The sequence below is a fragment of the Pollicipes pollicipes genome, unplaced genomic scaffold (assembly GCF_011947565.3).
Source record: "Pollicipes pollicipes isolate AB1234 unplaced genomic scaffold, Ppol_2.1 Scaffold_5724;HRSCAF=6776_pilon_pilon_pilon, whole genome shotgun sequence".
NCBI lineage: Eukaryota > Metazoa > Arthropoda > Thecostraca > Pollicipedomorpha > Pollicipedidae > Pollicipes > Pollicipes pollicipes.
Genome location: NW_023596746.1, coordinates 28,940,835 through 29,012,337, shown reverse-complemented (window position 1 = coordinate 29,012,337; position 71,503 = coordinate 28,940,835). Strand labels below are relative to the sequence as shown.

At 51.6% G+C, this 71,503-nt stretch overlaps 3 protein-coding genes across 3 annotated transcripts in view; all 3 read left to right on the top strand.

The window, feature by feature from the left end:
• LOC119103920 (ankyrin repeat domain-containing protein 54) overlaps positions 1–1,632 on the top strand; it is a 9,168-nt gene extending 7,536 nt beyond the window's left edge. The window contains exons 5-6 of the mRNA XM_037227618.1: positions 105–374; positions 734–1,632. Of these exons, the coding sequence (XP_037083513.1) occupies positions 105–374; positions 734–934 (471 nt within the window). The 3' untranslated portion in view covers positions 935–1,632. The remainder of the gene's footprint in view (positions 1–104; positions 375–733) is intronic.
• A 9,037-nt stretch (positions 1,633–10,669) lies between these two features.
• LOC119103935 (collagen alpha-1(IV) chain) lies at positions 10,670–14,626 on the top strand. Its single transcript, XM_037227637.1, has 4 exons — positions 10,670–10,682; positions 12,437–12,495; positions 13,060–13,149; positions 13,895–14,626. The coding sequence occupies exons 3-4, from the start codon at positions 13,083–13,085 to the stop codon at positions 14,545–14,547; spliced, it is 720 nt and encodes a 239-aa protein (XP_037083532.1). The 5' UTR covers positions 10,670–10,682; positions 12,437–12,495; positions 13,060–13,082; the 3' UTR covers positions 14,548–14,626.
• A 30,131-nt stretch (positions 14,627–44,757) lies between these two features.
• On the top strand, positions 44,758–57,589 carry LOC119103558 (toll-like receptor Tollo). Its single transcript, XM_037227138.1, has 2 exons — positions 44,758–48,541; positions 56,851–57,589. The coding sequence occupies exon 1, from the start codon at positions 44,944–44,946 to the stop codon at positions 48,538–48,540; it is 3,597 nt and encodes a 1,198-aa protein (XP_037083033.1). The 5' UTR covers positions 44,758–44,943; the 3' UTR covers position 48,541; positions 56,851–57,589.
• Positions 57,590–71,503: the final 13,914 nt, after the last annotated feature.

Below are 71,503 nucleotides of genomic sequence, written 5' to 3'. Positions count from 1 at the left end.
TGGCGTGTAGCACGGGCCGGCCTTTGGGAGCCGCCTGCGAGCGGGCGGCACCAGCGGCCGCTCTACCGGAGCGGGCCTCACCGGCCGCCGTCCCGTCTCCGCAGGGGTACAGCGACATGGTGGAGCTGCTGCTGTCGCTTGGCGCGCGGCCCGACCCGCAGGACCGGCGCCTGAACACGCCGCTTCACCTGGCCGTCTGTACCAGCCGCTGGGCCGTCACGCAGAAGCTGCTGGCCGCCGGTGCCAGCGTCTGGTGCACCAACGGCGCCAACATGTCCGCCCTCCAGCTGGCCAGGGGCAAGCTGAACATGGTGCTGCGCCTCAAGGTGCAGGGCACGCTCGACTTTGACAAGCACATCGAGGAGCTGAAGGCGGTGAGACTCGTAGGCGCGCGGGCGTGGGGCTCTGCATGTGGCGGTGCCCGGAGACGACTTGTGACGACTTGTGGGACGGGTCAGAATTTTGCTCTTCGTTTTGGAATGCCAAAGAAAGCTCTGTGCGCAACTGCCGAATTATAAGACCATTGTTGGTTCAACGTCTGTTGTGTGTTGTTTTACAGCCTAAGCTCGTTCTATTGGTGCCGAGGCCTCCGGCCTTAACACACAGCGTTTTGGCCGGTGTTTCAGTGGTGTGTTCCGTGCGAAGAGAAAGGGGGGGGGGGGGGGGGGGGGGGATTCAGTCGTTGGAGCAGCGTTGGACGGTCGGCTGACATGATCCGCACCGTCGTCGCCAGGTGCACGATCTGGTGAAGTCGGCGCTGGGCTCGTCGGCGGGCCGCACCGGTCTGGCCACCCCGGACACCGACCCGGCCAGCCTGGCCAGCGTGCTCGACCAGATCGAGAACCTCACCATCAGCGCGCCCTCGCTCAGCGACGTCAGCGCCGAGCTGCGCCAGATGAGCCTGACATCGAGCGGCAGCCAGGAGAAGACGTAGTGGCAGGGTCGGCCGCTAGGGGTACCGTCGGGAGTGCTGGAAACGGGCCTAAAGTGTTGGCTTGGCTCGATGCGGGTCGATGTCAGGTGTCACGAACGTAGTGCGATGTTCTCTCGATGTTGGACGCGCTAAGGTCAAGAGGGTGCACTACCTAGGATCTTTCAGCTGAGTCAGCAGCGCCCGTGCGGTGTTTGCTGTGTTGTCTGCAGAAATGCTTATTCCATGGAGCACATCTGCATACACCCATGAGTTTCCTTGAACAGGATCAGCTATAAAGGGATAAACTGGTGACAGTGTTGCATTTTGTAAGTAAAATTTCGTGATATCAGCCGTTCGAGGTATATGGTCCGCGTATTGTGGCCTGCGATCTTCTTTGTATAATTGGAAACTGTGTTTGTATTGTTCGATGTTAGCGGTGTTTTTGTCATGTTTTAACGCAGTGGACTTCCTCGACACTCATTTGGCGATTGTCTGTCGCAGTATCGCTTGACAATCATGTGCAGCTGCATGTCCTGGGCCCCGTGCTGTTGGGTAAGTGGCGATGGTGCCGTGAGTACAAAGTGTAGGCAAAGGCTCATCGGATTGAAAGGTGTCAATATTTACCATTGGCATGGAGCGAAGGAGCGGATTTTTGCAATCAATGGGTCGTAATTTGTTTTCATATTGCTTCTTGAAATTGAAATAAATCTTTGGAATAACTTGTATGCTGTGCTTTTACACCGTTAAATAATGTGTTATCTTCCTTGTTTAATGATAATTAGCTTTTAAGACTGTTAGGACACCAAAGCGACCTTTAACTTATATGCCAACTAAACGAATTGAGACATAGCATGTTTTGCTTTAAGCAATTTTAAGCTTGTGTGTTCTAAATGCGTTGAAAGTTGATAGCCGTCTCCATCCCGGCGTATTTGTTCAAGATCTTCCCCTGAGCTGCCACTTTGCTTGGTTCGGACATGGAGTGGATCAGAGCTATGATGCTTCAATCCAATGCATTCTGACGGAAGTCGAAATGCAAAAATGGCAATATGTTGGTGACGATTAACTGATATTAAGCTGTGGTTTCGGTTTGTGACGAATTCTGAAACGCCGCGTTTTCTCAATTCCCGTCGCGTTAACAACCATGACCTCCAGTGGTCGGTGTTTTTGAGAACGCAAGATCTCAAAAGCCGGACCCGTACAGTTTTCCTAACTCCTAGGAGCAGTCATGTTTTGCTGATGACATACTGGTTACGATGGAATATCTAGTTTCCCGGGAACTCAAACGCTGCTATAACTTCCTGAGACAATCCGATTCTAAGAGCATTGCACCCGAACCGGAGGCGGAGCCGCGGGTTTTTTGTCGAGGGGGGAGATGCACTTGAGGACTAGCATGGCGGAGGAGAAACAGACATAACCCATCGAAAGCCCCAAATTCCTCGGATTTGGTCACTCATTTTTGTAGGTCAGGATGGTTTGGCTCCATTTTAAGTTGAGAACAATCAAATCGTACCATTTGACACTGTGAGACCGCCTTCACTGCGCTGACAAGCGACGCTGGCTGTCCGTTGTCTATCAATCAGCCACGCATCTGCGGGAACAGCCGTCTTCTGTTCAGAACAAAGATAAGCTACGGCGAAACCGTCATCGCGATAAATGAATATTGCAGCTACTTCATGATGCATTTGCATGGCAGTTGGTCTCGCCCCATATTGACTTAGCTTGACGTCAGGTCTGCTTTGCCGTATATCAGATATATCCACTTGGTTCACTGGTTCGCTTCTTCCGGGCCCCAAGTGGTCGCGGTTCGGTTAACATGCACGATACAGGTCGCCCTCGCCCGTGCGGCCGTTTTTGCGCCTGCAGTCCCTCTAGACGCGGGCTGGGACGGGGCTTTCTGCGGACTGTGACGGCCTGCATCCGGCCAGAATTATACGAAAATTATATGAGGTCTATTTCTCGGCTTACGAAAGCAAAACGGTGACGTCTGTAAGAGCGAAGCCTTTGAAACCGTTCACTCGCTACCTTTACATCCACTGCCTCTATAGATCAATTTAACAAAATGAATGACGCATTCATCAGCGGGCAGTAGCGGTACATTGTTGATATAGATAACGTTACTCCTTAACCCTCTGAGAAAACCTCAAAGAACACCATTGGCCTCAGCTTCGCTTCGGGCAGCATCGATCGTCTTAGTTATATCATACAGCAACAGTGACGTCATCAATGGTCAACAGTTCGCTGGTGTTATCCGCTGATCGCTCTACAGCTCAGGTAATGCGCCTGGAAACAAACGGCACCATTGTTATGAGGGTGTCGAAAACTGCTAGCAACGCACGTAACAAACTTTTCGGACACTCCAATCGGGCCCATGGTCGTCGGTCCCAAGGGATCACATAGACCCCTTGCGACATACAGGCATAAAGACATAAAGAGAGAGAGAGAGAGAGAGAGAGAGAGAGAGAGAGAGGAGAGAGAGAGAGAGAGAGAGAGAGAGAGAGAGAGAGAGAGAGAGAGAGAGAGAGAGAGAGAGAGAGAGAGAGAGAGAGAGAGAGAGAGAGAGAGAGAGAGAGAGAGAGAGAGAGAGAGAGAGAGAGAGAGAGAGAGAGAGAGAGAGAGAGAGAGAGAGAGAGAGAGAGAGAGAGAGAGAGAGAGAGAGAGAGAGAAGAGAGAGAGAGAAGAGAAGAGAGAAGAGAGAGAGAGAGAGAGAGAGAGAGAGAGAGAGAGAGAGAGAGAGAGAGAGAGAGAGAGAGAGAGAGAGAGAGAGAGAGAGAGAGAGAGAGAGAGAGAGAGAGAGAGAGAGAGAGAGAGAGAGAGAGAGAGAGAGAGAAGAGAGAGAGAGAGAGGAGAGAGAGAGAGAGAGAGAGAGAGAGGAGAGAAGAGAGAGAGAGAGAGAGAGAGAGAGAGAGAGAGAGAGAGGAGAGAGAGAGAGAGAGGAGAGGAGAGAGAGAGAGAGAGAGAGAGAGAGAGATATAGTATATATATATATATATGTATATATATATATATATATATATAATATATATATATATATTATATTATTATATATATATATATTATATATAGATATATATATATATATATATATATATATATAATATATATATATATATATATATAGTTGTGCTCGCGTTCGTCCTCGTTTTCACTCGTTCAAAAAGTCAACGTCCGTCTTCGAAAATCTCTTGTCGTTATTCCAAACACCAGCCAATCTTCAATCTCAGCAAACCGCACCACGCCCGCACCCTCTGGCCGCCACCCGCTAACGCCCCGCGGTGCGCGCACTCCCCGTGCCCGCCGGAACTGCCCAGCTGATCACACAACTCCCCTGCCGCCGGAACTGCTCAGCTGAGCCCCAACCGTTACATCCCCCTCTTCTTAAACTAGACTTCTAGTATATGAACCCAAAGATCACTACGGCCCTAAACATGAGGTGTTTCCGGCAATCAATCACAGAAGTTGTCAGCCATGGTGCAGTCTAACAAATTAAAGAACTCACACTTCTCACACTGTATGGCAAGTGAACCAAAACACCTGCACACTCAACTTAGTCCAGGTAGCGTCGCGGTCGTCTGAGTTCACGTCCCGACCTCGTTCGTGGCATCACTCCAGAACCAACACGCTCGGGTGCCACAGGTGGCGCCACCACCAACTCCTCCATCCGCTCCAGACGGCGTCACTGGTAGGACAACCTGCGACTGCGGCCCGGTATCCGTACTGACTCCTCCGGTATCGCCGCCAGCTGCTCCGCTGAGTCCAGGAAGCCCCCAGTAAGGAAAGTGATCGGCCGGTCTGTCCGCGGCTGGTCCGCCACCGGTTGGTCCGCCTCCAGCTGGTCCACCATCCGTTGGCCCGCCTCCAGCTGGTCCACCATCCGTTGGTCCGCCTCCAGCTGTCCAGACGTCAGCTGCCCAGTCGTCAGCCGCCCAGTAGTCAGCTGCCCAGTCGTCACCTGCTGCGTAGCCGACGGGTCCGTCGCCAGCTGCTACACAGCTGGCTGGTCCACTGGGTGAGGGCCGGCCCTGACACGCGGTCGTCGGCGCAGTCAGCTTCCCAGTCCCGACTAGCTTCAGATGCCTTCCATGAACCAGTCGCTTCCGTCTTCCCTTCTGTATGGACGTAATCTGGCTGACGAACCTGTACCACCAGATAGGGACCGTCAAACTGTGGTTGCAGTTTCCCTTTCTTGCCTTTTGATGCGATAAAGTTTCGGCAGTACACTTTATTCCTTCCTCCAACAGAGACTGGCCCTCTTCCACCCTGTTCGACTGATTCTTGTGTATCTTTAACAGCGCACCTTCGCGAAGTTGCTGCAGTCTCCTTCTCAGACGTCTCAGGTACTCGCAGTGCGACACGTTCTTCACCTGCTCTTCTGGCTGGCCGCACAGCTCCACGTTGACCGGCGTCTTCGGTTCAGCTCCGAACACCATCTCCCACGGGGAGACGTCCGCGGTGGAGTGCTGGCTCGTGTTGTAGGCGCACGTTGTCAGCGGCAACCAACGGACCCAGTCCGCGGTGTCATCCTCGCAGTGGTGACTCAAGCCTTCGATCAGCGTTCTGTTGAACCGTTCTACGAGTCCATTGCAGGCAGGATGATAGATCGTTGTTCTCAGCCTCTCGATACCCAACAGCTCGCAGAGAGTTCGAATCAAGGTGCTCTCAAAAGTTCGACCTTGATCGGTTAGGAGGGAGTCTATGATTCCAAAGCGGCAGATTACGCGTAGCAGACACTCAGCTACCGCTTCAGCCGTCTGCTTCTTCAGGGCAAACGTCTCCGCCCACTTCGTGAAGTAATCAGTGATGACCAACACGTATCGAAAACCGTCCGCGGTCGCCGGCAGCTCCAGGGTGTCGGCCGCCCACTGTGACAGGGGCTTTCCGGTGACTGGAACGGTGCCGTGGCCTTCTCTACTTTTTATGTTCTTGGCCTTCACTCGCAGACAGGAGTGATAGTTCTGGACAAAGGCCCTCACATCTTGCCTCACACGCCACCAGCAGTGACGTCGAGTCACCCTCGCCAGCGTCCTCTTCATTCCGCCGTGTGCTGCCAGCGGAGTATCGTGAGCTAGCCGAATTTATCTTTCTCCCAGCTTCCGAGGCACGATTAGTTGAGCTGTGGCATGATCTGACGTTTTCCTACAGATCACCCCCTGGATGAGAACTAGACCATCCATCTGCTTGTAGAACTCCAACTCTTGTTAAGATCCAGTCAGCTCCTTTTCCACGATCTGGCCCCGTAGAAGTCTCTTTAACAGGCTGAGAACTTCATCTGCTTCAGTTTCTTCTGCTAAAGGAGTCTCCGCATCCACTTCAACTTCATCCCCGACTGTTCGTCTTGTGATGACTACAGGGCATCTTCGCTCTGCGCCTTCATCGGGACGTATCTGGCCCTTCACTTCTTTCTTCTCTTCTTTAATTCTCTTTCTTGATCCTTCAGCTTCTTTCTTCTCTTCTTTAACTCTCTTTCTTGCTTCTTCAGCTTCTTTCTTCTCTTCTTTGACTCTCTTTCTTGCTTCTTCCTGTGCAGTCGGTCGCTCCAGACTTCTGCGTTCGATCCCTCGGGGAACGAACGCTGGTGCGGTCGCACGCAGTTCATTGCGTTGACGGTGGCCTATCTTCTCGACGTTGTCTTCATACTGTCGGGACAGGGCGTCCACATGTAGAATGGTTTTCCCTGGAACGTGCTCCACTTCGAACTCATACTCCTGCAGCTTCTCCATCCATCGGTACAAGGGACCGGATGGGGGCCTCGATCTCTGAAGGAACTTGATAGCCTCGTTGTCTGTCTTCAGCTTGAAGAGCTTACCCAGCAGGTAATGTGTGAACTTCCCAGTTGCCTTCAACACGGCGCCCAGCTCTCTCTCCGTCGCTGACCAGTTCAGCTCGGCTGGCGACCATTTGCCTGAGGCGAACGCTACAACTCCTTGGACTTGCTTCAGTTCGGCACCCCAACCCGTGCCGCTGCCATCGGTGGTAAGGATGAACTCCTCCTCTGCGTCTGGGAACTTCAGCGCTCTGTACTTCATGATGTCATTCTTCAAATTTTGGAAGCTCTCTTGGCACTCTTCGGTCCACTGGTAGGCTGTCGTCTTCTGCAGTGGGTCATGTCAGCACTGCTGCTTTCTTGCTGTACTCTGGGATATACTGCTGATGGTAACCCAAGAAGCCGAGGAACTGACGAAGAGCTCGGGGACTCGTTGGAGCAGGCCAATTGCGGATGGCCTCTACCTTCTCTTCTGCAGGACGTATACCATCAGCATCCAGGTGATGGCCCAGGAAGATCACCTCTGAAGCATCTACACAACACTTCTCGGGACTAAGCTTCAGGCCGCTCTGGCGGAACTTCTGCAGCAGCTCACGTAGGCTCTCCAGATGCTCTTCTAGCGTTCTTGAAAACAAAATCACATCATCCAGGTAGACAACAGGTCTGTGCCAGTTCATACTACCAAACAGATCTTCCATCACGCTCTGAAATACTCCAGGACTGGCCTTCAGCCCAAAAGGCTGTCTGGTCCATTGATGTAGCCCAAACTCGGTGAGGAAGACTGTTACCTCCCTTGACTGCTTTTCCACAGGGATTGCCCAAGTACGCAGACTTCTGATCAAGGATTGTGAAAAACCTTGAACCCTGTGTAGCTTGCAACAGGTCCTCTACTCGAGGTAGGGGGTACGAGTCATGTTTGATGAGCTTGTTTACAGTCACAGCAGAAACGTATCTTTCCATTCTTCTTCCTGATTAAAACTACTGGTGATGCCCACGGTGAAGAAGAGGGTTCAATGATACCCTGTTCCACCATCTTTCTGAGTTCCTCCCTTAGTGTATCCCTTAGGTGAATGGGCGTTCGACAGGCTCTCTGTCGGACTGGTTTACCCTCTCCTGTACTGGTGACTTAAAGTGTGTTTACCAGTGTAACTGCCGATATCCTCGTCACTCTGGGAGAAGACGTCGCTGTACTCTTGAAGCAGCTGCTCCACATTGGTCCTGTCTTGGCACTTCACTTCAGGCAGCCTTGGTGAAGATGATGTGCCAACCCCACGATCTCCAGCTGCGGCAGTCACCTCCACCGAAGACGATGTGCCGCCCATACCAGCTCCAGCCGTGGCAGTCACCTCCACTGGATCACAGTCTCCTAGTTTTGTGCCTACTCCACTGGGGCAGAGTTCTCAACCCTCCTGACTTGCTGCTGATCCGTTCTCCTCTCTGACACTACCCGTGTTCCTCTGGGACTCGAACACTGCCTGCTGATGTGCCCCACTCCTCCACATTGGAAACACTTCAGTGCCTGTCCTTCCACCTTCTTCTGCCCATCAGTTGTCTGTCCTCTTGAAGAGTTGACCCTACTGTAACACTGAGCCGCAAAGTGACCCATCTTCCCGCACACGAAACATGGCCCACTGCTCCTCCGAACATCTCTGCCTACTGTACGTTGCCTGGTCTGGCGAACAGGATGGGTTTCTGCAGAGCCAGGACCATGGAGCTCCTTCTGCATCCTCTCAGCTGACTGTATTCTCTCCAACTTACGGGTGTAAGCTTCTATGGAGTACGTGTCCATGTCCAGCATTCGGAGCTGCCACTTTCTGGGACGTCCTTGGGTATCCTTTCAATCACTAGATTTTCTCTTGTCTCTTTGTCCACATCTGGCAAGGCTGCACGTACCAGCTCTTGTAGCTTACTCACAAACGCCCTGGGTTCATCAATCTCTTTCATTTTTATCTCGCTGAATGAATGTAACATTTCCCTGCGTTTCTCCCTTGGGCATAACTTCTCCACAATCATCTTGCCAGCTTCTTCCACACTCACAGGTCGGGTCTCGTCTAACTGAACTGCTATCCACTCATAGTTACCCACGAATAGAGCCGGTAGCACATCAAGCTGATGAGTTTCATTCCATCCATTGGCTCTCGAGATTCTCTTCAATTGCCTCAAAAATGCTTCAGCCTCACCTCCAGAAAATGTCGGCGGTCTAAACATGTTTGATGAACCCTCTTTACCGCCTAAATCGGGCTTTTCCTCCACCGTCTGAATTTCTGGCGCGTATCAGCACGTGGCCCAACTGGTAAAAGCAAAATATCCTACCGCTGATGTTGTGCTCTCGTTCGTCCTCGTTTCTGCTCGTTCAAAAAGTCAACGTCCGTCTTCGAAAATCTCTTGCCGTTATTCCAAACACCAGCCAATCTCCAATCTCGGCAAACCGCACCACACCATATATATATATATATATATATATATATATATATATATATATATATATATATATATGTGTGTGTGTGTGTGTGTGTGTGTGTGTGTGTGTGTGTGTGTGTGTGTGTGTGTGTGTGTGTGTGTGTGTGTGTGTGTGTGTGTGTGTGTGTGTACCTGCAATGTAAGTTCTCTTGAGACGATTTCAGTATCCAAGTTAACAGTTTGCTTCATGGTATGCTTCGTGATGTTTGTTAAATATTGTATTTTTTGTGTATTAAGCAGTGTGTGTAGTGTAAATGCTCCCGAGGCCAAAGTGCGCCTCGAAAAATCACTCCGCCAAACGCGGTGCAGATCGCTAAACGCGATCTACCAAGCCATTGTATGACGCGTCCTTACATCTGCGTGATAACGGCCGCATATTTTTATACATTTCCTCTACATGGAGCGTTTCATGCTCTCATAGCATTAAGTGCACAACAATTTTGATGCACAACCATTTTGGACAATTCATGTATTGCAAATATCACATAACACACGCGCCAGAAAAAGCACAGGCAATGATACACATCGCTTTCATAGTGGCAAAAAAGTATCCAATGTCATTTCTCCCCCGTGGGAGAGGCTACTTCAGATAAAACTCTGGGGTATGCAGAAGAATTCCGCGAAAGCTGTCTCTACCAATCAAATCAAACGTCTATGATCTTACTATGATAAAAGTACGAAAATGCAACGCTTAAAAAATCTCTAAGCCCGTGTTCAAATGCAGACATGAAAGCGAATACGAACGTGGTGCTGTTCACACAAACGACTTGCGACATTGCCCAGGTTAAGTGCCATTTCCGTTGTGGGGGAGGAGGGACGGTGTTATCACCCCCCCCCCCCCTGGGACTCTGTGTGTTTGTAGGAAATTTTTCATAGCTCTTTTTGATAGCGTCTGAAGTAAGCAGGGATGAAAAAGCTTCTGATTCACCGGATATGGTACGTGACAAAAACCGAGACTTTTGCAAGCCAACTGGTGATAAAATTTCAACATGAAAGAAATTCAACAGACCATACCACCCAGATGAAACTAAAAGATTAGTATTGGTCTGTATTCGCTAAGGCTTGCAGTGTGAGCATGTGTAAGGCACATGTCGAAACGTTGACGGTTCGCTATATGAGCAAGTTCAGCCATAAGATGCTGCCAAACATAATAGCTTTAATCAGAATAGTTTTCAGCAGGTGACAGAAATATGCTACAAACTATATTATATAAATGCTGGCGCCACAGATTAGTGGTGACACGTTGCTTTTCCAATGCCCCTCAGATCAGTGCTTTTCACAGATTTTTCAGCCAAGGTTCACTCCACATATTTAACAGTATAAAATACGAAATAACTAGGTTTATTACTAGCCGCAAGAATCGCAGCTGGCCGCAGCATCTTGCGACGAACGTGATCAGTTTGCTACGCAGCGTATTAAAGCGTCATGCCATTGAGACAGACGGGCTGGGACGTTCGCGGCGCGGGGGTGCGTTGGATTCAGTGCAAGGCTGTGGGCTTCTGTCAGTTGTATTCATGTGAGAAACTGACTAATCGTCAGCTTTTTAAGGTATTGGCCCTGAAATTTTGCACCAGTAACGATATGCACCAATAACGATAAGATAGTGCAGGCCGCCAAAGCTTCCACCTGATTGTATGATGATTCCACGAGACCAAAAGTGATATTGTCTCCAGGTAATTGTAGAACCGTTTTATCAGTACGTGTAGCGCTAGAGGGATGCAGTTTTTCAAAACACGTGGGAGTGAGGGAGGGAGGGGGAGAAAGGCGCAGGCAAAAAATGACTGGGCCTGCGTCCGAGGTGCACATACATCATTTTTCCCCTCAGATTTGCCACACTTTCCTCTCACAGTTGGGAGCGGTGGTGAAGTTTCTCAAAATTGGTGTTGGGGGCTGAACCCTTAACATTATGAAGAACAATAAATAATGGATGAAAATTAAAGCTAAAAATCGGAAGCTTCATCTCTAGTTAGGAGGAACAATCTCCCTCCCTGCCACTGAATAGGAAGCTTAACGCCTCTAGGCTGGTTATGTGAAGTATGCCTTTAGCTTTTATTTGCTGAGTCTCAACCATCATCAAGCGTTTGATAGCCAGTAATTGATCCTTTAGTGCAAATGAAGTCCTGAAACGAAAATGTTTGGTAGCCATGCGGCATTTAATTTAAGTTGTTTTTGTTTTTGTGGTTTACCATACTAAGAGTTGTATTGCACCGGCTTCTGGGAGCTTTGGCTCCAGGTGGCGTCTAAGACGGTTCCAAACTTAGTCGGTGATAGGAAGCGCCTTTCATTTTCTACAAAAATCTACGATAGCAGAATTGAATTCACTTCTGGCATTGTTTCGAAAAAAGACATGTTGCCGAAATATCAACCTAACTATATCTCCATTCTCCTGGTTTTTCCGAGGAATAAGGCTAATACTGCTGTCTTATCTGTATGACTAATGTTCCTCGCTAATGCACTGAGCAACTTACGTGATTTTCAGCCTAGTCTTATGGTGGTACGGGACAGCTGTCGCTTTGGTAGTCACTACCAAAGGAGGAACCATCACACCGTGTGACGATAACGACCCCACGCAGCCACACACGGACCGCTCCAGTCAGTAACAGCACAGGTCCCACACAACCACAGGATTATGCCTTTAAGTTTTGGATTAGGTCTGGGCTCTCTGAAGTCACTCTGGGATTGTCTTTGTGGTTCAGCAAGCAGGAAGTTTCATCATGCCATCTGAGTCTTGTGTAGTACCCTTCTTTGCAGATGTTTGCTTTCTAGCCTGCAAGATCGCTGCAGCCTTGACAGAAGCATGAACTCCACCAAAAGCCGGTTCCCGCATTAGTATGACCAGGCTAGAGTGTCTCCGGTCAGGGGCACAAGCCACAGAGCTAAAGCAAATGGTGCACACATTTCCTCTGCTTTGCTCACATGGGGCTGGAAAATCGTTCTTTTAAACCACAATTTCCCTTTGACCTCAGGGAAAATAATGTTAGGAGAGATTTAGATAAACACAATGACTGCAAGTGGTACTAACAATAAGCTATCACCCACTCTGGGCATAGAGGTGTCGTGGGCCAGTTCTCCTTAAAAGGGTTACGAGGTACGAAGCCAAGGCATGTAATGCTGTCATCCAGTGTTGGAAAGCCCACCGTCCCAGTCGCCGTAGTAATGCGTCGTTGGCCAGCCAGCAGCAGGCAGGTGGGTGCTATCGGCTGACCGTCCCGAGAAGAGACGGTATTTCCAGGCGACCATCCCTGGTAGCCGGCGGGTGGGGGTTTCCCACCGCTGAGCCGACCCCAACACCCCTGCTGCAGGCCCGACAGTACGCGGTGGGCCGCCGTTGACGCCGGGAGACAGCTGAGCGCTGGCGCAGGTAAGGCGACGCCAAGGCCGATGGAAGCGGCGGCCAGGGCTACCACCTCGGACGCGGACCTGTACGATTGCCTGTAGAATGTCTTGGTGGTCTTGTTCAACTGCTTTGATGGATAGGCTTTAACTGAGAGATCATGAACTTACCAGTGAAAGTATGTTCATTTAAGCCATCGCTTCATCGGGAGGTCTCTCTCTCTCTCTCTCTCTCTCTCTCTCTCTCTCTCTCTCTCTCTCTCTCTCTCTCTCTCTCTCTCGCTCCCTCTCTCTTCCCCCCTCTCTCTCTCTTTCTCTCTTACTCTCTCTCTCCCCTCTTTCTCCCTCTCCCTCTCTCTTGCTCTCGCTCTTTTCTCCTTCCGTCCTCGCTCCTTCCCTTCCTCTTCCTCCCTTCTCTGTATATAGTACATGCAGTAATGCAGTAGAGCAGAATGAGGACTGCACTAACCCAATGCGTTCGATTATGCCGCTGCACAGATAATCTATAAGATGTGCGGCACAAGGAAGGACATCACATTTTCGGACACGCTGGTATGTTGGTGTTCAGGTTGTCGTTCGCTCTTATCCTCAGAGACTGAAACGCTAAAGGCCAGGATGCATCTGCAGTTACTACAAGCTGCGCTGTTGCTCCACACGTCTTTCTTGGTCGCACATGCCGAAGGTACATGGGCTGATAGTGATATTGCTTTGGTGAACTATGGTGCACGTTTGGCCCTCATGATTGTGGCCAGAAGGCCATCTTATTTGAGCATTGGAAATATGCCATTTGGGCGCCCATCACCCAAATCTGGTTTTCTTTGCACTATGTTTTCGCACACGATAGTCTTCCGGCGCAATTCGCAGCGGATTGTGATATATACGCCAGCACCAGTGGGTACTTACAAATATGTGATCGAGTACTAAATGCAATACCAGCAAGCAACCTGTGCCATGTTTTGTCGGCCGCTTTAGCTGGTGCCACCAAATTGCTGTTTGGCGCTGGCACAACGACCCATAGAATTCATTTCCTAGAATCCTGTTTAGACTAGGGCAATTTATCCAGCGTGTAGAAATGTATGACCTACGCTTCGCTTACCCACCATTCCACGCTGTTGGTATCAGACCATGTTTCGATGTACGATCTTGAAGCAAATTGCAGTCCTCATACGGGAATGATCGCAGCTGATGACATGTTTCCTCACGTAAGCATGTCATGAGGCAAACCTGCCCAATTTGCATGACAGTGCTGCCAGTTGGTGAAACATTCCGAAATCTTTACATAGCGCTGCCGGTTCAAAAACTTAACTACACACCGAAAGATCTTTACCTGCGCGTGAGAATAGCACCTGGGCGTCCATATCAAACAACTACTCAATGTTTGTTTGAAAAACATCGCTGATTTTTGACTCCTGCTATGTTTGTTTCAGATGCCTACTTGATGTGTCCGCCTGGTCCCGTGCCCAGTTTGGAGTACGGGATCCCAGTCGACGACGCTCCGCCTGCATCGCCACCTAAGCTTGTTCATATAGCAGCTGATTACTTTGCGGATGCTAATAACTGCAGCCACTTCTACCTATGTCGCGACCTTGACAACGGCGGCTCGTTTGCCTTGCACCAGTACAGGTGTCCAGATGGCGAGGGATTTGACACTGACACTCTTCGTTGTTCAGATGAGTGGCTGTTGCCCCGCTGCGGAGGCTCGGCGCCGCCTGCACTGTACGTTACTGAGCTGACTTATGGCCCAGAAGGCGCTGAAGAGCTGACAGGGGGTAGGGTAGCGCGCAGTGCTCAGCATTTCCAGCCTGTCAAACCGGGTGTCATCGGCAAGCCGGGTGTGCCGGGAAATCCGGGCAACCCTGGCAAGCCCGGCAACCCGGGCGTTCCGGGGCGGCCGGGGACCCGACCAGGCGAGTTCACACCGCCCAGCGGGCCCGGCAACTTCGGCCGACCTGGCAACTTCGGCAATCCTGGCTCCTTCACTCCGCCGAAACTGCCCTTCTATCCCACTTTCCAGATTCCCAACCCAGGGAATCCGGGGAATCCCGGCAATCCCGGCAATTTTGGTGGTGTTGGGAAGTGAAGGATGTTTCCCAGGAAAACTGCGTTAGGGCTTACTGCGTAAGCACAGAGAATAAACGTTATTACGCATATAAAAGCGATTTGTTGTCTGTCAGTCAAAGCCTGAGAGGAAAGGAAAGATTGTCCAGTTTGCCAGCGCCGACACTCATTAAAAACGGCGTTTACCAGGAGGTAGACAGAATAGCGAACAGGATATCCGCCGGTGTCAGCAAAGTTCGCCGCTATGGGCACAACCCACCGCCTAGTTGTGGTACTTTGAGCAGTCCAGCAGGCATGTCGTATCAGATCAAGACTGTCCACATTGTAGCGAAACGACAGCCGTGGTTGTGCAACGGCGTTGGTTTGGTGCCGGCGGGACGGAAAGATCGTTTTCAAAGTTCGCGTGGCAGGCCGAGGTTTTGCTGTTCGCGCCTCCCCCCCCCCCCCCACGTGCCCTTCAGGGGCACAGTGACGGTCAAATAAGGTGGCGAAAGACCCTACCTGGGCCTCAGAAATCCAGAAGAGACCTCTACATTTGCCAAAAGGGACTAAGAAGTGGCACAAAAATGACATCCAGACGGCCTCAGCTAACCACACATGCGCCAAATCCGCTCGTAGGATCCGGAAATAAAAAGGGGCCCTGAAACGCTTAAGCTGCTGATACAACGGATAATTAAATCTTGATGTCAGCAGTTACCTCATACCAGTGATCTGTTTCATGATCAAGATGAGCCCGCCACCACCTTTCTCGCCGCTGCGAGACCTTCTGCTGACCATCATCAGGGTGTAACTTTCCACCATGAAATGCTTACGTTAAGCGTAGTCCGCTTAAAGTCAGTAGTAACAGTAGTGATAGTGGTATATATATACTGTACTATATATATAGTATATATAGTATGCATAATACTACTATTACATATAATGGTGGTATACACACTCTGGTGGCATAATATATACTCTCTCTCTCTCTCTCTCTCTCACTCTCTCTCTCTCTCTCTCTCTCTCTCTCTCTCTCTCTCTCTCTCTCTCTCTCTATATGATAATACTACTATTGAGTATATATATATATATATATATATATATATATATATATATATCATACTACTCTTATGGTATATACACTTACGTATATTAGAAGTATGCAACGCATTCCATCTCTTGTTCTCTTCACTCACCTTTTTCGGAGTTAAAATACACGTGTCCGATTCGGGGGAGCCGAATGGGACACGTATGCTCCGATTCGGAGCATACGTGATCCGTGATAAATCTATCATGGCCAAGGCCGCTGTGGAGAAAGTAGGCAGCCATATATCCTACCGCAGGCCATGCTTACTAGCCGCCGCCAGTCTTGACCACAGAGCAAATACGCGGATCTGGCAAAGCTCCCAGGAAGCTCACCCGAGCGGCAGGCAAGCAAGCTGAGGCCCTCAAAAGGGCGCGGCGCAAGCGACGTGAAGAGCAAAGCAGACTGCAGAACTTTCTGAGTACAGAAAACCGAACCTCAGACTGTATTCGCGGGGCGTGCAGAGCCCTGAGAAGTGCTGCGTTGTGCGCTCGTGGTGGCAGTATGATTGCTGCTTTTAAGCAGAGTCCTGCCAGGCCTCCACGAGCTCCATATTCGCTGTAACTGAAGCCACTTGTGTGCTCCCAAAGAGAAGAGTCTAGGCCGTAATGATGCTCCAGAGGAATATTTTCTCTTGAGCCGGAGGGCGGAGGCTGAGAACACCGGCTGGTGCCGCAGGGTAAAAGGCGCGCTTTAAGATCAGGCGCGCTCAGCAGGCATGCGTTCTGGTGGGATCTGCCGCGCAGCTCGGGGTCAAGCACGACATCCCGATGCTCGGTCTGGGTACGCACGGACAGTCGTTGCCCGCAAAGGCGCCATTCCGACATTTCCGGTAGGAGCCCGTCTCCGAAAACATCGCAGCGACTTTTAGTGTGTGGCGGATTGCGCACAAACTCTGAACAAACTCCGAACGCCAGCGAGTGGCGAACTCTTCAAATAATCCTAAGCAAGTAACTCAGGTGGTGCGCGTTGCTAGAAACACTGAGAAGGTCCTCGGCAACACACATTACTGGGACATGAGAACCAAAAAGCAGCGCACCGGAGCCACTAAGGTCCATATGTCTAATTAATGGAAACGAAAAGAAAAGAAAAGAAAATACTTAGAAAAGAAAACGCTTAGAGCCTGGGGTGGTCTGGAGTCCCAGGTGACGATGGTGACGGTCCGGGGTCTGGGGTGACAATGGTGATGTTCTAGAGTCTCAGATGACAATGGTAACAATCTGGGGTCTCAGGTGACAATGATGATGATCTGGAGTCTCAGGTGACAATGGTGACAACCGACGGTCTCAGGTGACAATGGTGATGATCTGGAGTCTCAGGTGACAATGTCGATGGTCTGTAGTCTGCGGTGACAATGGTGACGGGTCTGGAGTCTAGGGTAACAATGGTGACGGTATGCAGTCTGGAGTGGCAATGATGACGGTCTGGAGTCTGAGGTGACTGTGGGCGAGTTGGGGTGACAAAATCGCGTGCCACAGCAGGCAGACGCTCGGCAGCACGCAGCAGAAGACCAGCGTGCTACAGCAGGCAAACGCTCGGCAGCACGCAGCAGAAGGCCAGCGTGGCACAGCAGGCAGACACTCAGCAGCACACAGCAGAAGACCAGCGTGCTACAGCAGGCAGACGCTCAGCAGCATGCAGCAGAAGACCAGCGTGCTTCAAGCTGTCGAAGTGTTTCTGGGCATCAAAACAACGGACAAAGACTAGCAAACCCCGGCTCACTTTCTCACACACGGCGCGCAAACTTCCGCATGAGTTCGCACGCGTCTGGCTTAGAAACGAAAGCATTGCAATTCCAGGACGTAGCTTTGAACAGCAAGAAGTTATCTGGAAAATGGCTATTTCAGTTCAAAATCCCATGCGAATGCGGAAGAGTCGCTTCCAGCTTTTGTGTCGGATATATAAACAGAAGAATGGACATTGCGGGTTTCGAAGACCGGAACTCAAGATCGGCCGGTACATGCGTCGAAAGGTTTTTGCAAAGGGGGGAGGGGTTCGCTTTTCGCAAAAGTGGTCTGCTGTGGATAGCCAATGTCTGGGACAAGCCGGGGCCTGTTCAGAGCCGGACGGAAGCCTGTTCTGCTGTGGGCTCCCTAGCCAACACCTGAAAGGCCTGAAGCCCTGAAAGCCGCTCGGCACGCCTGAATGCGGTGGACGCGGTTTGCAGTGGGATTGCAGCCATCATCGGTTGGCCTCTCCAGACCATACGTGCTGCGGTCTCCTAGGCAGAATGCATCCACGGCCGAGAAGCTGAACGCTGCACAAGTTGTGTGGATCCGGCCAGGCATTGGCAATGTGTAGGGCAAGCTACCGTTGTCACCCGGTCCTTGAATACCAGATGAAAAGATTCAGTCTGGAATGGAGGCACGGAACCAGGCGCGCACACGGGAGCCCGGCTGCTGACAACTGAAGAGAGTACCGCCTCTGCCGAAACGCCACCAAAATCGTCCTAAGCCGTGTCTGCTCCAAGTACTTCCAAACATCTTCCAAGAACTCCGCGGCAACAACATGGACGGACACTCGGAAATACCCAATCTCGACCCGATCTCGTCTGAGAAACCCGAGCCGAAGACAACAGCCCCATCGGCCTCGATCCGCAATGGGCCGACAGGTTGAACCGGTTCTTGGCGCCTGCCGGCTCCTCAGTGGCGGTCCGTCAACTGCGCCCCCCACCGAGGAGAGTCTCCGACCGCGGCCGCCGCGTGGTGCATCGGCCCGCTCGTGCCGTGTGCGGCCGCGCCCTCCCGAACCTGTCGGCCGCCCTGCAGCCAATGGGCTCATCCCACGCGAAGAGCTCAGACGCTTGCGCTGTCTACATGCTAAAAGTAACATTTCCAGCTGTGGGACCTATTCTCCTTAGGGTTATCACCAACTCGGTTTTCAGCCATGAGATGCTGTGTCAGTGGTAGGTCACCACAGCCGTGCCGTTGCAAAGGAGAGGTGACCCTGGCGATCCGAGCAATTACAGACCCATCAGTATCTAATCCGCGGGGCAAGGCTTTGTGAGGACGCTGGGCGCACTCAACTTGTGAAGCAGATGACCTGACCTGTGCTCTCGAAAGTACGGTTTTTGCCCAATCTCTCTATGGAGGCGGCTTTGTTCGACGCTGTCACCTATTCTGCAGACAGCCTAGACAGAGGCATGGAGACGTAATTGATCACGGGTGAAAGAGCTATTGATTTACAGGATATAGCCGGTAACAAAATTAGACAGTTTTGCAAGCTATTTGTGACAAAACTGCGGGAATGAAGTAAGGTACAGCAGACCATCCCAGCTATACGAAACTCGAAGCTTTGTATTGGTCTGTACTGGCTAACGCTTGCAGAGTGAGCTTGTCTAGAGCACGTGTCGAAGCATTGGCGTTTCACTGTACGAGAAAGTTGCGCCACAAAATGCTTCCATACATAATACCTTTAATCAGGATAGCTTTTTAGCAGGTGATAGAGACACCATACAATACTATATCGATGCTGACGTCACAGATGAGTGGTGACACAGTGCTTTTCCAATGTCCCTCAAATCAGTGCTTTTCACATATTTTTTTCAGACAAGATTAACATGACATCTTAAACAGTATGAAATGCAACAAATAGACTTATTACTAGTCCTAATAATCATGGCTGGCGTCAGCATTTTGCGACGGATGTCATCAGCCCACCGCGCTGGGTTAAATCGTCGTACCATTTGAGGCAGAAGGCGATTCCTTTGACTGAGGCCGTTTTAGGACTATACGACCGCGCAGTTCCCCGCCAGTTACCTCGCAGTGCGAAGCTTATACGCCGTTTATAACAGAGGCCGCTGGGTTACCTGGCGCAAGAGTGATTGAGGTACGAACTAAGATGCATGATTCTCTTCTGATTTGTGTGATGTTACTCCCGGGTCTTGGAAGACCGTGTTAATCCGCAGATGTAGGGCCATAGGAAAACAGTTTTGCAAAACGCACATGAGTGAGAGAGGGGTGGGGGTGCTCAAAAGATCTGAGGTTACCTTCAGACTGCGATTAAAAGCTTTGTCCCAGATTTGACACACTCTATTTTCGGGGATGGGAACGGGGGTGTAGATGGGCAAAATTAGCTGGGGAGGGGGAGGGGGAGGGGGCTGAGCCCTAAAAGGGGATAAGTGATGAAATGGTCTTGAAAGATCCTCGATAGCGAATAGTGTGGGTCTGGCAGGTTATCTCGCAGAAGGGCCAAGTAAGTACCTTTTAGTACCCTTTAGTTTATTATTTGAATTTTCGCACGGGTCCTACGCTATCAAGTGTCTTAGACGGGCTAGAAAAACTAAATGACGGAGAACAGCCCGTCAGTGAGGATGAAGTGCATGGGAGTAGCGACATCATAGCAGTTTGAAGTACTTTTCCGGCCATTGATGGCGCAGAGACTGACGAAGGCTCCAGGGGCCAAGAAAATATTGAGATCGGCAAGGTACCTGGCTCGCAGGTCAGGGTGCCAGCATGCGCGCGTTCAAGCTTCGAAAACGAAGTGAATGCCGCTGCCGCGCCACTAACCGACAGCAGAAGTGCCGCAGTTAAGCTCACCAAACGTGGACATGCGTCTGCTGCTGCACCAGCCGGTGAAAAGCGTAGGGAAATATGGGAATGGAACTTGGGTGGCTTACCGGCTGTTGCAGCGCCCTCTTCACACCCTGATCAGCCTTCAGCAGCTGATGCGCCAAGGCGGCCACGCGAGATATTCGAGCTGTTCATCAATGCCTATGTGATCGAGCATATGTGCTCGCGCACCGCTCGCTATACTGCCCAGAAACGGAGCCACGGGTTCACGCCAAGTGCAATTGAAAAGCGCGTTTTTCTCGGCATTCTGCTAGCTTTGGGTGACTGCAGTGCTCCCCGGCGTGGTACGCATTGGGAGCAAGAGCGGGATGCCGGCAATCCAACCATCGCCTTTAGTCGTTGGCGTCACGTGGATGATGAGTCGGCGTCACGTGTATGATAACAAAAGCTAAGCTCATTGAGCCAAACACGTTTGGCAACCCACGCCAATGGGTAACCCGAATACGCCAGTCAGCCAGCCCAACATAGTCCCGGTGGTTTCAGCCGGCAAGACCGATGAACTCGCAGTGATCACTGATTTCACGATGGCATTTTGAGCTTCCAGTTCGCAGTGATCGTTGATTTGCCATCTCCCAGAGGACATCACAGTCATGTAATAGCGTGTTCCACACACTAGCGCAACAGCCAGCCATGGGTTACAGGGGTGTGTTTTAGTTCTTGAGCCCAAAATTTGCGGCAACGTAATTTACGTCACTCTAGTAACTCATCTGTTACCAACTGTTAACTAAGTTATATCATGCTAAAGGTCAATAGCCCGACAAGTCCAGACAAACACATCGATGAAAACCACGTTCCTTATGGCTGAAATATCTTTCATGCCACACCTCTGTAACTAAAACGATTATCGATTCATTTGGTCCAGAAAGTTTGTGTGCCTGTTCCATACCAACTTTGAAGCTGGCGTAGCCACTGCCTTACGTGTCACAATGCGTTCTCCGTCCGTAGGTACAGTTTAGTGAACAGCCACTTCGGGTCTTCGGAACTGCCCTTTCCTTGAGTCTGGTGAGGATGTTTATGCTGGGGGCTAGTGTTTTCATCTACATAGCTGCCATACATGGTACACATAAGTGCACTGACCATATGTACGGAGCGTGAAGAATAGGCGCGGCAGGAGGTTGTTGCTATGCTATTTTGGAGAACTCACAATTTTTCGAAACACGGTACCATGCCTTTGTAATATAACTCGAATAAAATGTGACATTTTATGTTCTGGGTCAGATTTAGTAAGGGTAACTATTCATGTGAAACAAATTTCATACGCGTGTGTTTCAGCACGCCTACGCTTGAATTGGCGAAGCATTTAACCTTTGTCGCTGTCTCCTGATAAAAGCCAGGGTAACGACCGACGGAGTCCTAAATTTCCCGGGAAAATTAAGGGCTCAAAATCTCGATCGGTTTGATGTGGCGCGAACTCTTTTGGCAAAGCGGATGTCTCAAGTGGTGACGACACAAACCAGTCAGTGAAGTGCAGTGAACCCCAATGAACGCGGATTGCCGATGTCTGGCAAGCAGCGCTATCTGCTGCTGCTGCTCTCTATTGGCTTGTTCAGTTCTGCCATCTATATCGGTATAACGTTGCTTCTCCATATAGGTGGCGGTGCTTTGCAGACGACAATTGGCCTTTGCTGGCACCAAATGTCGGAGGCACACGGACAAGCAGACAATCAAAAGGTCTGTAGAAGCTCTCGGTGTAACGCATTCTGTCCCTCCTCACGTCTGTCTTCTGCCACACACATTGCAGTGCAACATTACTTAAAAGCTTGTGCTTATAAGGTTAGGCGGGCTCAGTGGCGCGAAATGACCAGCAATAATTTTACGCGGGGCCCGTACTTATCAGTTCTATAACTGAATCACGAGCCGAGCAAACCCATTGCCAGGTCTGAGTGGTACACGTGAAACAACGGTCGAAGAGCCTCATGGGAGTATGCCACCTTTTGGACTTTTCACTAATCGTTAGATCAGCGCGTACGATTTGATCAACAATACACATTTTCTGGAAATCGTTCTGAATGGATCAGAAATTTCATGTGAATCAGGCAATCCTGGGAAAGAAATCTCATTTGACTCCGTGCTCACCACTATGAAAGCAACGCATTTCATTTGCATTTCTTTTCCAACATGTGTGTTCAGTAATGTTTGCAACACACTAATGTGTCAAAATGTGTATGCAATAAATGCCACGAAAGTTTGAAGCATTCTGTTTAGACAACCATATATGCAAACATAAAGGTATTATCCTGCGAAAAGCACACTGGCTTTGGGACACAGAGTACCACGTGATATTGAGTGACACACTGGTTCAAACTTCAACCAATGCACTTCTCGATATCTGGCCATTGCTGTACCAAGCACAAACCTTCGTTTGTGCTGACGTCATTCAGTAACAGCTGACGGCGGGCCCCAGCAGATTTTTCCGTCGTTATGACCAAGTCTCGGTTATGACGGCGGTTGTCGCGGATGTGTGAAGACGCGTAGTGGTGTTGCAAAGCGTTGACAGCGTAATCCGAACTAGGCAATAACCAAAATGTATGCTTTTATTATGCCTTGATGATGCTGCAGTGGTAATACCCAGTGCTATTGTTATACCTAACTAGCCCAGAGGTTTCACAAGAGCATGGTTCTCGAAATATACCCAAAGGTGGGACCCCACCCCCCCTTAAACCGATCCATGTAGCGCACGTCAAATCCTTCCTTTCCTAAAGCTTTGCAAACAAAAGTTACAGTACCTGTGCAGTAATTTTGTTTTCCGATGTTCTACCAGTAGCGCTGGAAGCTGACCAAGAGGGTGAGGCTGACATGAGAGGACCGTGTCGATTTGTTAAAGGACAAGTTCAAATCTGTCGGAAAAACGTCCATTGGACTGAACTTATTCTGCGGGGTTGATGGAGAAATTACCGTGCGACCAATAACGCCTAGCATCGTGACCTCAAAGCAATCTCAGCGAACATGCATATGGGTCTAGGTCCCAGAAACCGAGTCTAATTCTGAGTCTTAGTGTCCTGAGCCTGAGTCACGGGTTCGATCATTTTCAGGGGCATGAACGCGAGGCTGAGTCCAAGCCCTTGGCGACTGAGTTCGAGCCCAAATATAAGGCAGAGTACTTAAAAACTGCCTTCATGTCGAGTGTATACCTGATTCCTGAAGTCCCAAGTACGAGTATGTCAGCTTGCCACCGGATCCTACAAGGAAAATATAGTTTCATATGCTTTCTGGGACAGGAATCGGGTAAGAATAGAAATTGCAATGCAGAAAATTTGCAACTGCCGGACCTGACGCAGTCCCAAGCTAACCATATCTTCAATCGTTAATGAAATCATACTTAACACTTCTAAGGTCGCACTGAAGTCGTAAATATTTTAAGCACATTGCTGTAAGCTTTACGACGCTTCAGTGACTGATGTCAGACCTTGCTCATCCAAACCTGATCGGGTTCAGAGCTCAACTAAACCCAACTAAATCCAACAGAAACTACCCAAAATGAAGGTGGCCCATCCAATAAAAACCCTAACATCCTTCACAACATGTGTTTTACCATGCAATCGCGCATTTCAACCGTCCATAACATAAGAATGAGAGTGAAGGTCAAGTGGGTCCGAGTCTGGCTCGGACACCGATTCCCGATGTCTTCAATCTACATTAATAACCGGCTCTACGCTTTTTATGTTGGTGGTTCCGGACCTGAGGCAGACTAGTTTCTTAAATGAATTGATTGTCTTGGGCCAAAGTCCCAAAAGGGTAGTACCCTGGTCCTACTCCGACTTCGGGCGGGCCGACATTCATGCCCGTTTGCAAACTTTTCAGACAAAATGATTCAAATATGGTTCTAGAATAGCATCGTCTAAGGACTTATGGAAGCCAAATAGGTCGTCGCCTTCAAAAACCTGAAATCCTTAGCATATCCGAAGACCTGAGATACACCAGAGACATGAGTTCCCGATTTGATCCCTGCATCAATGCCATCCCGTCAGGCGGCGGGCAGCCGCGAGCCAGCAGTCTGCCGCTGGCCGTGCCGCCCACCCGGCGGCCGTGGCTGGTGCCACTTCTCGCCGGGGTTAATCATGAGAGTGGACAGTCGGTCCGCGACCGGGCGCGAAAAAGTGCTATCGTCGGTAATCCTGGGATCGACCGGCGTGCCGGCTGTCGTGACGTCACGCAATGGTTAAACGATGAGTATCGCACACGTTGGGCAGTGAGTGCCCGGCATCGGTCGGTGCACTGGTTGCAAAAGACTGTCTTGCTCTGAAAGCAGTAGCAAAATCAATGGCGATTGATCTACATACAATAGTTTTTTGTGCGTTTTCTATCCATAAGTGGTTCAAAATATCGTATTGATCAAGATGCTACAATGGGTTATTGAGCACGGCGATACCTGGAATTGGTTTTATTTTAGTCACTTGAGTGACTGAAAAAACTTTCCACATATTGCATAAATCCGCGGATTGAGGCTGGATATATGGATTTGACTGTCTTATATAGGAAAAGCTGTGAACGTCATCGTTTTACGTACATTTTTTATTCAAATATTGGCCAGCACAAACCAAATGAAAAACAGTTATGATTTAAGAAACTGAATATATAAATATATGACGCATGACAAATTTTGCGCCAAATGAGCTTGCTGAATTATTATAACTTTTGTTAAACAATACGTTCACTACATCGGATTGAGCCACGCCAATTTTTAGCGTTGAAAAGGCGCATTTGACTTGGTTGGTTTCAATGCGTGGTTTTTATTATGCAGGATCCAGAAAAAAATCAATCACTAAACAGGTTAACAGGATAGCTCCTGTTCCAGGGGTATGTAACCCATCCTACACACGTAGTCGGTACGCTACTGGTTTCTGTGCCTATTTTTCTGTTTCATAGTTTGGGTTGACGAGAAGAGCCTGGACGCAAAGTTGAGAATGACCAGGTGGGGGCTTAGCTGCCGGCGGCGTTTGGAACTGTCAGTCAGCTGGGAAAAGGAAGGGGTAGGGGGAAGGGCATTAAGTGATCACAAAGGCGTGGCAGACTGGTGAAGAAGTCACTTGTATTTGCTCAACTGCGTGAAAAGTGGCATTTTGTTGAAATAAACCTTAACTATCTCGTTGGCAGATGTTGCCAGACCTCGCGAGCTCCCTTAAATGAATGCTTTAAAAGCAGCGACGACTAAGCACATGTTGCTCTACTCTCGTCTTCGTGGACTTCTGGTCATCTGAGGATTCTCAGAGGGTCTATCCACCCTGCCTGTCCTTTGGCAGACAACTCTGTTCGTGCTGCGTCCGGGCAGGGCCCCGCCGGGGCTCGGCACCTGCCGGAGGTCCGGAGCGCGGCCGGTCCTGCAGCCAGCGCTCGTCGGTCGCTGACCGACAGCAGTCTGTCGCCACCCACGCTCTCGTCGGTCGCTGGCCCACAGCAGTCTGCCGCCACCCGCGCTCTCGTCGATCGCTGACTCATAGCAGTCTGCCGCCACTCGCGCTCTCGTCGGTCGTGCACCCACGGCAGACTGCGCCGCCCGCGCTCTCGTCGATCGCTGACTCACAGCAGTCTGCCGCCACTCGCGCTCTCATCGATCGCTGGCCCACAGCAGTCTGCCGCCACCCGCGCTCTCGTCAATCGCTGACCCACAGCAGTCTGCCGCCACCCGCGCTCTCGTCAATCGCTGACTAACAGCAGTCTGCCGCCACTCGCGCTCTCGTCGATCGCTGGCCCACAGCAGTCTGCCGCCACTCGCGCTCTCGTCGATGGTGCACCCACGGCAGACTGCGCCGCCCGTGCTCTCGTCGGTCGCTGGTGCACAGCAGTCTACCGCCACCCGCGCTCCGGCGAGATATCGAAGATTATCATCTCTGGCCGCGCTCTCCTGACCTGTGGGTCAGTGGTTCCAGTCCAAGTGCTGATATTGTTATCATCTCGTCGACCTGAGACTGCAAGTAAAGTAAATATCAACAAATTATCAAACTGGTTGGTACAATGGTCACGACAACCTGAAAAGCCCTTATCATTAATGCGGACGATCATAAACATATGCTGGAAAAATATCGCAACAAGAAGAAAGATTGAAATTAACGGATTTCGACAATGTCTCTGATGCTATTAGACACATCAGTTGTAACCATTGATTGCAAAAAGGGTTGACATATTAAAATGCGTGAACGTTTTCATGACTGTTTCTGTCTCCGGGATCTGAGGTTACACGTGGTGACGCATCTACAGCTGCCACGTCAACATGATGCCAGGAAAGACGCGGAGTCTTTAGTAAGAAGCAGGGTGCTGTCATCACATGGAATGTCCCGTTAACAGACGTGAAATTATAGCCTGCTCCATTTTGTTTGTCCGGCTGTGCGGAAGAATCAGATAGGCAGCGACGGCTTCCATTCACGACAGCTCAGTAATGGAATTATGATCACGGAAAATTACACGGTGAAAGCTTCAAACCTGCCTTGAAATTTGTTTCACAGTGGACCGTACTTATTTGGGAGGGTGCTGTCGAGGAAAGCGATGACCAGTGACGAAGGGAAATTACGGGCCCAGCTCGGAACATAATAACACGTTAGCTTTACATCGGAGAATCAGGAAGCAGAACGATATCATTGGTGGCTAAAGCGAGGCACGGTCGGCTGATTTCGTCTGACGTGGGATGGGATCGTTACCAATGATTGATTCGGCAGTATGGTCGCCTGAGCAGCTGCTTGAAAGCTGTCTGTGCAGCATATAAGACCAGGAACGCTTTTTATGCAATAGCAAACTTAAATACAACAGTGATTCACGCTGCCGCATGCAGAGGTGCGCGTATATGATCTATCATACATCATATATAATGTTTTCAGAGCGTTGCGTATTTTGCGGTGCAATGGCAGCACCATGAACACCTATACTGCAGGTATGTGATGTAGGATCCGTAGGGTGCCATGGATCGTTACGTACTCCGATGACGGCCCTGAGCTAAAGCATCTGTTGCATCCTCTTTGTGTGTTGCAGATCAAGATTGGGCAGAGCTGTGCTTATCCAGTCCTTGCTTCATGTCTCAAAGCGACAGTGCACTGCACCACTTGATAGTGAGGATGTTGAAAGGTATCTTTGTACTGTTATATGGTGCTTGTTTTTGTAGTGGTATGCATTTATTGCCGACGCGTCCAACATAACATGGAACGTCACCATTGCTGCATCATTCGTAATCAGAGACACATGCCAGAATACTGGTTTTTGTAGGGTATCATTACCCTACATCACTCTAGTCCGGGTAAAGCAAATGAGTTAAGAGACTTTCTGAAATATTAGCCTCTCACCTGGGTGCGTTAAACATCACATTAGCATTGCGGTTTGCGTGCGTTCCTAATTGTACTGCGTGATCTGCAAAGGACCAATGAGTGTTTCCGTGATTGTATACATGACTTAATATTTTTCAGCCAGCCCGTCGAGTTCCAGTTGAGCAGAGCCAGGAGTCGACTGGAAAACGCCGGATGTTAACCACCAGCTGTTGCCCGTCACAATTCCCATAACGTAGTTGTTTGAGCTGGCAGTTGCCGCTGAATTTTTCATCCAGCCGCGACCGTCGAGTTACGCTGCACAGCGTGCTTCGTAAAGCTCTGGCAAATTGTGACCACTGGCTGTTGGAGGACTTGTTATGAGCCGTCATGTTGCCTGGCATATGTTTACGACCTCGGGAGACGTCTGCATGGGCAGCAATCAGCGGTCACGGCAGCTGGCAGAGCAAACGAGCCGTGCACGCGGCCGGCAAACTTGGCAGATCTGTCGTGAACTCTACACTGGGAGCGGGGCTGCACGTGGGTGGTGGTCAACATCATGTCGCTGTGGCCGGTGATGGACGCCGTTAGAGACAGCTTAAGCCGATGACGGACGCTGAAGACGACGAAGCTGGTGATAGTCACGATTTAAAATAGCCCCTATCAAGGCTTTTACTGTAATTAATATGTCGCTTAGCGCAGATCGCTATTGCGATTTTAAAACTCCAATATCAACACAATCTCAAAAGCGTTTGATTTTCATGAATTTCTGAAGGTCCGCTAAAATTTCTGAGCTTCATGAACGCTAGTAAACTTTGCCCGCTAGCAGGTGGTCCGGTGAGAAGGTCTGAGGACACTTCGGACGCCAGTCTGGAGCTTGACCTTGTTTGACCTTCTTTTGCCCAAAGAGGTGGCAATCTAAGAGGCTCAAAACTTGACGCAACTGAGTTCACACAGATGCATACCTACCGTGGTTGTAGTGTCCATAGATTTCCTACTTTTTAGATATCGGGGGTCCATCTCCCTTCCAAGCGTGTTGTTCTCAACCGTACAATTCAGGATGGCCAAATCTCTTCACCAATGTCAGAACGGCGGTCGGGAAAAGTCGGCAAATTTCCTATGGCACTGGGAGGAATAGTTAGTGACAAGGTAGGAAACGCCAAGGTAAACAAATGGCCTCCGCATGAAAATAGGGTTCCAAATAGCGTGAACAGAACAGTTTAATTAATTTAGATGAAGCACTTATTGAAATGGCGTGAAAGCCAGGGGTACTGATGGCCTATGCTTAGAGCTGTAGCAAAAAATCAGCGGAGTTCAACGAAAACGTTTCCCATAAATGCGCACCATGTGCAATGTCTGAAAATCTTTTGAGATGTTTTGAAAAAATGTAGTCCGTTTCACGCAAACATTCTCACACAGGGATCTAATTTCGTGCAAAGCTAAAATACACGAAAAATAGGATAACCGGGGCAAAGCCCGTTCTTTCTCGTCAGGGCTATGCCTATACTCAAGTTTTGTTACTACTGAGGCATTTCTGTCACATCATCATGGGCCCACTTGTGTTTCGAAGTTTGTTGTGCTTTATGATTTAGTCCGATGAGACCAAATTTGCAAACGTAAAATAACAAATGGGTACATGACGGTGAACCAAAGCGCCTTCGGGATAAAACCAACGGTTACTTTGGTAAGCCCTATAACAAACATAAAATTTTACCACTGTTTATTTCATTGGTTGAACTTATCTCATACTATCTATCCTTTTCTTATTATCGTTTCACATTATTTAGCGTCCATTTCAGGATTGGTACCAAATTAGGTCCTTTTATAATGTCTTGGAATAGCCCATCAACGCTCTTCATGTGGCTTGAAAAAGCTGCGATGACATTCCAACACTGCACTTCACCTTCGGGTGATTTTGAGGAGTTCGACTTCGCAACAAGACGAGGTGTTGGTATACAATGAAATGCAATGAAATGCGATGTATAGGCATTGCCGTAATTTAAATAGATCCAGCATATCTACCGATGGAATGCACTGAAGACATTTTCAGAAGACACTGATCAGATTTTCTGTGTCCTTTGTAAATACGTATGCTCAAATATACCCATATTAATAAGCTCATAGCTAAATAGCACCTAGCTAAGTAGCACACGGTTTAACAGATTGCTAAAGACATGGTCTGTATTCAATTTTTCAGAACACTCCCTGTTAACTCACTTTGGCTCCATTTTGTTAACCACGTACGAGTATGTACGCAACACAGCTTTGGCAGGCCCGAGGCTCTCGTAGTGAGAGCCCGAGTGCCAGAGATTTGTGGCCCAGTAAAGTTTGACGGACCTGCTGAGCCTGCCAAGTTTATGGTCTCGCCCCAGCAGTTACGCCGCTCAGGCAGTGCTCGCTGTGACCGTGCTGCTTGGGCTGGGGAAATGGTTGCAGAGTGGGATGCCTCCAGGGCTGTGGAAGGAGTCATGTCCCATGACTGACACATGGCAGCTTTGCCTCAGCTCGCACGCTTCGCTTTCGCCTCAGTTAGATCGGAGGTGTCAACGTTTTACGAAAAACAAAGCTGATAAAAACCTTGGATGAAAAAGAGAAATAGCAAACATCGTCCACAAAACTCCGCATGGGTAACGCTATTTTCCGCGTTAAGTCTTCAATGCGTATACACTCGTAGATTTTGCCCACTTTCTTACTTTCAGGACGCTTTTGGTTAGACCTTTCTTTCGTTTTTAGGATGAACTCTGTCATGGACTGTTTGAGCAGTCAGGTGACCGTATTCGCAAGGCGCAGTCGTACGCATCGGGTTAGGCGTGCTCCGCTAAGTTGTTCTGATTTATGAGGAGTTTTTGGGTTGCAGATGATCGTCACAAGATCTTGCTATAAGTCACACCGGCCTTCATGTCTCTACATAAGCATTAGTAATAAGAAGTGTGAATAATGTTAAACAGTGAGCATATAAGTGATCAACACGCCCTGTGAAGAATCAAGTAAAAACTGTTGCAGACTTTGCCTTGCTTCTTTCGGAGTGTGAATATGTACTCTAACATTTGCGCATTTTGATTTAGCCTCTTCATTTGCTTGCGATGGCCAAAGTTGAAATTTGCAGTGACAGGGGATTTAGGTTTGAAGCCAAACCTGTCTACACAATAACCGTGGACTTCGGATACAGCTTAGAACCATCATCATCCTTCATCCATTCTTCGGATTTAGTTTGATGACTATGTAAGTGCGTCTTAAAATGCATGCGACATCAGTCTTCCTAAAATTTGCTGGCCACAGGTCTTGGGTGTTTCAGCTACAGCCTGTCAAAAAGCTTGCAGGTTTAGATTAGTGCAATGTGCCCCACCGAGAAGCTGTGCCCGCACTCGTGACCTCAGATATGGATCCTGGGATCGGAGCTCGGAGGTGGTGGTGTGAGATAAAGCTGTCTTTGCACTCGTGACCTCAGACATGAATCCTGGGATGGGAGCTCTGAGGTGGCGATGTGAGATAAAGCTGTCTTTGCACTCGTGACCTCAGATATGGATCCTGGGATCGGAGCTCGGAGGTGGCGGTGTGAGATAAAGCTGTCTTTGCACTCGTGACCTCAGACATGAATCCTGGGATGAGAGCTCCGAGATAACGATGTGAGATAAAGCTGTCTTTACACTCGTGACCTCAGACATGGATCCTGGGATGGGGGCTCTGAGGTAACGATGTGAGATAAAGCTGTCTTTGCACTCGTGACCTCAGACATGGATCCTAAGATGGGAGCTCTGAGGTGGCGATGTGAGATAAAGCTGTCTTTGCACTCGTGACTTCAGATATGGATCCTGGGATCGGAGCTCTGAGGTGACGATGTGAGATAAAGCTGTCTTTGCACTCGTGACCTCAGACATGGATCCTGGGATGGGGGCTCTGAGGTAACGATGTGAGATAAAGCTGTCTTTGCACTCGTGACCTCAGACATGAATCCTGGGATGGGAGCTCTTAGGTGACGATGTGAGATAAAGTTATGTTTGCGCTCGAGGCCTCAGATATGGATCCTAGGCTCAGATCCCCGAGGTGACGGTGTGAGACGCTTCAGAACACATTCTGAAATTTTGTCGAAAAACCTTCAGGGATCTCGGATTCATTTTTACCGAATGATCTTCCAGTATCTTGTGCCTTTTGCAATGCTGTCAAGGGATCTTTCGGTATCTTATATCCGTGACATGATTTTTGTTGATATTTCTCGAGCTCCGGGGGCATGTCTGAATCTACCACTTAAAAGTTCCGTCACAGTCATAAGAAAGACCTTTCCTCGCACTGGGAGGCGATCTTCTCATATGTGGCCTCCCTCGTGCTACATCGTGGCACACTCCTCCGATCCAATGTCACCGCCTCGCGGCAGTGGAAATGGCGCCGCTGTCCTCCGTCCGGTCCCCACCAATCAAGCCCCGGTCATGCGCCCTCTTGACCTCCCTATCCAAACAGACCAATTACGGACCTGCAATTTGCGGCTGGCGCGGCGGTGGGGGGCTGTGATCATCTCGTTACGCCGGCTCACGGGGGCCGCCCCCACCCTTCCGGCCTGACGGGGCCGGACCGCGGCGGCCGGCGCCGAGTGCCGCCGCCGGCGCCAGGTGCACCGAACGCCGCCGGCACCAGTCAGCTGCTCACCCGGGGGCAAGCACGACACGCCAGCTCTAATGCCGGTATCACCTGTCGGGGACAGTGGCGGCGTGGCTCACTCGCTAGCCGCCCGTGTTGTTCCAGGGCCGGCGACGTTTGGGAACTGTGACGAGGTTGATCTGTTATCACTCTGCCGCGGTGGAGCTGGTCTGTCACTACTGCGCCGCGGTGGAGCTGATCTGTTGCCACTGTGCCGCGGTGGAGCTGGTCTGTCACTACTGCGCCGCGGTGGAGCTGATCTGTTGCCACTGTGCCGCGGTGGAGCTGATCTGTTGCCACTGTGCCGCGGTGGAGCTAATCTGTCACCACTGTGCCGCGATGGAGCTGGTCTGTCACTACTGTGCCGCGGTGGAGCTGATCTGTTGCCACTGTGCCGCGGTGGAGCTGATCTGTTGCCACTGTGCCGCGGTGGAGCTGGTCTGTCACCACTGTGCCGCGGTGGAGCTGATCTGTCACCACTGTGACCACTGTGCCGCGGTGGAGCTGATCTGTCACCACTGTGCCGCGGTGCAGCTGATTTGTCACCACTCTTGGAGCCACCCGATGGTGACTGACGTTGGTAAACCGCACTGACACGTGTATCCATTGGTCGGTGCTTGTCGCAAACACATGTTTGTGTCTGATACTTAGATGAGATTAGCTTACTAACAATCGCAAATTTAGGTCCCAACGCTGTCTTGTTCTGGTCTGTAATGTGTGCGCATATATATATATATATATATATATATATATATGCGCACACATACATATATATATATATATATATATATATAATGTGTGTTATATATAATGTGTGCGTCGATGACGACAAACTGTGAGGCGTTGGGCTGACATTACTTTCCAAAAATAACAGACCCACAGATATATCAGAGTCCAGCATATGTTAGTAACAGTTACGATGCACAACATTAACGTGTTCCCAGGTGACCGGGTAAATGCGCGCCGCTCGTGTGGGGGGGGGGGGGAGAAGGAGATGTCGGTATGACCCCCGACATTTTAACAACCAAGAAGGCTAGACACACTTAATTTACATGACAGGTGGGACTCTGTCTGCATTCACTTGCGCCAGATTTCTAGGTCCATAGGTGTGATGTTCGTGTAAAATCAGGGCAAACAATGTCAGACTCTAAATCGGTGTCCGACGGGCCTCGAGATCTCCTCACTCAACCAACCTCAATCTAGAAACCACCCAAAACCAAATGTGACTGGCACTCATATCAGGCCAGTACCCTCATTCGACTTTTTAAAAGGTGAAAACTACCAACAGCCTTTGGGATTGTTTTCATATCTGAGTTAACAATCGGCAGTATGTACTGCCCACGGAAGCACGCTCCTCAAAACGAAAGGTTGGTCGAGATCACTTTATATCATTGACCTCCCCTGACCTTAATTGAGACAAAATAATAAATATTGTGACGTTGTGATCCATGAAGTAAAAGTGAACGTCAGAACATAACTCAGAAAGCAAGGTTCTAGTTACGAAGCGATAGGTCAAGGTTAATGGAGTCAGTGATCCAAATGTAAATGGCATAATACTCTTAGAAACTATATCAAAGTTGCATGACTTTGTCCAACACTACATTGTCTCATCATATTAATCGATTTGCTAGCTTCGCCTTCGCCTAGTCTTCGCCAACAACCATGCTCGGTTCCGACCTGCCATAGATAAGCGAACTTAAGTTGTCTACAACTATAAAACATTTGGGGCCACTGCACGAAATGTCTTACTTTGGACAGACGTTCAGCAGGCAGGGTCGGGGAGGGACGGTCAAATTAACCCGCACGAGAGTGTGCGTTGAGCAAGCGAGCATTGGTGAGTGTCGATTTTCAATCCTACGCCGAAGTGGTCACCATTTTCGGAGGAAAGCCTTAGTACCGTCAGCGGCGTTCCATGTAAGCAAACGTGTTTGTTGGTATCTCTTGATGCAATATTTCTCCCAGGATTGCTGATCTGCTGGAAAGGAGGCTTTCTAACTGACAATCGGTGACATGACGTTTTTGCGTTCTGAAGTCCTTATACCGATTCCTCTCCTTGCATGCAAAAGTCAAGTGCGTATACGCTAAGTGCTGTGAATTGGCAGCGTGAATCAAACCCGGCTCTGAGGCATGCCGGATATCCAGGGGTGCAGCCAAGGGTGGGGGGGGGGGGGGAGGGGGAGCGGGTCACAGAGCTTCAGCCCGCCGGGATGATCTTGCGCAGTATTTTCGCCACGACGCATTTTGATATCATTCCGGAGTCTGGTGATCAGTGTGACAAGGTCAGGGAATATACGTGTGAATGTGTGCGGCGCACAGCTGAGACCGTTTTGTTCGGCGTTAGTGTGAAACGACATCAATCGGTCACTGATGGAAAGGACTGATCTGCTAATGCTTGTGGTGTAGTTAGTCTGTGTATAGTATGGAGATACTGAAAGAGAGGCTGAGGCCCAGTCCTAAAAAAAACCAGCCCGGCCGTCTGAAATCGTGCTGACCCCCTCCATCATCACAAGTCCTGGCCGCGCCCCTGCCGTATTTCAAGTGATTTTGAACGAGTGAGGCTCACCCATGTACAACACCATACTTACTGCCATTCCATGACTGTTCGCAATCAGCATCAGTCTGTCAAAGAGCCTAACCCGGTCTCAGAGGGGTCTGCCTTCGTGTGGCTGATCATTCCGGGCGCAGCCTGCGCTCCACAGCCTTGTAATTTCGTGCCTCCCAATGGGAGTTAAAAAAAAAAACATCTCGAAGATAATCTCGTTAAGGCCGGGCAATCGCATTTGTGCGCGGCCAACAGGCGGCGTGGCCTCCGCCCAGGCCCGGCCGGTCTCCGGCCGATGTCAGCCGTCCAATCGGATTACGAACGTCATTACCATTACTGGGCCTGCCAGTCGGGCCGGTTTGGGTCCGCTTCGCCCGGGCGCCGCCTCGGATTGTTTGTCCCGAAGTCGACAGACGCGCCATCATTAGCAGCGGGAATTCGTCGTTTCGCCGAAATTCACCGGTGCCTTTAAGCCGCCGGTGGACAGGAATTTGGCCAATAATGCATCCCAGTTTCACAAGGAATGGCGTTTGGGTGTCTGGCCCAGCGGAGGTTTTAAGGACCCACTCGTCTCGTCACTCGTCTCTCTCTCTCTCTCTCTCTCTTTCTCTCTCTCTTCTCTCTCTCTCTCTCTCTCTTCTCTCTCTCTCTCTCTCTCTCTCTCTCTCTCTCTCTCTCTCTCTCTCTCTCTCTCTCTCTCTCTCTCTCTCTCTCTCTCTCTCTCTCTCTCTCTCTCTCTCTCTCTCTCTCTCTCTCTCCATCTCTCTCTCCCTCTCTTTCTTCTCTTTCTCTCTCCTTCTCTTTCTTCTGTTGCTTGCTCAGTAAGTGTTATCTGACCTTGCCCACTGGGTCCCACAACTTCAGTCGTGCTTTCCCATGCACCTCCAAAGCCATCCAGAACGGCACTTTATACCCATAATTGAAATTCACATTTCACATCAGCTCAGGCTGATAATATCGCTGATCCTATTCTGTGCGTGCCTACTACCTCCTATTCCATTGCCTTGCACCTGTTGATGACATTCCTTCCGATGTTTAGGGCACGTGCTTTCATAGCAGAACAATACACTCACAATTGTTTATCGTTTTAGATGATGTAGTGGAACAGACCTCACCAAAATATTCTGCGAGCCTGTGACATTCCACGCCCGATGCAGCCTGAGTTTGGGAACGTTTTCTCTGCGGCGTGAATGTGCTTGAGAAGAGTCTCCGCACGCAAGCGATGAGGTAACCCTGATGGGACCTCTTGGCGGAAGAAGGTGGGCTTGAGGACTGGGGTATAGTCTCCCATCAGTTGGAGGAGGGGGCTCCAGCCTCCCTGCCCAACATGGGTTTCACCCCCCGACTTAATGAAGAAAGTGGGCCAAAGCTAGAGAAAGGCTTGTTTCTTGATGCTTTTTTTTGGGGGGGGGGGGCGGGTTTCGCCATTCTCATCCCTCAGATTATTTGGCGCAACTGCAGCCCTACCTCTGCTTAAGGAGATCTCACAGACATGCTTACTAGTGCATGCGTTAGTGCGGATGCGGGTGCGGGTGCTCGACGTAAACGCTCCTTGTTGCATCATTCGATGATTTCACGTGCTCGGCGCCGCTTATTGCATCATTTGATGATTTCATGTGTTCGTCGTTCCTAGTTGCATCATTTGAGGGTCAGCCCTCGTTCACGATACCAAACCAGCCTCCTTGGCTGACAGTCTGGCCCATATGATCACTGTTTGCATGTGTGGGTGTGTGCTCGCTGTCACTGTTTGGTCGGAATCATGCCATGAACCAGCAGGAGCTGAGGGGCGGCTGCGAAGTAGATCTGCCCTCCCTCGCCTGTCGGTGGTCTGCGGGCAAATCTGCTACACTGGCACAGAACAATATCATGCAACAATGCTTATTTCATTAAGTGACCGCGCTGTTCCAGTGCGTATTGTCCCTGGACCGCTCAAGCATCAGCGTTTTAAACCTCACGCGGGGAGCACGTCAGCTCCGGCAGCCCTGCTGAGCGTCACTGACTCGCCCTCACGCCGGGCGCTGTGTGAATGGGTGGAGTGGCGGCCTCGCAGGCGGTCGGCGGCCGCGTTAATGGAGTCTAATTACCTGCTGATTTACCTGACAGTTTTCAATTTGCTTGCAGCTATTTGACTGCGTTCCCATTGGTATCGGGGCAGGCGCTGGCGATATATCTCGAAGCCGTCACCATTACTAACCTCAGAATCACGACGCCGTTAGTCATGTGCGTGGTTAAAATGCAGACAACTGGGGTTGGAGAGCTTGCTTGTAACGCTACAGGTTCGGAGAGCCATGCAGGCTATTATGCGGTGCAGACACGCCAGCCAGCAGGGCGTAGCTTAAAAAGCCGTTCGAGCTTATTCCTCACCCGCAGGTGATTGTTTTTGAAGGGATGCGGGACATTTAGACATGAAGACCGGAGACCATGTCATGGACTAAGTGCGTGCTTTTTAGCGTCTGACGACACATTCCAAAGCTTGATTCAGGAAGGCCCTGTTTTACCCGTCGCATAACTATATCAGCATCAGCTCATAGTTTTAAGGGTCCCTTCACTGCTCACATTCAATACGAGCTCCTCTTTACTGCAATTCGCCAGCATCCGCGAGTCTCGTGACTACATCAATGGCCTCGCCCTTCTGGAACTATGGACACGTGAAATCCGAAAGTTTTTTCCGTTATCGCGAATGTCTTGGTGATCAAATACGATTCGGATTGCTCTTTTAATTACTAGATGTCCTGCATGATGAAAAATACTTTCATCAATCTAGAAGGCTTTCGTCAGCCTTTCATCAATCGATCAGACCATCTTGGGTAGCTCCGTTCAAAAGTTATCTGTTTCATAATCCACACATCGAGGTTTTGCACCACAGCAACGCATGACCTGCTTTTCCCTTTCTGACGTAACTGAAAATATATGTTGTTAAATAGATTTAGTGTGTATACTGAGACTTAATGAGCATAATGGCATGCCAGTAAAGGCTCTGAATTTAAAGAGGTTGATGCAACCACGTGTCCAGTGACGTTGGAATTACTCCGATGTATACTACGGTTTCGTCGGAGGATGTATATATATATATATATATATATATATATATATATATATATATATATATATATGTGTGTGTGTGTGTGTGTGTGTATGTGTGTGCTAAAATGGACCGTAGGATTAGTAGATGTGCGCAACGGTTAGAGGCACACTTCGCTCGAATTTAAAGTGTGGAATAGGTGATCCGGTCCCTCGGACATTGAAATCTAACGATGCAATGTTGACGGGCCAGGACTCAAATGGAAGCATTTGGTGGAAACTAAATTCTCCATCCGGAGGAAAAAAAACGAAAAAACCTTTGAAACCTTCCTCTAATATCTGACCCTGTAAATGTTACTCAATTTTTTATCTCCCACTAACATCTGAACGCACATCATCAAAAACATGTCTAGAAAAAGGTAAATCCATCATATTACTGGACGAATCAATTTCGGAATAGAAGTGAACGACATTTCATCATAGTATTGCGATCCAAACAAGCTCTTTTTATCCGCCTGCGGCAACTTGAAGCTTTATTTAAACGTGGTGAATGACATCTTATGACCTATTTGAAGACAAAAAGCCGATTTTAGTCACACATTGGCTTTCGATAGCATATGTCATCTGTCAACGCATTCTCTCGAAAAACGTCATTCCTCTAGTCCTGATGTCTACCACAGATGAAGTCTGCCACTGGCCACAGACATTACAGAATGCGACATCTTTTATCGTGATATGTAAAACGAATCGGAACCAGGACTCCTATGGAAAGGACGGATAGTCAGGAAAAAAGGGCAAATTCTGAATCATCCGGATGTAGATGGTTGGTAGCGAGATAACCAAACCAAAAGAATCGCCCATTGCCTCCACCCCACTCATTAGGATCAACCCATCTTTTTGAGCCCAAACCTCTCACTTTTGTCGGGTTCCACAATGTCGCACGTTGCGAAATGTAAGGTCAAGACATCTCTAGAACCTCCCCCACCATCTTGCCTTATTGGCGTAGCTGCCATTCTCCATCACACTCAGCGCTACAGATACCGACTCCCAGGCTCCGGTCGAATTTATTCGCCGCGCGCTGCCGGTGTTTTGACTAATTCCAGCCGTCGGTGGGGTGCTGGGGTCACCCCAGGGGTTAGTGCAGCAGCGGCGGTCAAGGTGTGAACGAGCGTGACTAGCGCTCGCACGAGGGGCCCACCGATCGCCTCCATTACCATAAAGAGCAAGCCGTGCGCGATTGTTAGCATACTGAAACGGACTCGGCCCCTCCGCAAAACAGGGGCCGCGCGCACGGAATGTGTCGGTCAAGATTACCATACAAAGTATTCCTTTTTTGGGAAGCGCGGGTGTTAAAAACGTGCGGGGAGCCCGTGTAATATGTTACCACTTTGATAAGTAACGAGGAGGAGGTCGGGATTTATTTCATGGGCAGACTGGCCAGGCTCAGCCCACGGGTCCGCTCATTGTTTGCTGTTTTTGTAGCGCCGCATTTATCATGTCTTCGCAGGCTGACGTCTCACGGCCTGAGAAGGAAGCGCAAAAACGTACGAGGCATGGCAGAGCGAGCGCCCGCTGGCCATGGCGGCCGCCCAGCCGACGGTGAGGAGGCGGCCCATAACGCATGCCCTTTACCGCCTCGCAAGTCCCGATTGACCGCCTTGTCGTGCGCTGCTAACTGGCCACTCCGCTCACCGTTGCCTTACCCGCCGCTCATCCCGTTCGTACGCCTTTGCGGTTGTTGGTGGCAGCATATGGCGGTGCCGGCCCCAAAGCAGTGCCCTCTGCATCTTCAGCGGGCCGTCCTGGCGCCCAGAAGGCAGCCGTCTCCCGAAGCGACGCCTGTGCCGTCCATGCCGTGGGGGATGTCATCATGGACTCCAGCCTGTCGCACGGATGCATGCCGCGGGCGTGATGGATTACTCTCAGGCTAGAAACGCGCATGCTTCGCACTGTTACAATCTTCGGCTGCGTGCACGGATAATGACATTGGAACATGGTATGTCACTTATTGTGGAGGCTACTAGTCCGCGTCTTTTGTTTCGGGCCTACTCACCCAGATTTTCACTTAAATTTATCATTGATCCATGAGTCTAATGCCCGGCACCGCTTCCCCATTCTTTGAGAAGGGTGGAGGCAGCTGCCTCTTTCGACAACGATTCAAGTGCGCTGCCACACCCAGAGAGCAGACGCAGAGGGCCAGAGCTGCCACGCCCAGAGGGCGCTCACGGACCGCACGTGCCTGTCGCACTAACACACTTTGAAAGGCGGAGGGCAAGGCACGCCTATTAGGCTAAGTGGTATGCCAAACTCGCCGGTAGGGCTTGGTGATGAAAAGCCGCTGGCGAACGGTCTAATCACTCGTGTCTACCTCGTTTGCCAAGGGAGCAGTCTTGCCCTCTGTTACCGCCTACTCATGTGACAGCGCAGGAATTCGGCGCGTTTAACTAAGGTCATCATTAGTCGACCTCTCCTCCCTTCTATTTGACATTCGGCCCAACAATTTCTGGTGCTTTCCGCCATTTGTCGCTTAGAAGCCTCCCGAATATCCCAAAGTCTGACCCAGTACAAGGTAGCGTGAGCGCCGCGAGGGAGGCGCCCACTCCTTCTTTTCACCCCTCCCCGTCGCAAGCATCTGCGCTCTTTCCGCGGCACCTCCGGCGCGCTGACGCTATCTGGCGGCAGATCCAGCGCAGGCGTTGCTCGACGGCTGCGTTACGATAGCCGCCGTATCTGCGGCTTCACAGCCGCGCCAGTCTGGTGTGCGCGCGATGCTCGCTGAGCCAGTAGACACTGAGTCAGCAGACAGTCAGACGGCCCGGGCAGACGCAGCGGCGGTGATCGCTGAGTCAGCAGACAGTCAGACGGCCCCGGGCAGACACAGCCGCGGTGATCGCTGAGTCAGTAGACAGTCAGACGGCCCCGGGCAGACGCAGCCGCGGTGATCGCTGAGTCAGTAGACAGTCAGACGGCCCCGGGCAGACGCAGCCGCGGTGATCGCTGAGTCAGTAGACAGTCAGACGGCCCCGGGCAAGACACAGCACCGCGGTGAATCTCTGAGGTCAGTAGACAGATCAGACGGCCCCGGGCAGACACAGCCGCGGTGATCGCTGAGTCAGTAGACAGTCAGACGGCCCCGGGCAGACGCAGCCGCGGTGATCGCTGAGTCAGCGGACAGTCAGACGGCCCGGGCAGACACTGACCCAGTGCCGTCGTGCGCAGTGGTGCGCAGCTGACTGGAGCAGCCCCAGCGGATCCGGAGGTGGCCGAGGGGCCGCCATCGCAGGCGATAGCCTTGGCGTTGGTCCGGCGTCGAGCCAACGGCGCAGCTCTGGCGTGCGTCGTAGACTAGGGCTCAAAATTGTATGAGCTGCACGTACCGGCCCGACCAAACGCCTTTGGAAAGCGTTTTTGTTCTGAACATTAGGGCGTAGGAGACCAAGATCTGCCTGAAGAATCATCATCGAAAATTCACGATGTCGCAGTCATTTTGCCACGTATAAAAACAAACGCAGCTCGTGTAACTTGGCACGCCATGTGTCGAATTGTGTGCCTAACATTTCGAAGGGCAACTCTCGCAACGAAGGGGATTGACCACAAAGGTTTTCCGCGTTTTTGAGAGAAGGCGACGCATATCGACAGGCGCAATGCGGCCATTACGCCCGATTTCCATGGGTAAAAGGTTAGTGCTTTGAGAGTGAGGGCTTTGGCCGAATATTGGGTAGCATATGTTACCAGTTACCATCAAGTTACCAGTGATGCCAAGTGGTGGCAGCCCCATGAGCGTAGCTCACATCGTGCGCCTGACAGCTGACAGCAGCGTAGCTGACAAGGTGGCCAAAAAGTAACATCTCAGGCAGCATAATCGATGAACATATTTTTTGTTTGCCGAGAGTGCAGCTTTGAATTTGCTCTGTGACTATCTTTCCACGCGACCGGAGGCGGTCCGTTAATGGTTGGAGCTCTATCGCTCTAGACGCTCTCTCGCTGGTTCCGTGATTAACACTAATGACTTGACTTATAGCCATATGCGCATGGTTACAAAAGTTTCGTCTGTGTACCCATTACCTGCATCTGTTATAAGACATCTGCAAGCATTTACACTTCTGGGGGTGTCGTCCACCTTAACAGTGTTGCCAACTGAATTTTGACATGACATTTCGTAAATTGGACCCACAATATGGTAGTGGTAGCATAAGTGATGGTATGGTTGGCATTATTTCTTAATCTCCTGGCATTGGAATGTAATCATTCGCACAATTCGGTGCGCACTGACGGTAGTCTTGGAAATTTGTCACTAACATTTGGAGCAAGATAACGTCTATGCATAAAGCGCAGCAGTTCCCGTGCATCTTGATACAACGCTGCATCTCGCCTCCAAATTACCCAGAAATCTCTCTCACAACACGATTCCATTCAACTGTCCGTTTCAACACCAGCAATTGTTCTCCGTCGTCACCTTTCACCCGGGGCGGCTTTGAGCCGCGCGGCACGCGAGCCGGGCCCGGAGTGTCGACATCCGTGCCGTCTCATTACTGGGGCCTGTTGAGGCGGAGTCCTTCAGCGAAGCTGCGGCGCGGCTGGCCGGCCTGCAGCGCCGCCGGCGCGGCCTGAGCAGACCCGGCGCGGCGGCACGCTGAAATACGGCCCCAACAAAGCCGGCACTGCGACACGCCAGGCGTCACAGAAACAATGCAGCCGCGCCGTGCAGCCGCCGCCCGCACCGCCAGGGTGCCAGCGCATTGTGCAACGAATGAAATCAAACAAGGTTACCCCCGCAAACGTTAACAGCAAAGAGCTTGTGTGGCTTAAAGTTTTCAATGGTTTCTGCCTGAACAATTCTGACGCAAGGTGCAGCCAGAGTGCTCCGCTCCTAATGTGGATCCTCGAGACGCTGCTCTTGGTGTAAGCTTGTCTGTTCTGTTTCAATGTCAGTGAACATTTTTTACAGCAATATTTCATGCTCGTGGATACATACCATTTGGTCGTCTTGTGCATCGGCCAGAGGCATTGTTTGCGCAATGTCCAAGATGGTTCGAAAACAGTTCGCTTCGAAGCGTGTTCTGTATCTAAGGTGTGATTTAAATAACGACCAAATAATGTATATGAGTGCTGGTTTCAGGTCAATCTGTTCTGAACGGTGACTCTTAATATCCCCAAGTATTTATGTTTCGCGAACTAGGCGCGGAAAGTGAAGAGCTTGAACATACAAAAAGTACGCAAGTGATGCACACGCACGTCTTCATTTGGGCTTTATTAGCATACGGTGTTTGCAAAAATGTGCTGACACTGCATATTCCTTGGCGTTGTTTTAAGCCCACCGGTTAGCTCGAGCTAGACGGCGGATTTATATGTACCCAAGCAAGCCATAACAATAACTCGAGGAAGGATGTGGAGGATCATTACCACACTTGCGCTACGTTTCTATTATTGGGCAAGGCTACCATCACAAGCACTAACAAAAACAAAATACATCGTGCAGATATACACGAGAAGGCACGAGCTGTAGATTGTAAGACATGAATCACAACCAGCTTCCAAGATACAAAGGGATGTAATCATACATGAAACCTGCTACCGACAATGTTTTGCAGACCCGCAGGAATGACAATCTCATTCGGAGCTTACTTGTTTGGCTCGTTTCTCAACGTACAGCTACGCCACCACACCTTAGTTTTCATGAGTGTGGGCAAGTGAGATGAGGTATCTAGTGGTCCTCGAACTATACGTTCGTCTGATGTGCGGTTCGGGTTTGGCGCTCTGTTCTAAGACTGCGTGACCTAATTTGAGCGGTGGTCTGTAACCTGCCTGTGGGTTAGCGTATGGAAAAGGTCAGTTCCGGTTTGATGTTACTTCACCGGCCATCACGTGGCTACACCTGAGCGGGAGTCGCACCCCCTGACTTAAGGAGCGGAGAGCGACAAGTTATTCAAGCGGTTGGGACGCCGATTACAAGGAACAGCTTCTACTCACGCCAGTAAGCTCTTCACACAAACGCCTGCTTCCATTTGTCCCTCACATGTAGCCTCCTGCACCACTCCGTCACCAGCAAGCAGCAGCAACTGCACGCAGGCCAGTGATAAATGACGGCACGCTGACAAACGAGCCATGCTAATTACGTCGCATCTGCCGGACCAGGCCGCGTGTCGATGCGTGTGGTAGCCGGTGCGTGAGCGGATCAGTTAGAGAGTGCCTCGGCGGCGGCGAGAGAGAGAGAGAGAGAGAGAGAGAGAGAGAGAGAGAGAGAGAGAGATAGAGAGAGAGAGAGAGAGAGAGAGAGAGAGAGGAGAGAGAGAGAGAGAGAGAGAGAGAGAGAACCTGAGAGTAGAGAAGAGAAGAGGAGAGAGAGAGAAGATAGACGAGAGGGAGGAAGCGGCTCACATTGCCAGGCCAGCTGCCGCGCGCACGCCTCCACCCCTCCTCCGCGCCCCACCTACGCCGGCAGCTGACGTGTAATCTAAAAAGGCCGCCGTCGGGACACCAAAAAACAGTCAAGAAGCCAGGAAGTCAGCTGACCTACCAGCCGCCCCGATCCTGGCCTGTGTCAAGTGAATCATGATTGTGTTTGCAGTCCGCGTGGTTGATAGATTACGCATTGTAATCAGATGTGGTCTTTTTACTGGCATTATTGTATGTTCTTCACTTGGCTAACGACACGACTCATCAGTCATTTCGATAGCACACGGCTGTACATACACTGGTAAGGCTTATGTTGATATCTGACAGACGAGCACGTACTTCCCACGTAAGCTTCACTTGTTGATGAAACGCATAAGTCGTCCCTGGACAGAAGCATGTTCTTGTCTATGCCGCAGTTATCGGGGAACTATCATGCCTCCAAGCGCATCGCAATAAATCAGCAATGATCGATAGCATTTTTTGAGCGGTATCTTTGAAACGTGGCTTTCACATTGTTTACTCCTCCACACTGGGAATTTGTCACTGTAGTGATGGTATCGAATTTCTCCACAAACGAAGAAACATGGCTTACATCCGGTCCGACGGGCTGTAAAACCTTTGTGCTCCAGTAAGCATAACCTGCCGACAAGCGTGGAGACGACAGCTGCTGCCATCTACCGACGAGCGCATGAGTCGGCCCGAACTCCAGCTGACTGGAGAGACGGGCCCGCTGCTCGGCACCGGCCGCATCGCGCCCTGTTAGTCTGGCACGAGCCGCGGACGCCGGTGGAGCGTCGGGACGCCGCTCGGACGCTCGTGCCTGCCGCCGACTGAGTGCGGGCCTGAAGTGGTGACGGTGACCGGCTGGTGACTGCGACGGCATGCGGCTGCTGGTGATGAGTTGGTGGAGCTGACCAGCAGCACACGGGATCGCTGCAGGTGACGCGAGTGCGTGGATGAGAGTGCAATGGCGCCGCTGGTGGCGCTCCTGCTGGGACTCGCGGCGGCGACGGCCGCCGAGTCCGAGTGCAGCTGGGAGAGCAGTGTGGACGGCGGACAGATCCGTGTTCTCTGCCGACCGAGGGCGATCGACGCTGCCTTCACTGTCGGCGGGAAAAGTGCGACACTCCCCGAGTCCAGTGTCACCTCGCTGGTGACCCGGTGTCGCAGTGCGGACGTCGAGAGCTACCTGAGCAACGGCACGTTCTCTGGTCTGACTGGCCTGGCGGAGCTGACGGTGGAACGGTGCAGGATCGCCACGCTGCCCGCGGTGCTAGACCAGCTGAGGCAGCTGCGCTCCCTCAGCCTGAGAACGTTCAACGACGACGTGCACATGGTGGTGGAGGGCGGCGCCCTGGGTGAGCTGCAGGCGCTCCAGCACCTGGACCTCAGCCACAACAGGCTGTGGACACTGCCCGGCGCGCTGCTGTGTCCTCTGCAGAACCTGCGGAGCCTTAACCTGTCGCACAACCACATCCAGGACGCCGAGGGTCTGGGCCTGCACGGTGCCGGTGACCCGATCTCGCTGTCGGGTCCGCTCGAGTGTCGCCTGCCGGAGGTGACCTCACTTGACCTGAGCCACAACCGTGTGCCGACCGTGGGTACTGCCATGCTCGAGCCCTTCCCGGCGCTGCTGCGTCTGTCGCTGCGCCATAGCCGTGTGGAGCTGCTGGAGGACGGAGCGCTGGACAGCGTGCCCTCTCTCGGCCAGCTGGACCTGTCCGGCAACGAGCTGGTCAGCCTGCCGCACGACTTGTTCCTGAGGACGACCACCCTGTCCAAGATCCGACTAGCCAACAACAGCTTGTCGGCACTGACGCCCGGCCTGTTCTCCGGCCTCAGCCAGCTGCAGCTGCTGGACCTCTCCGGAAACCAGCTCACCTCCACGTGGATCAACTCTCAGACCTTTTCCGGGCTGGTGCGGCTCGTCGTGCTGGATGTGTCGGCCAACAGGCTGAACCAGATCGACCAGTCCATGTTCTCAGACCTCTACAGCCTGCAGATGCTGAAGCTCCAGGACAACCAAATTGATGCTATATCTGCAAACACGTTTGCCGCCCTCTCCAACCTCCATACGTTGGCTCTGTCGCGCAACAATTTGCACAGAATCGATACCCTAAGCTTGAATGGTCTACACATGTTAAGTTCCCTGTCGATGGACGGCAACATCATTGACACTGTTCGCAAGGGAGCGTTCAAAAACACCACCAATCTAAGGAACCTGAAACTGAACGAGAATCGTCTGACCCGTGTTCCCGAGGCATTTGAAGACCTTCACCTGCTAGAAACCTTAGATCTCGGGAGTAATTACGCATCTAGCGTAGAAGATAAGCGTTTCTTTGGCATGAATCAACTGCAGTCTCTCCACATGCAGGGAAACATGCTCACCAACGTAACGAGCAAAATGCTGAGCAGCCTTCCGCAGCTGAAAGTCCTCAACCTAGCCAACAACCTGATCAGCGCAGTGCAGTTTGAAGCGTTCGAATCAAACGCAGCTCTCGAAGCCATTCGGCTGGATGGGAACCAGCTAACGAACATCAGCGGCCTTTTCCGTGGTCTGTCACGTCTGCGTTGGCTGAACATGAGCAACAATCAAATCGACACGTTCGACTACGGCATGCTTCCAAATGGCATTCAATGGCTGGATCTGCATCAGAACAAGATTCGGCAGCTAGGAAACTATGACGACGTTGCAAGTCAGATGTCCATCACGACCCTGGACGCCAGTTTCAACAGGCTGACGTCACTGAGCGGCAAGAGCCTGCCGAACAGTGTCGAGCTGCTGGTGCTCAACGATAATCTGATCACGCACGTGGAGCAGTACACATTCTTTCTCATGACTAACCTGTCACGAGTCGACCTGTTTGCCAACCAAATCACGAAGCTGGAGCTGAATGCCTTGAGGTTGAACATGCCGAACGGCACAAATGTTATGCCTGAAGTATATGTCGGTGGGAATCCCTTCATCTGTGACTGTGGCATGGAGTGGTTGCAGCGGTATGATCAGATCGAAAATCTCTATCAATATCCACGCATCATGGACTTGGAGAGTATCTACTGTAGACTGACCTACAGTCGAGAACGTGCTTTCGTTCCTCTGGTAGACGCCGACACCTCAATGTTTTTGTGTCCGTACCAAACCCATTGCTTTACAACATGCCACTGCTGCGATTTTGATGCTTGCGACTGTGAGATGACGTGTCCAAACAAGTGTGACTGTTACCATGACCAATCGTGGTCCTCAAACATCATCGACTGCACGAACAACGGGTTTGAAGAGATTCCAGACCGCCTGCCAATGGATGCTACCCAGGTGTACCTGGACGGGAACGTCTTCCGCAATCTCTCCAGCTTGACGTTTCTGGGCCGCAAAAACATGCAGGTGCTCTACCTGAACGGTTCCCACATAGAGGTCATTCACAACGAAACCTTTGCTGGTCTCCCAAGCCTTACCGTCCTTCACCTGGAGTCCAACGTTATCACTGAACTCCACGGCCAGGAGTTCGTCGGTCTGAACCACCTCCGAGAGCTTCACCTGCAGGACAACCGGCTCCGTCAGGTGGCGGACGTCACGTTTGTGCCGCTGATCCAGCTGGAAGTGCTGCGTCTGGACGGCAACCAGCTGGCCATGTTCTCGGCATGGGAGCTGCAGCGGAACCCCTACCTGGTCGAAATCGGACTTGTCGGCAACCCCTGGAGCTGCGAGTGTAACTTTGTCAGCCAGCTCCGCGGCTGGCTGGCCACCAACGTCAGAAAGGTGGACGATGTCAGCGCGCTGGTTTGCTTCTTCGGTGGAAGGGACAGCGGAGTGCCGGTGCACGCAGAAAACGGCACGTGCTACACGAGACAGACGGAGCCGACCGGCCGGACGATGTCGGCGTCCGAGTACGCGGTGATCGTGGTGAGCGCCCTGGCGATGGTGACGCTGCTCGTCTGCCTGCTCGTCCTCGTGTCTGTGTACAGGACCGAGCTGCGCGTATGGATCCACTCGCGCTGCGGCGTGCGCGTCTGCTACCGCTCGGCGCTGGACGAGCCGCACGAGCGGCTGTTCGACGCCTTCGTCAGCTACAGCGACCGGGACCGGTCGTTCGTGCACCACGTGCTGGTGCCCAAGCTGGAGCGCAGCGAGCCGCCGTACCGGCTGGCGCTGCACGACCGCGACTTCCCGCACAGCGCCTACCTGGCCGACACGATCGTCGAGGCGGTCGAGTCGAGCCGCCGGACAATCATGGTGCTCTCGAAAAACTTCGTGGAGAACGAGTGGTGCCGCTTCCAGTTCAAGTCGGCGCACCACGAGGTGCTCAAGGACCGCCAGAAGCGGTTGATAGTGGTGATGCTAGGAGACGTGACGCACCGGGAGCTGGACCCTGACTTGCGGCTTTGCCTGAAAGCCAACATGTGCATTAGTTGGGAGGACAAACGGTTCTGGGAGAAGCTCCGCTTCGCCCTGCCAGACGTGAAGAACAACCATCGAGTGCTGAACTCGGTCTCCCACTACTCGGAGATCGACGAGAGCGTGTGCTATCGGCGCACCCCTGACACCATGGAGAGCGTCTGGGGCTGAGGTGAGTTCGTTTTTTACGTGATTTCTACACAAGTCCCTCTCCCAGCACAGCTGAACACTGAACATTTGAACACTGAACACTGAACACTGAACACTTTTTCCCTGTGACCCCGATCTGAGGGCTGGGGAACTGTCGGCTATCTGCGGCTATATGGGCATGCATTGATCATGCGGCTGCTTGATCCTGAAACATGTTTGCACATTTGCACATGTATTTTCAATGTCCACATATCCACCCTGTACGAATGTGAGGTTTTGAAATTGGATCACCTTTTTGCTGTTTAAAATAGCGCAAAATACCTCAAGAACCTGTTGCCATGCTCTGGGTACACCAACGCAGACATCATCGAACCAATTGATACCATAATCACATGCATGCAAACTTTGGCAGAACCCTTGCCCACAAGGGAGCGGAGGTCGATGCAACCTTTACTCTGTTGGAAATATTTTCTTGTCGCGCCCTGGAAGCACGCTCAAGTTATTGTGAGCCCCAAGGACATTCAATGCACATGTTTTGGCACCCGCTTCGTGTCTGGCTTTCATGGCTTCTGCGGAGCGGCCTTTTTAGAATCTCCGTATGACAACGCTTCTGCCAGCGTGGGCGACAGGAAGTTACCCAGGAGAACAGTCAACATTTTCTTGGGGAGAGAGGGGAGGGAGCTGAGTAGAAACTCATCACGCTGATTTTTTAAGCTTGTGTCTGGAGCCATTTATAGCCAGGGGCGTCGTTTCACACAGCTTTGTACAATAAGGTGTGGGGGGGGGGGCGAGGGGCTACTGAGCAGAAAGAAATGGCGTAGTCTAATCTCAAAATAGTCTGAAAACGAGTCTCTCCCGGACTTGGCATCCTTTCTTTACAAAGTTGGAGGCTAGGAAACTTTACCATTGTCTAGGGTGTAAGAATACAAAAAATACCCAAAAAAATGTTTACCTATGAAAACATTTTTTTTTCGGCACGGAAGGGGGCTCGGGCTTCCCTTCCTGATGAGCCTCTGGAGTTACCCGCTTGATTTGAATCAAATTTAAAAAAGGATTGACCACTCGAAATCGAACTTTCTACGTCGTGTGGGTGATGATGCGGCGCCGATGCAGCCGACGAATCCCTTTTAGTATATCCCCCCATAGAACGGTGCATACACCGTTACACCGTTCCACTCATGAAACCTCTGCACCATATGAATTGGTTTGAAACACAAAAATGAATGCTCTCAAGATTGCATAAAAACACACCCGTATACGCACCAAACTGATGTATCGCATGGTTGCGCAAATTTTGAAATATAACTCTGAAAAGGTCTGATCCCTGGGTAACGAGCTAGCCTTAACCTGACAGCATAGGACCAATCACCGATCAACGAAAAAATTGTGACCAATCACGAAATGTCGTTCAGGCCAATCCAATAGCTTTCTGTGTAGATCATTCGTAGTTCGGAAGAGGCAGGGTGTGTTGCGCCGACCCTTGCCCCTCCCCACTCCGCGAACAATCTGCTATGCGCTATGAAATGCGGCAAATGCGGCAGAGGGCCAAGGCGTCTACCCTAAGGCTCGTGTGTGATTTGAAAGTGATGTAGATGCGTTCGTTGGGTCGTTGTACCATTGTGTTGTATCATTTATAGGGTTAATGCTACTCGTCTAACACATACAGCACAACGATGTCATATTGACCATTTTCAAATGTCCCTGGTGATATTTACGCGTCATCATGCAGGTCATATCTAAACGTGTTGGCTGGGCGGGGAAATACCTTCCCAGTCGCCCAACGGCATGCACAGTCGTCCAAGTATCTCTCCCCAGTAGCTGAATTTAGCCGCCCCAGTAAGTACTGAATTATGCTGTGCGCCAGCAGAACAAAAATGCCTGCATACATGGCGACAAGAGCATTTGCTTCCATGCAGGATACTTAATGTGTTAAATGTGGATAGCTCCAACCCCCCCCCCCCCCCCCAGCCTCCTAGTCACGCGGCTTGATTGCTCTGTGAAAACTTCCTAAGATATGTCTTAGTAGTAAATTTTTGCTTTCATTTGCTTTATCAAGCTATTTACATATGCTGACAACGTGTAAATGTCTTTCGGGTACGAATGTAACTGCTATCATTCTTCATATACCTATCTGATATCGATCAGTGTAGCGTTTCATTGGGGAATCGCAGGCTATGCAAGGGTTACACGTAATGAAGAGCAGTGTGTTCGTGCCAGATCACGGCGTGCTGAGCTGTGTTAGAACGCTACATTCAATTTTTAAGCAAAAGTTGTGCTGGTCCATAGACAGTTTGGATAGACAACACTTTTGTATTACATAAATTTACCTTTCTTATATTAGAAGTGGCACATCACCTAAAATACTGCTTGAAAGTGCTACACCCGAAACGGGAAATAAAAAATTGTAGTCCTCATGCATATGCTGCTGTTGTTTAAGTTTTGTCCCCTCTTAGGATTAGCTGTTATTTGCTCAGTGTACTCGTCAGTGACTTTGCATTGAAACGCTACGAGAAATAACGAAAGGATTGGAAGGGAATCTTAAGATTAAGAGGAAACTCTTTAAGCGTGGGAAGTATCTCCTTAAAATAAAAGGGAACCTTTTAAGATTAAGAAAAAGTCCTAAAAGTGAAGACATTATCTAAAAATAAGAAGAGACTCTTTCGAAGCTAAAAGCTCTCTCATGTAAAAGGATGCTCTTTCAAGGTAAGAACAAACTTTTTTAAAGTGAGGGTAAAAGGGCACTTTTGTCATTCATCTAAAATGCTACCAAGTTCATCTTCATGCTAATCCCAACGACGTCTGCTAAATGTCAAGCATGTACACCATGCGGTGAGCAAAACAGACTTTACACGCTGCTACCGCGTTTGCAGTTAAAAATTATCTGTAGCTATCTGTCATGCACATTTTACTCCATAGTCTCAGGCCCGCTAAGTTTGTAACGGTCTCTTTAAATTAAAGCAGACCCATGCTTGGAAGTGCCTCCTTCAAAACTGTTGTGAGTGGAAAATGCTTGGGTCCCCATATAAGAACTTTTTTGAATTCCTAATCACTTTCAGCGAATCTTTGCCCAGATCGACCGGTTCACTGCATTGTTTTCATCCTCCTTAAATCAGTAATCAACGCTCGGCTCTTCGTTCTGAATACGCTTTGATTATACTTTTACGGCTGAGATGTAAAATTTTACGAAGCACCTATCGACGCAAAGTGCCGATTATCTGCGGGCTTCCAAATCCGGTGGAAGTCGGAATTAGACGCCAGGGAGGAATGGCCGACCACCACACTGGGCTGGCGAGCAGGCGAAGAGTGCTTCAGCGACGGAGTTTCTGATCATTTTAAGCCTGCCCATAATGCGACCGAACGTTGGTTTTCGCAATGATAGTTTGTTTTCAACGGGCCAAACCCAGGCTGTTACAGCCGAAATGAACCGGAACCTGGAGCCAATCAACAGATTCAGTAATTCAGAAAGCTCATATCGCTTTCGGGGTGGCGAGAATTGTTTGAACTGTAGTCGAAAGCGATTAGAACACCGAGTTCACATGCAGACAGTGAAAGCACATCATCGTTCGCATGAAATTATGTCCTCGCGCAAGGTCAGAGCGAGCTACATCCGGCACTTGGAAAATATCATCGCTACAGGCCTACCATTTGAAAACAGAACTACCGGTCTGCCAAGCCTGTCCGTTCTCTGGCGTCCGACGTTCTCTCGTACTCCGCCTGCACGCCGCGGTCATTCTTGCTGACGTGCACTGCCTCCGTACGAGGCACGCAACACGCCTCCCTCCCGCCTCAACTCGGACCAAAAGTTTCAGCCTTCCCTCCTGAAAGCGATGCGGACAGCGGCTGGCTGGGGTTTCTCCAGCTTGTTTGCCCGTGGCTGCTGGTCGGATCATTATTGGAAACATGTCAGTGGTGGGTGCATGTAAGTTTGGCCGGCCGGGCAATATAGCGCTCCTCCAAGCCGCCCGGTGAATGAAAACCAGCAGCCGCACAAAGGCTTCGCTGCGAACCAACAGGAGGTGGGTTGGCGCCGGCATACCGGTGCTGATTCTCATGAGAACTGACCTTAATAAAGCGGAGCACGTGTGCGGAGTATGTCCATTGACTTGATCTGGGTGAGCGGGGCCAGGCGTAATGACGAGTTAGCCGTCTTACTGTGCATCTATCTCTGAAATTAGCTGCCGTCTAGTTAACTAAAGCACCCTTCATTGTCACTTACGGCTTTTTAAGCTGATTACATTGCGTTAATAGCTCATTAATTCAGCAGGCTGCAGCCGAGGTGGCGGTACGAGAGGAAGCTTGCATTAAGTTGGCACGGACCTCCACTTCAGGAGCTCGCTCCAAATGTCCACGAAATTGACCACTCCTGGTGTTGGCACCACTATGAGCCCAGGCGCGGTGCCGAAAGTTGTTAACTATGAGCCCGGCGCGCACGCGGAGACCTACCAGACTTCGATGCTTCCAGCGCATCTTTAATTCATGTCATTGATCCAACAGACGTCCAGTCGATCTTTTTCATTTTGCTCAGTCCGATAGTGGACAGTTGATGCGGACTTGAGCCACCATGCGCCGTTTCGCTCACACATATCTGTTCTGCGATGGTGCTCTTCGGCTTCATAGCCCATCAAACGCATGTTTTTGCAGACTGGCTGATCCCGCCACGGCCGCAATGTATGCCGCTCGTAACATATATAACATACATGACGGCAGCGAGCGACTGTTTTCAGTCGCCAAGCAAGATAAATGCTCCCATGGAAGGCATCACGGACACCGATTACGAACAATCAATCACTTTCCCGTCGCCGCGATCCATCGCTACACTGCGAGCTCCCGTCGCCGCAGTCCATCGCTGCACTGCGAGCTCCCGTCGCCGCAGTCCATCGCTGCACCGCGAGCTCCCGTCGCCGCGATCCATCGCTGCACTGCGAGCTCCCGTCGCCGCGATCCATCGCTTCATTGCGAGCTCCCGTCGCCGCGATCCATCGCTGCACCGCGAGCTCCCGTCGCCGCGATCCATCGCTGCACCGCGAGCTCCCGTCGCCGCGATCCATCGCTGCACTGCGAGCTCCCGTCGCCGCGATCCATCGCTTCATTGCGAGCTCCCGTCGCCGCGATCCATCGCTGCACCGCGAGCTCCCGTCGCCGCGATCCATCGCTGCACCGCGAGCTCCCGTCGCCGCAGTCCATCGCTGCACTACGAGCTCCCGTCGCCGCAGTCCATCGCTGCACTGCGAGCTCCCGTTGCCGCAGTCCGTCGTTGCACTGCGAGCTCCTGCCGCCGCAGTCCATCGCTGCACTGCGAGCTCCCGTCGCCGCAGTCCATCGCTGCACTGCGAGCTCCCGTCGCCGCAGTCCATCGCTGCACTGCGAGCTCCCGTCGCCGCGATCCATCGCTGCACTGCGAGAGAGAAAGCGCTCCAGCAGCTTGTCAGTGGTTATAGCCCAAGGCAGGGCTGAATAGGCCCAGTATCTAAACGGAGTGTGGATGTGGCTCGCGGTCCTGAATTTGCGTAATTTCACAGTTCATTCGTGTTTTGCTGCAGACGCCAAAATGCACAGAAAAGAAAGGGGAGCAAGGGAACACTGCCAGCAGGTGCTTACATTATCGCCTATGCTCCCAAATAGCCTGGCGGTATTTAGTTTTTATGGCCGCGTTGAATACGAGGTAATTGTCCGTTTCGTCAAATCCGATTTCCCTTTTGAGGACAGCGGACAAACTTTCGGCCTTTTCGGATAGGCGAGTTTTGAATATCCTGGATCGCAATGATTACAGTACTATATAGATGATACAACTAATTCAACAATAACGGGTGAATCTGGAATTAAAACCAAATGGTTTTGTGACTAGCACACAACAGAAGGATAGTTGACGCGACCCGTTCCGTATGGCGGAGCGGCCGCCGCCAGGCCGGGCGGGCGGGCGGTGGGGCGGTGCGTGGGACCGAAGTCGTCTGTGACGAGCACGACGACTGCCGCTGTCCCACGCGGCGGCCGGCCCGGCCCGGCCCGGCCCGGCAACATCAAAGGGCTGACCTTGCTAAGGCAGGCCACAAATCACGGCCGCCAACAAGCCACTTGCTTTAGCCGCCGAACCCTCCCTGTTGACTCATGAGTTATGTCTCGGTGTAAAGCTGTTGCAGAGGAGCACGTGAGGCTAATCATAGTGCTGACTGCAATTGTACCGGAAGCAGTCCATTTATTCTCGGAGCGTTCTCGCGCATTGGCCCCACGCACAAGAACGTCGGGAGTGTTATCGTGAAAGCCCTCATCAAAATGCTTGGCAAATGCTAAATCCGGGTAATGAATTGTCAGTTTCCAGACCGGTGCCTTACCTGTTCTCCCCTCTAACATCCTTGTAGCTCAACACATTAATAACCTTAGGTTACACCAGACCTTGGACGTGCTTTGAAATGATTAATTCAGTTGTGCACACCTAAGTGGTGCTCAGAGGAAACAAATATTTGTGTCCAAATATTGGAAAAGAGGAAACAAATATTGTCCGTGTCCCTCATAATGTTTTCCACGTGCTCTAATCACGGTGTGAGGCACTCTGTCTCCCCTCTACCACCTCTGTTTCGCTCCTCTCTATCCTTATATACATACATATATATGTGTAATATATATATATATATACATATATATATGTAATGGGAACATCACAAAGACACAATGGGAACACTATTGTCACAATCACATCGGAAGTGCTCACCGCCCACCACCTAGTAGCTCAAGAGCTCTGCAAGAATTTGTCTGTCTGTTTAAGGCCGGAGAGAGTTCGTTAATGAAAATGCTTTCCCAAATTTGAAGACGTCTTCTGTCACTGCACGTCCGTAAAATGTCAGTGCTGTCTGTCAGTTGTTGTCGTGTCAATGTCATGTCGTGTTCCTGTCGCATGTGGTCCAGGGGTGCCCCGTCACGTAAGTGCATTGTCAGGCGTCGTGAGAGTGTCGTTGTGGTCACACCAATGTAGTGTGTGGGACGAAGTTTGCAGCCTTCGATGTTGCATTGGAATTGATACACTACATTGGTGCATTTCAGTTTGTCGTGTTTGTCTGGGCTGTTTCTCATAAGAAAGTTCGATATCTTCTTATTACAATAGTAAATGACTATGTCTATTTTGTGGTCGTTTTTGCCTTTAACATGTTGAGAGATAATTTCCCGTAAAGCTTTTTCATCCTGTTTGTGAGCAGATGTCATTTGATTTTGATAGTACAGTTTGACGGTCGGTTGGATGTCTTGCCTTGGTTTGCTGTCAAAGTGTCTTGTCATATGTCGTTGTGTCTCGTTTTCAATGTCAGAATTTGAAAAACCGTTGTTCACCAGGATTTGTTTGATTCGTGTACAATTCTGAATGTAGTCCTGTCCAATCAGAGCAGCGCTTAAATGCTCGTCGAAGAAAGGACCTTATGACGCTAATTTTGTAGCGTCGAGGACACTCACTGTCAGCATTTAAGCACCGTCCGTTGTTAGTCTGTTTTCGGTATACAGTCGTTTTGAATTGTTGTCCTTGTCCACAAACTTGTCCCTTGTCTTTTTTCATCCTGTTTGTCCACAAACAGGACGAAAAAAGCTTTACGGGAAATTATCTCTCAACATGTTAAAGGCAAAAACGACCACAAAATAGACATAGTCATTTACTATTGTAATAAGAAGATATCGAACTTTCTTATGAGAAACAGCCCAGACAAGCACGACAAACTGAAATGCACCAATGTAGTGTATCAATTCCAATGCAACAACGAAGGCTGCAAACTTCGTCCCACACACTACATTGGTGTGACCACAACGACACTCTCACGACGCCTGACAATGCACTTACGTGACGGGGCACCCCTGGACCACATGCGACAGGAACACGACATGACATTGACACGACAACAACTGACAGACAGCACTGACATTTTACGGACGTGCAGTGACAGAAGACGTCTTCAAATTTGGGAAAGCATATTCATTAACGAACTCTCTCCGGCCTTAAACAGACAGACAAATTCTTGCAGAACTCTTGAGCTACTAGGTGGTGGGCGGTGAGCGCTTCCGATGTGATTGTGACAATAGTGTTCCCATTGTGTCTTTGTGATGTTCCCATTATGAGTGTTTCTTACATGTATGAAGATGAAAAAATATATGTATATATGTATATATATATATATATATATATATATATATATATATATATATATATATATGTATATCTATGCATAATATCTATGTATATATACACATATATGCATCTGATATATATATATATATATATATATATATATATATATATATATCCCCTTGTCTCGCCTCACTCTGTCCGTTCACCACGGCTTGTCTTCCCTGTTTCAGACGCAGCCTCAGGGGTACGCACTCAGACGGTGTCCACCAGGCCGTGGCTGGCTGGCGGCCGCCTGCTCCGCCGGCCGCCTCTGGGCTCGACGAGGTGCGTCTGCAGCCGCGGCGCTGACTGCGCACCGCGTCGGATCCGCCGGACTCCGTGGGACTCTGCGGGATCAGTGGATCAGCAGGGCTCCGCGGGGCTTTGCGGGATCAGTGGATCAGCAGGACTCTGTGGGATCAGTGGATCGGCGGGACTCCACCGGATCAGCGGATCAGAAGGACTCCACGGGGTCAGCGGATCAGTGGGACTCTAACGGGTCATTGGATCCGCGGGACTCCATCGGATTAGTGGGTCAACAGGACTCCGCGGGATCAGTGGATCAGCAGGACTCCGCGCGGTCAGCGGATTAGCGGGACTCATCGGGATCAGCGGATCAGCAGGACTTCGCGGGATTAGCAGATCAGCTTGCCCCTGGCCCGCTCAGCTGGAGCAGCTGACCCCCAGTGCTGTGATCGCTGAGCGGGACGCGCAGCAGACGACTGGCAAGGACGGGGCAGTCGCGCTGCGGGGTCGTGTTCATCTCTCGCGCTTTATCATCGTGCTTCATGCCTACAGTCACCTGTCTCCAGCAGAGCCGCTGGTGCGCTCCGTGTCGAGTATAGTCCCACGCATGTTTATGTTGCTCTAGTCACCTGACCACATCGGCGGCGATGCTACTGTATTCTGTGATAAGCGGCGGAACGGCAATACACGAAATGCTTATTGTGAGCGGCCAATTTTAACGTTCGACGCTGCGGACGACAGGACGGACGAGATGTGTTGCAACGGACACCGTACACTCGAAGAGGAGGCCTGATCGACGTCAGCTTGGGGATATTCAACACGTACGACGCGTTGTTCACGGATCGTCCATTTACAAAGGACATATTGGAAACGCACGGGTCCGATAACGAAATCGCGTACGAAAACACGGATATCTGTTTTGCGGATGCTGACCGGCCTGCCGCCGTCTGTTCCGCGATGCAATCTCTGTTTTCGCAGTTACAGCAACGAGCTGTGGGTTTGTTTGCAAAACACGGCGGCCCGCAGGGAAAACAAGCGGCCCGGGGGCTCCCAACCAAAGGCGAAGCAGGCATCGGGACCTGACATAGGCCAACGGCACAGGATGATCTGACTGGCTGTCCGAGCACTGATGCATGCACGGCATGGATGGCCACAGAGATCACACCTGGCACCGGAAGAACGCTGCAGAACATATCACGTCCAAGTCAGCTGGATTTGCCGCGACCAAGTTCGTGATCAAAACCCCAGCCCGTAAATTCATCATGTGACCCAAAATGCCTACAGGAATAACCGCAGAGTCGTTCACAAACTCATTCGGGTATAGACAGCATTTGAGATAAGATTCCGCTGATTTTAGCCAAACATGCCAAAAGGTAGATGTTTTAACAAGTCGGTAGCATCTAACACATTGAAACTGCCCACCAGGGAACATAAGTCCAGCATTGGACTACACCAGCGTGCTCTGAAGCTTTTACGTCACTCCTACATTCGCCTCACCGTAGAAAATGGCTGGAACGACCTGTGCAAAGAATGCGTGATAAATTGGAAGAACCAAGATCCTCAGGAATATGCGCACACTTGGCTGACTTGACTTCCGCCTGACGGATGTCATGTGTCCCGGCTCTACAAGCAAAAATAGCATATCTTATTGACGGCCAGCCCTCAACAAGCATATCTTATTGACAGCCAGCCCTCAACAGCTAGGCTCTAAGTTGGCCCTTGGGGATTATCCCAGCTGACGTGATGGTGTTAGTCAGCCTGACGTGCAGCCTTTGTCGCAGCACAGAAGACCGGTCCGTCGTCACATCCGCCAACAGACGGTCTCGCCGGCGCCAGCTGTGGCGGTCAGCACTACTGCGCGTCTGAGGGCAGCCGGTGGGCCGGGTTCCTCCGGCCGGGACAGTCGCCAGGCCGGGGCAGACGGCGGGCGGGGGCAGCCGGCAGGCTGGGCTCCTCCGACCGGGACAGCCGGCGGGCCGGGGCAGCCGCCAGGCCGGGTTGCTCCGGCCGGGGCAGCCGCCAAGCCGGGCTCCTCGGCCGGGGCAGCCGGCGGGACGGGGCAGCCGCCAGGCCGGGCTCCTCGGGCGAGGCATCCGCCAGGCCGGGCTCCTCCGGCCGGGGCAGCCGGCAGGCCGGGTTCCTCCGGCCGGGGCAGTCGCCAAGCCGGGCTCCTCCGGCCGGGACAGCCTGCGGGCCGGGGCGGCCGCCAAGCCGGGCTTCTCGGCCGGGCAGCCGCCAAGCCGGGCTCCTCCGGCCGGGGCAGCCGGCGGGCCGGGGCAGCCGCCAGGCCGGGCTCCTCGACCGCGGCAGCCGCCAGGCCGGGCTCCTCGGCCAGGGCAGCCGCCAAGCCGGGCTCCTCGGCCGGGGCAGCCGCCAAGCCGGGCTCCTCGACCGCGGCAGCCGCCAGGCCGGCCTCCTCCGGCCGGGATAGTGGCGGCCGGCACTGCCGCCTGACTTATGACGGCCGGGCCGAGGCCGGGCTGAATCACTGCAGGCCGGCGCGGCGGGGGCCCGCCATCCGATCGCGCCGGCCTGCACGGCCTGCACAGGCTGGCCGTAAAAACGGCAGGCATCGCACCCACTACGGCGGCCTCGCCGTTAAACCCCCGTTCGACAATTGGTCGCTATCAGCGGGGGGCGGCCGCGCCTGTGTGGCGCAGCTGCGTCCGTTTGTGCCCCGGGAGGCTCACAGGGAACACGGGAAATAAATAGACAGGTATGTACAAACATGGCGAGGGCCTGGCATGCCGCCTGTCTGGCTCGAACCGGAAATGGAATTAAGAACGGATCAGACAACCAACAAGCAGGATGAGGCATGCTATGTTATATAATTTGATGTAGGTGCTTTCTCTGGCATTAGATGTTTATGAATACGCCGTTTTTACCCAGCCGAACCCGTCAGCGGACACGTCAGTCTCACCGACAGGCATCAAACTTCACGCTGTGTACTGATGCAAAACCTGCCAAATTCACAGACGCTTGCCTGTCTATCTGTTTCTCTCCATTAATCGCATATTGTTCCACATCTGCCCGCCGTGGCGCAACCACATTGTTTCATCTTTATCGGCGGCTATTATTCATCTCGCTGACAGAGCATCATTTCAAGCGAGAACCTACCATTCACTTTTACATCGCCAAGGTTCTCTAGTTCCTAAGGGAGGGGTCCCATCGACCACTATTACACTATATTTGCCGCGCGTGGCTTAGCCAACCCATTTCGGTGAGGGACTTTTTCTGTTGTGTAGCACTATGGTCCACTAATGCTGCTGCATCTTAAACACGAACAGGCAGTCAGATGGGGAGTATTCACACACCTTCCAAATAATGCGCTGCATTAGAGACTGCAACATACCACTAACCAACTAATATATATATATATATATATATATATATATATATATATATATATATATGTATATATGTATACATACATATATATGGATGTATGTGAGTGTGTGCGTATCTCTCTCTCCCTCTTTCTCTATCACTCTCTCCTTATCTCTTTCTCTCCCTCTCTCTCTCTCTCTCTCTCTCTCTCTCTCTCTCTCTCTCTCTCTCTCTCTCTCTCTCTCTCTCTCACACACACACACACACACACACACACACACACACACACACTCCCTCAACATAGATGGACAGATGGATAGGTGGGGGTACAGATAGATAGGTGGGGGTACAGATAGAACCCCTCCGCCAGCACATCAAGGTAGACGAGAAAGGAGGCTCACGGCAGGACAATATCCACGACAGTGAACAGTCGGTGCCTACAACATCACGGACGGCGGCGCTGCAGTCTGCCTGATCTGTCGCTACACGCCCGTATCGGCCGCTCCAGCCCCGCTGTTTGAAAGGCCGCTGGGCCGGACCGCTGGCGGACCCAGCACAGACCGCTGGTGGGCCCAGCATGGACCGCCGACGGACCCAGCACGGACCGCTGGCGGACCTAGCACGGACCGCTGGTGGGCCCAGCACGGATCGCTGGCAGACCCAGCACGAACCGCCAACGGACCCAGCACGCACCGTTGACGGACCCAGCACGGACCGCTGGCGGACCCAGCACGCACCGCCAACGGACCCAGCACGGACCGCCAACGGACCCAGCACGGACCGCTGGCGGGCCCAGCACGGACCGCTGGCGGGCCCAGCACGGACCGCTGGCGGGCCCAGCACGCCTCGCCCCCGGAGTGAAGCGCCCTCAGAGTGCCGTCACCAGGCCGTGTTGTTGTTCGCCAGTCCGCTGACCGATAGCGGCGCGCTTCGCAAACCACCCGCAGCAGGCGGGCAGCTGGACAAACGGGGCCGCGGGTGGACAGAGGTGTTGGGTGACAGCGGCCTGCCGCACCAGCCTCTGGCAAGGCCGGGGAAGAGAGCCGATGTGGGCCCATTTCTTGCCAGAGAATGTGAGATGCCGGCATTTCTACGTGTCCCTATTTTCACTGCCTACGTGATCAGGTGACCTGTCGAACCGGTTAAGGACTTCGGCCATTCTGCCACAAAAGGTGTACGCTCGTCAAGTCACCAAATAGGATGCATAAGTGAGACGAAATATTGACGAAATACAACAAGGCGGACAAATCCCGAATTGGAACAGCTGACAGGCTGTTCCAGGACGGACCAGCCGCAGACTGGGCCTGAGAGAACCAGCCGGCGACCGGACCGTAGTGGACCAGGCGCGGATTGGACCTGGGAGAACCAGCCGCGGCCTGGACCTGGGAGAACCAGCCGCGCCCTGGATCTGGGAGAACCAGCCGCAGATTGGACCTGGGAGAACCATCCGGCGACCGGACCGTAGTGGACCAGGCGCGGACTGAACCTGGGAGAACCAGCCTCGGACTGAACCAGGGAGAACTAGCCGCAGACTGCACCGAGAAGTATCAGCCACGGACTATGCCTGGGAGGAGCAACCGCGGGCTGGAGCGGACCATACTCAGGTGGGACGTCAGCTACCGAGGCGCCGCATTGAAGCGGGCCATGCTCAGGTGAGTCGTCAGCTACCGAGGCACCGCACTGGAGCCGACCATGCTCAGGTGGGTCGTCAGCTACCGAGGCGTCGCACTGGAGCGGACCATGCTCAGGTGGGTCGTCAGCTCTCGAGGCGCCGCAATGAAGCGGGCCATGCTCAGGTGGGTCGTCAGCTACCGAGGCACCGCACTGGAGCCGACCATGCTCAGGTGGGTCGTCAGCTACCGAGGCGTCGCACTGGAGCGGACCATTCTCGGGTGGGACGTCAGCTACCGAGACGCCGCATTGAAGCTGGCCATGCTGGTGTGGAACGTCAGCTACCGAGGCGCCGCATTGAAGCGGGCCACGCTCAGGCGGGTCGTCAGCTGTCGAGGCGCCGTATTGAAGGGGACCATGCTCGGGTGGGTCGTCAGCTCTCGAGGCGCCGCACCGGACGGTCCGACAAGTCAGGCACCAGGCGCGGCAGCCAGCTCCGCCACCGATAAGCATCGGGCTCTCTGCTGAGCGTGTACTCTCCCGGAAAGAGAAGGCAGCACTCCCGATACGGGCTAGATAAGCGCCGTCCTAAAAGGGGTCCGGCTCGGGCCGTCGGATTACATGGCTCTGACGGCCGCTGTGCAGGGCGGCGGGCGTCCGGCGGCCGCCCGGCGCCGCGTCGGCTCGCTGAGAGGCGGCCGTCCGGAGCCGGCCACGCCGCCGAGCCCGATCGTATCAGGTCGGCCGGTACGCAATTTTGCTCTCGAGTCGCTCCTGCGGGCCCCAGAGCGAGACAGTTGAGCTGCAATCAAACCGTCTGCCAGAGCAAATACCATGTTTCATTTGTCATTGTCCGCCGGCTGTTCGGTGGAGCCGGGACGCCGTACACATGTTTGAAATGGTCGGTGATACGGGCCACAGTTCTGCCGTCCCCCAGGAACAGCCGGCCGTAAACATTGGCGGGTCAATTTACCCAGGGAATAAACCCTTATCGGTGCTGTTTTCTGCGTACAATCAGCCACTGGAGCTACCGCTCAAGGTACCGTTCGCACTGCTTCCTTGAAACAGGGGCGGACGTAGACAGACATCAGGCGGAGGTTGTACCGACTGTCCTCTCACCAGCGCCGTGACTGTCTTCTGGCTGTCCACTGACTGCCCTGTGGCTGTCCTCTGGCAAAGCGTTCTGACCAGGTCGGTGGAGTGTGACATGGTTTGCGCTAGGTGCGCTTCTGGTATATGTGTGATTCCAGTCTGATAGGCAACAGAGTCATAAACCCTCGACTGGAGCTGCTCCACCACGGCCATCGGTCGATCTCCACCAAGGTCGGATAATCCACTCCACAACACCACCCGTAGCGATGTCTTCAGGAGTTGCCGCAGGTTCAGAGCTGAACCCACTCAGAAAAGGCTCAGAAATTAATTTCTCCTGTGCGCAACGTCCTGTCCGCATCTCCTGCTGCGCCAATTTTGTGAGTAGAATCTGTCGCTGGCAGCTCTGGCACTGCCTGCGGGACGGGTCGAAAGGTGCGCCCTCCATAGCCCTGCCGCCGTCTCACCCCTCCGTGGGACAGTACGACAGAGACGGTATCGTATTATTAGACGCGGCCCGCCTCCTGGGACGACTGTTACCCGGCGCCCGCTGAAGAAACTGTCCTTTGTGCCGGCCGCTCGAATAAATTACGGGGTGTCTCGGGCTTAATTGAGAGGTGGGTCCCCTGGTCCTGAGACATGACGGCAAGTGGGGCTGAAGAATTACCCGCCTGTACAGTGTCCAAGGAAGCGAGATCGAAGCTGCGGCTGTTCGTCTGCCGACCCAGTTCAGTGCACTATCACGATCTAACAAAGCAGGGCAAACGTTGTCAAGTGATCGCTTTCAAAAGCGAACCAGGTATACCGTGCGCCTGAGTGATGCGTGGAGATAGCGTACGTTGCGTCCCACTGGATTCCCTGTCTGACTTGATGAAAACAGCTGCTTGCTAGTCCCAGGACATGAGCCCGCGACAGGTTTTACATTTTTCATAGAAAGCTGTCTGAGCCAGTTTTTTTGCATGCGCGAGTGAATGTCAGAGGTATTCGGACCTTGGTGCGGCACGACTTTCCGTGTCGACATGTCTGGAAACAGCACCGCTCCTCCTGCCTACCAAGCTGATCCCAGTCCCACGGCTGGGAGCGCCGAGTGGGAGTGGAAGGAAGAAGGCAGAACAGCCTGGCAGACTGTTGATGAGTTGAAAGTTCGTGACTGGCCTGTGGACACGATTCTGGGACGCTGGTAACGGCCACTCGCAAGATAAAAAACAGTGAACTTAAGTCTGTCCTGGCAGTTCAGTTAGCTAGAACGCCTGCCTTCCGGCTCACACTCCCGTGGCGGGGTGGGTTCGAATCGCTTTAAGCGCCCTTTGTTTGCCCCTGATTGGGATGGTCCGCGAACCGTGGTGGCGGCCGCGCTAGGGGCTAGGTGACGTCAGTATAATATTCTGAATTGCAATAGCCATCTTGAACATCATTCGGTGCAGTTCACGGCTGCTGCCATTTTCAAGACCTAAAAAGCTAGTTTATGAGCTGCACGCTCGCAAAAATGTACAGACTACTCCGTGCGAAATAATTCAAGCCACTTAGTCATGCATGACGTTAAAAAGCGTCAAAAAACGTCATTCAAATGCTGTCATCTCATTGGCCATGCGGCTTTCAAAACCAAAAGCAATATTGACGTTCGTGTTGAGGCGTTTGCGTCTGGCGTTCGCGAACAAGGTCTCCAGACGCAACGGACTTTAAATGGCCCTCGATCAAGGATTTGCAAGCAGTGTGAAATAAGCAGTTGGACATGGTTGATGAATATTACAGAAGTAAGACATATGATCCAATAACATAAAAACTATGCCTTAGCAGAAAATGTGAACACAAATTAACACCCTAAACTCACGGAAAGATGTGCAGGAACACTACGAGAAGGGGTCAAAACACGAGACCATAGCGTGCAATCCCCTTCCATCGTCCTCGACGCTGGCCTGTTGCCATAGCAACATTCTACACAGCACCAACTATCGCACTTCCGGCCATGAAGCCATATCTTACCTCCTCTTACATCCTCGCCCGGTAGGATGCAACAATTGATGCTGTTACCTTAATGTGGCTTGGTCCTGACCTTTGGTCGTTTCTTTCTTCTGCATGAGTTGTTTGTTTTTTCTCTCTTTATTCCTGCGAAGCGAAAAACATCTCTACCGCGGAATAGCGTGAAATAAAAGTGTGGTTGACCCGTTATATGCAAACAAAAGTGGGTTAATTGCGCGGGAAGGGAGATCATACCATTATGACAAAACTGAGCACACTTCCTTCACAAGAGGTGATGTCAAGAGTGTAGGTTCCTATTTAGTAGAAGGGGGGGGGAGGGGGTCTCACGCAAATGAGACACGAGGTCCTGCCGCTCGGCCTGGGGACCTGTCTTGTCTAAAGAATGCATCCACACCCTATTAAATGACACCATATGTCACACAAGTTGTGAACTAATCAACGACTAGCATCGTTTGTGGTTGGAAGCCCGTTGGGTTTGCTTACTCGCGTGCTGCTGACACGACCCTTGCTGCAATTATCGCAAGCATTAGGGCAGTGTGGGCTTTGGTAGCTCAGTTTTTGTCTGATTATTTCAAACGTTTTTCCCTGGTGGTTTCAGGCGTACAGGGATGGGTCACGGGTATAAAAATTTTGTCGACACATCGGCGATCGCCAATTCATACCATGTGCGACGTCGCCCATTGGAATAGGGCGACGTCGCTACTATATATATATATATATATATATATATATATATATATATATATATAAATACCCTGCGCTACTCTCTGACTATGAACTGCCGTTGGCTTGGCTGGCAGTGAGCATTAAAGAAACGATCCCAGCATCCAGTACAAAAAAAAAGGTACAAAGGCACAACATAACCGAAGATATAGCCTGGTAAAAGAAACGAGTGGTCTTCTGGAAGAAATTGATGAATTGCCAATAATACAGCAGGCTAGCTGCTAACGGTTTGCACCACACGAGCCGCATGAACAGACCCCCGCCCGGTCTGCTCCTTCGTGACTAACCCATTCGTGGTGGAAACGTTCAACTTTCGCGAACGGTACTACGTGGCGGCGATTCTGGCCCGAACAAAAGTTGAGCCACTCAGAGCGCATTAGCCGAAGCTTTGCAGGTGTCCCTGATCACGCAGCCTCCAATGCCTGGCACCGTTACCACGCCAGCAATCGAAGCGTCACGGAACCAAAGATCAGACGGCCATGGCGCACATGTCAGCGGGCGCCGCGCCTTGCGTGTGGTGCCTGCCGACTGTGCGCATACCACTGACCCGGCCCCAGCTGATCTCACGGATGAGGTCACTCTCAGGAGACGGTCCACCCGGCACCGCACGTGCCGGCTGCCGTCGCGCCTGAGCAGGACCGGAGGCGAAGGTGAGGCCCGGCGGCTGCCTGCAGAGGCCGGTCAGCCGGGCGCCAGTGGTCGGTAAGCCCATGTGGGGGTCTGCAGCGAGGGATACTTACTGGTGCATGGGATGTGGGTGTCTGTCTACGGGTCTATGACCATGCAAACCCGGGGCGTAGACAAAGGATTACCGCGGTGCGGTTCGGTGGCATGGATCACAGGCACGGCATACACGCTTCCTACCAGGGGTAGCAATCCTCTATCAGCAGCATCGATCTCCTACAAGCGGCATGAATCGCCTGCTGGTGGCATGGATCCCCTACTGTTGGCATGAATTCCCAACCTAACAGTGTAACAGTGTTGGGCTAACAGTGTTACACTCTACAGCTGTCCTGGCGCCGTTTGACTAGACCCCTAATCCGCAGAGAACGCGTCGTTTCGCTGTCCCCGGCCATAGGCGAGCGGTCCTCTGTTATAGGCGAGCAGCCCGCTGCTATAGGAGAGCAGCCCGCTGCTATAGGCGAGCGGTCCGCTGCTATAGGCGAACGGCCCGCTGCTAAATGCGAGCAGCCCGCTGCTATAGGCGAGCGGCCCGCTGCTACAGGCGAGCGGCCCGCTGCGGAAATTGGAAACGTAATGTACGCTGATAGGATCCCACTTGGCCCCATTCTGCACAAGCCCTGCTGGGCGGGTCAGATACAGTGTGTGAACAGCGTGTCTCGGCAGGTGCTGAGGTATAAGGGCGGCTTTGACACAGCTCTGCGAGGCTGCTGCAGTCCGCCGCGCCTGCTGACACGGCGGTCCGCTCGTCTGCTGTTGGCTGCGGCAGCGGGCAGGGTCATGTCGGAGTCATGTCGGGGTCATGGCACCGACACTGTGACCGCGCCACTAGTCTGGGATTGCTTGGGCTGAGACTGGCTATTCAGGCGTGCACGAAGAAATGCATTGTTGAGTTATCCCATCGTAGCCTGCAACAGGCAATAAGCAGCAGGCTAGCCGTCTTGGCAGTCAAATTACTCCGAAGATAAAAAGTTTGAGTTGCTAGCCATTTTAAGGGCTAGGAAGACCGCATACAGGATTGAGTGCTGCTGTTAGCAAGCTCATACGATGTCTCACATGATTGGACGGAAGACTTCTGGCCTGGGTTTAATTTAATGTGCGAAATGGTTTTCACAGGACAGATAATTTGTTTTTATCATTTCTACCTCCGAGGGAAGAGTCGTCTTCATGTGCTTCCTCAGTGGAATTCAATTTTTCAAGAACGATGCTAGACTTTCTGTGTTTGCTATTCAATCCTGAAGAAGCAGCAAAGCAAAAGCACTTACTCAAGGTGCAATGGTAATCTAGCTTATTTTGTATTCGTTATGTACTCATTTCTTATCCGTAATTAATCGACTTCTTACCCTTACCTTCATGCGCAGATATGGATGCAATCACTTTCCGCTTCGAACAAACGACACACAAAACACGGCGCACATGCGGCCCGCCCGCGGCCTTGAGCCGGATGCAGGCTGCTGCGGGCTGCTGCGGCCGCCGCGGGCCAGGTCAGGGCGCGCGCGCCAGCCGCGCGCGGCACGCCCGGCCGACCATAACTCGAATCGTCGGGATCGACGCGCGTCCATCGCGACGCGCCGCGGCGAGTGCAATCTTCGGCCGGCCTTTAATAACGCGTCTCCGGCGGGCGGGGCGGCCGGCGCCGTCCGATTCTGCGGGAGGAACCGCCCGGCGCCGACGGTCGATGAGCCGCTGATTGCCGATCTGGCGGCCGGCGGTCGGCGGCCCTCCGCACGGGAGCTGGACCTGTCGCCGCTGGCTGGACGGTACCGGAGCGCGCTGAGCATGGGCTGAGGGCGCGGCCTGGTCACCGGTGCTGGAAGCCGGCGCTCGGCTCTGGTGGGGTACGGCATCGATGTTGGGTCAGACTGTATGGAAGATCACAGGGCACACGCTCACCGGATCCAGTAGCTTGATACGGTCCGTTGTCTGAAGCTGGCATTCGACTGGCATTTACACATGTCACGTGTTCAAATGAAATGCCACTTATTTACTATATACATCGCGAAAACACTAACAGTCTGCAAAGTCCCGTAACGTGCCAAAGCCCAGGTCGGCGAGTTTAACTTGCGTTGACCATATTTTTCCAGGGCCCCCGCCGTCCCATTAAAAATCCAACGTCCCTGTGCGGAGTGACTTACCCATCGAAGCGCCGGATTCGAGACGGGAGCGCTCATTATGCTCAAGTTTGCTCGGTCGGCAGCGCTGAATGGCGCGGAAATGAGGCGACAGTCGAGTTTCGAGAGCACCAGTCCCAGTCCAGGCTGACTCGGTTCTGGCAATTACCGGAACAACGCCCACTTCTCTCGGACAAATTAAAACGTTTCACGGGAAACCTAACTGGAAGGTCGCTCTGTCCGTGACCTGCGTGTTTCCAGGTTTTCCGGAGCATGGCTCAGAAAATACCGGAGAAAAGCCAAACAAGAAAGGTAGAGTCATAGCAAGCGCAGTGGTTTCTGCTTCTCAGTATTTTTGGGATTATTGCGTAAGAATACACACAGATCAGTGTTGTTGCTCAGAGCAGTGCCGCTTCAAACACGAGGCTCGACATCGCATACCAAGCATTGTAGCAGCCAATGACTAAATACATTTGCAGTCGAGTGACGGAGATCCCTGAGCGTCAAACCTCCTCGCAGCCAACACAGGAACATCTCGTTCGGAATGTCGAACATCCCGCAGTCCTGTGTGTGACACATTCAGCCCCATCGCAAGCCCGTCAGCTCATGATAACGAGCACGCTGTGCCTCCCTGTGCAACGCGACGTGAGGTTCCGCTTGGTCACGTCGATCCTTTCCGGACAGCGGAAGTAAGGCGGACGCGGCATCACAGCTTGATGAAGAGAATGCTTCACATTTGAAGATAGCGGAGCGAGCATCAGATGTGATGAAACAGGCTCACTTATAAATATCGGTTTACTTTTAAATGAAAAAGACTTCAGTGGACGACACAATTTCTCTGTTTAGCAAATATGCTCATTGTTACACCATTGTTTTATTGCATTGTCGTACCTTGCATAGCATTGGTTGAAATCCAGTTGACGGCCGTATCTGGGAATTACGCTCACGTACGCCAGATATGAGCGGCTCAACCATTATATCTTTTTCTCGGTCCCGATTTCCGCATGACTTATGGAGTGACAGGATCTGAATAACGTTATTATGATGTCATTAATGCCAAAATGACTTTGAAATACTCTCCCGAAATAGTCTTCCCATCTGCGTTGGCGTGTAGCTCAGAAACTGAAGTTTTTGATGTTTTAAATGGGGCAGAGCTGTGGACTGCACCGAAAGATCTTCGTGATGGCTGTTTTGGCCCAAAGCCCTACAGAAATGTGGAGCACTCTTCTCAAAGGGAGTGTTCCATAGCTGTACGAGATTTTGTAAGTTAGGTGTAGAAAATCCGCTTGCAATCTCAATTCAATGCCGGCCCAACTTTGTCTGTTTAGCTTGCATTTGTCTCCCTGCGCTGGGTGGTAAGAGACTTGCCAACCTCGCTGAACCGCTTTATCCACAACCGCCCTGAAGCGTCTAATTCAGAGCAAACCTTGGGGAGCGATACCTTTAGACACTCTCGTTTGCTTTCTAGAAATACTGCAGGCTGTAATGAGGCCCAGTGGTGCTTGTGGTATGGTATGGAACAAGATCTGATATTTGTACTGTGGATTAGCTGAAAAAACACGGCTAATTTTTTCAGACCGATGCCAGCACTGTTGTTAAAAAAAAACAGGTTTTAAACTCTGAGAAATACCAAACACCAAAAACTATTCCAAAGAATTAACCCTGCTCTGGAGACGCCGGAACACCACGACATCAATAATTCGCCAACGCCATTGTACCGCGGAAAGGATCAGAATTACAGAGCAATCGCCTCCCATAAGTCCATGTTGAACTCAGAACGTTCTAAAATGTTGCGAAAAATTATGGTATCGAAAATGAACGTTTGGCAGAAAGGAAAATCTAATGTTAAACATAATAACATCCCGGGTAATGGGCTCTATACGCCTTGGTTTTGAGGCCGTTCAATTATTTTAACCTAGTTCATACAATCCACAAACAGATCGTGTGGGCGCCTGTAGCCGAGATGATGCAGTCGCTAATTTAAGAAAAAGGGAGAATGTCCAGACGCAGCGCATTCATAGTGGTTAAATATTCCAAGCAGCCTTCTGTCTCGCCCTCAGTCGCTGTTTGTTGCGCCAGATCTTGGTCAGACTACCGTCGACGTCGACAGACTACCGTCGTTCTGTGGCATGTCATATGTCGGGTCTGGCGGGAGCCGAGGCCGCGGCTGTCGCAGAGATGTCATATCCAGCGAGGTCGCGCACAATGCCGACCTGCTCGGCGACTCCGTTAAAGCGAAATTGGTATGCAAATGTGCTCGCATGAGCGCACCTAATTTCCTCGTATTTTATTCGAGACAATAGTGCTCTTAATTTGCCGCACCTCCACTCAGTGTTTGTGAGTTCAGTGAGTTCAGGGCGGGCTGATGCGAACGAAATGCCTGTAGGTATAGAAATGAGATGATTATAGAGCCACGAGGCGATGATGGCATTCCTTTGTGAACGCTCGTGCACGCTGTAGCAGTGGTTTTGTGGCATTTCAACAACCATGTACCTGGTGAATCAGTCGCATTTACTCAGCTCGTAACAAGAGGAGGATGCGGCCGGTAAACTGCAGAGCTAACGAGCCGGCTGACATGATGCGGAACTCTGCAACGGCGGCCGACAGCAGCAGCGGTGTGTTCCGCCGCGGTAATGGCCTGAAAACCCCGGAATTAGCTCGCATTCCGAGGCCGCAATGCCAGGCAGCTCTGAGAAGACCACCGCTCGGTCTGGCAACTCCGCCGCAAACGCCTCATTACAGCCCACAGCGCTCCGTAAATTACCGGTGTGCATCGTCCCAATCAGGAGTTACCAATTAACAACCAATTACACCAGCCGGCGGTCATGCGGCGGGCCACAGCACGCGGAGGCCGGCCGTCACCGCCAGCAGACCAGCACCGGCGGCGTCGCCGACAGCGACGATTGCACATTGCAAATGCGGCGTGATCGGGTCGTAACTCGGCAGGTAACGAGGCGGCGCGGGGCGGGCCTGCGCCCACCCGGCCGGCCGGGCAGGGGTGCAGCTGCCGGGCCGGGTCCGGCCTGGAGCCGACGGCCGCGTAATCATATGGCCGGCCGGCACGACAGCGCGGGCC

Excerpts from the sequence above, each read along its gene's own strand:
- LOC119103558 (XM_037227138.1), top strand. The coding sequence starts at position 44,944 with ATGGCGCCGCTGGTGGCGCTCCTGCTGGGACTCGCGGCGGCGACGGCC.
- LOC119103935 (XM_037227637.1), top strand. The coding sequence starts at position 13,083 with ATGCATCTGCAGTTACTACAAGCTGCGCTGTTGCTCCACACGTCTTTC. Across the intron at positions 13,150-13,894 it reads CTTGGTCGCACATGCCGAAG|ATGCCTACTTGATGTGTCCG; the intron begins GTACATGGGCTG and ends TGTTTGTTTCAG.